Here is a 72089-nt window from a genome sequence, read left to right on the forward strand (position 1 = left end):
TGTATTTACCTGTTATTCAAGACACTCCAGTGATGGGTTTTGTACTTGTCACAAATTTTTTTTATTTGGATATGAATAAAAAGTTTGCCTCACAAAAGAGGAACTTGGAGTGAAAACTTGGCAACCAAGTTCTGAAAGAACAAGCTTTCTTTAGCAATGCAACTCCAGAAGTTTCATTTCTTCCTCTTCCTCTTCTCTTCCCAAACTAGAAAACTCTTAAAATATAAGGACCCTGTTGAAAAGACCTTCAGTATTAGAGTGAGAGTAGAGCTGATGACAGGGAAGGAGCCAGTTCAGTAACTAGTCACAGTGACAGTGATAAAAATAATCCAGTTCCTCTCCCAAAGCATCCATTCTCAATTGTCTCTGTGAGGTCATATGCACTGAACTTACTCTTCTTGAGTTCCCACAAAGAATAACTCCTCTCAAGGCCTCTTTGCTAAAAATTCAATAGAACTGGAAAGTCAATGGAAGAGATAAATTTACACTTAGATTTTTTTTTCACTCCCACTATTTCATTTTCTAAAAGAAATATCTTCAGAGAATTGAGGTAGAAGGAAGTTTAGGTAACATTTAGTACAGTCTCCTCGTTTTATAGATGAGGAAGTAGATGGTGAATATATTATTTAGGTTTCATTATGATCTTTGTTTTCTTTTTTGTTCTTAAATTTTAGTTTTTCAGTTCTTGTATTATATATCTCTTCTTGAAAGCAGTTGCCCTAGTAACTCTGACTCACAATGACTAACTTGGGTTTTTCTAATAGAAAAGCATTTTCATTCTCAAGAGATGATGTTCAAACCCATCATAAATTTTCATAAAATTTTTAAAGAAATGTAATTCATTTAAATTGAATGCAAAATATAAAGTAGGTAAGATGCCAACAGCAATCACTCTCTCAGCAATAATTGTCAAGAAAATATAAGATAGAAATCATGTTAGCTATAGGAAACATAAAATATGCAGTAAGTAACCTAAGCAAGGAGACATAAAACCTTTATGAAGAAAAAATTTAAAGTATATTATAGAACAGAGGAAAACCTGATGTACTAAGTTCATAGACTGAATGACAACATTTGTAAAGATATCATTTCTTTCTTAATCCATCAGACTTAGCATTTGTAAATTTATCAGCTTCCTTAGTCAGGTCACGAAAGCTAATTTAATAGAAACATAACAGGATCTTTTTTCCTCCAATATTATTGAGAGATAATTAACATATAATATTATATCTAGATATTTATATACATTGTAAAATGATTACCACAATAAGTTTAGCTAACATTCATCATCTTACTCTGTTACAATTTATCCTTGTGATGAGAACTTTTTAAGATTTACTCTCTTATAGAAACTTTCACATATGTGATATGGTGTGGTTAACTTTTGTCACCATGTCGTACATTATATTCTCAGAACTGATTTCTCTTATAACTGAAAGTTTTGACCTTCTGACCGCCTTTACAGATTTTGCCTACCTTCTATCCTAACAGGATCTTTTAAAGCACTCAGCAATTGAATCTAGAATTTTCATAAAATTATAAAATATAAAATAGTTTTACATTTTTTAAAAAGAGAGCCAAAGGAAGTGGAAGAGTTTAGAGTCACCCTTCATAATATTAAGTCCTGATGCAAAGCTGTTATAATAAATAATGTACAAGAACAACAAGAGTCCCCAGTGCACTAGAGTAAACAGCATAGAACACACACACATTCACAAACTTTATCTGTCTAATATTTTACATAGCATATGTTACAGATGGCATCACCAATGAGTGAAGAAAGAACAGACTTTTAGCAAAAAGTAGTAAGAAAACTAGCTTCAGTTCACTTAAGTTCAGTCACTCAGTCATGTCCAACTCTTTGCAACCTCATGGACTGCAGCATACCAGGCTTCCCTGCCCAACACAAACTCCTGAAACTTGCTCAAATTCATGTCCATCGAGTGGATGATGCCATCCAATCATCTCATCCCCTGTCATCCCCTTCTTCGCCTACCTTCAATCTTTCCCAGCATCAGGATCTTCTCCAATAAGTCAGTTCTTTTCATCAGGTGGCCAAACTACTGGAGCTTCAGCTTCAACATCAGTCCTTCCAGTGAATATACAGGGCTGATTTCTTTTAGAATTGACTAAATCTAGAAAATCCCATGGACAGAGGAGCCTGGTGGGCTACAGTCCATGGGGTCGCTACTAGTCTGACACGACTGAGTGACTTCACTTTCACTTTTCACTTTCACGCACTGGAGAAGGAAATGGCAACCCACTCCAGTGTTCTTGCCTGGAGAATCCCAGGGACAGCGGAGCCTGGTGGGCTGCCGTCTGTGGGGTCGCACAGAGTCGGACATGACTGAAGTGACTTAGCAGTAGCAGCAGCTTACTATATTCGGAGAAGGCAATGGCAAGCCACTCCAGTACTATTGCCTAGAAAATCCCATGGATGGAGGAGCCTGGTAGGCTGCAGTCCATGGGGTCGCTAAGGGTCAGATACGACTGAGCGACTTCACTTTCACTTTTCACTTTCACACATTGGAGAAGGAAATGGCAACCCACTCCAGTACTCATGCCTGGAAAATCCCATGGATGGAGGAGCCTGGTAGGCTACAGTCCATGAGGTCGCTAAGAGTCGGAAATGACTGAGCGACTTCACTTTCACTTTTCACTTTCATGCTTTGGAGAAGGAAATGGCAACCCACTCCAGTACTCTTGCCTGGAGAATCCCAGGGACGGCGGAGCCTGGTAGGCTGCAATCCATGCGGTTGCTAAGAATCGGACACGACTTAGCGACTTCACTTTCACTTTTCACTTTCCTGCATCGGAGAAGGAAATGGCAACCCACTCCAGTATCCTTGCCTGGAGAATCCCAGGGACAGAGGAGCCTGGTGGGCTGCCCTCTTTGGGGTCGCACAGAGTCGGACACGTCTGAAGTGACTTAGCAGCAGCTGCAGCAGCAACACGTTGCTATATATAAAAAATAAACTTTAATCCCTACCTCATACCATATATATGATGAAATCCAGAGGAATTAAAGACAAATTTCAAAAGTAAAATTATAAACTTAGTAGAAAAGATAAAGTTTGGTGGATTTTAATACATCGGTATTAAGTATTTCAGTTCATTGAAGTAAGCAATGGACAATGCTGGCAGAGGAATGATGTAGCAGAAGAAATTACTTGTAAATTTCAGATATGACATTACAAACACACACACTCAGATTGAGAGACAGAAAGGAAACAATTTGAAAAATGGGCAAAGATAGAAGTCAGTTCACTGAAGGGGAAACACAAGCAGATACCAGTAGGTGAGGAGACTATTAAAGTCAATAGTAGGCAGAGAAATCCAAATGGAACAAATACATTTGTCACCTTGGCAAAAATTTAGAGGGATCATATTGTTAGCAAGGTAATAGAGAAACAACTTTCATACACAGCTGGTATAAGTGAAACTATGAGTCCTTCTGGAGAGAGCTTCCTCAATACATGTTGAAATTAAGTGTGTGGGACTAGTCTATAATTTAACAATTCTTTGTCTGGATACCTACCTCTAAGAAGCTATTTCTCAAGTCCATGTCAGGCCATATTTGAGGTTGTTTATTGAAATTTTTTTTGTGTTGCAGGGAGTTGGAGGTAAACTATGTGTTCTGTCATTAAGAAAATTGATGGCTATAATATGGACTATGCTATAATGATATACAGCAGTTAGAAACAATGAGAAAAAATGTACATATGATAACATAGTTATAGCTCAAGAACATCAGATTGAGTAAACAAAGAAGCTGAATGAGATCTATGGCAAAATATTTTGTGGGTTTAAAACATAATATACAAAGAAATACTATATATCTTTCAAGGATACTTAAATATCCAATGACATTTACACAATGCATTAAAGAAAAATTGGGATCCATGTGCAGATAAAAGGGAAGAGCTGACTCATTGGCTAAGACCCTGATGCTGGGAAAGATTGAAGGCAGGAGGAGGAGTGGGTGACAACGGGTGAATGATTGGATGGCATCACTGCCTCAATGGAGGTGAGTTTGAGCAAACTCTGGGAGAAGCCTGGTGTGCTGCAGTCCGTGGGATCACAAAGAGTCATACACAACTTAGCAACTGAACAATAGCAACAACAGACCTGAGATGATATTATGCCTTAAACTGTACTATGAAATCAACTCTGTGCGGAAAACATACACACATGTACTCACACAGAGAACATTTATTCATTCAACAACACTTACTGAGCATCTATTTGAAGACAAAAAAATCACCAAATATCACCACATAAAATTAACCATGTTTAATATTTTGTGTATCTGCACTTTTTTCTCCACCTCCTTCTCTGAATTCTTGACTAACAAAAATTATACTATTCTGCTGAAACACATTTTTTCCTATTGAGTATGATTCCCAATGTTACAAAACTAGCTTTATTCCTATTCTGAAAAACTGACCCATTTTCTTGATCATCTCCCTTTCTACTTCTGGTATCGAGACAACATTTTCAAATAACTTACTTTCACATTCACTTCTCAAGTTAGAACAGTTTCCACTTCTTCCAAACTTCCATGAAAGCTGTTTTTTCAGAAGTTGCCAATTTTTTTAAAATTTTAATAAAGTGGTATTTTCTCTGTTTAAATAAATAAACACAGTTTATATATACATGATGCCAGGATCTAGGTACTAGGGCTACTGGAAGATTTTAGTGCAGGCCTTGTGTTCTGGGAGATCATATTCTGTTTGGAAAGTAGATGTGGAAATGGATACTTCTATGTGATGTTCTAATTAGAGAAATCAAATGTGATCAGGTTGCTACTGGAACTCACCTGGTAACTTTGGATTCAGGAGGACGTTTTGGAGAAGATTCAGTCTGAGTGTTGAAGGTGAACCCCTTAAATAACATTAAAAAATTCTAGACAAGTAGCTTTCAAACTTAGTTGCACATCTGGCTTAAAAAATACTATACCAGGCCCTACCCAAGACCAGTGAAATCACAATGTCTGGGATAGAACCTGGGCATGTATTGGAAGTTCCCCTTGAGATTTGAAGGTGCAGCCAGATCTGAGAACCACAGATCTAGGCTGATAGACAAACATGAGTGAGGTTAAAGGGTGCAGAGTGGTAAGCCATGTGGATAGTAAGTGTCGGAGCCTCCAATCCTGGACTTTCTTATTTCAAAGAATGTTTTCAACCCCTCCTGTTGCTGCTTCCACACGACTGCAGTGTTTCTAGGACATGTGACATCATGTTGCAGTGAAGCAGTTTGGTGGTTTAGAACAATACAATGTTGTTTGTGTTTCTGTTTGTTTCCATGGAGGGTCATAGTGGAGGGGTTCATGCTTGATGTCATTCTCACAATGGGACCCAGGCATGTGGATCTTCCACTGTTTGGAGCCAACTGTTCTGTCAGTGGAGGGAGAATAGTGGATTGTACACCAGTTCTCATACTTCTACCTGAATGTGACTCATGACGCTTCTGCCCACATGCACAGGCCAAATCAAGCCTGGTGGCCACATCTGACATCATGGGGGTGGGGAATGCTCTTTTACCATGAGCCTAAATTTAGCTGAAATATTTGTAAAGGCAACTATCACTAAGTTATTTGATATCAAATTGCGCTCCGCTGCCACAGGCAATCAGTTACATTCAGCTGCCATTCCACAATTTAATATATCCTGGAAGTAGTGATCTCACTACATTTGGGCCAACTAGGATATCCCCAGGGGAACTGAATGCTGTACTTTTTCTTTCTTACATCTAATACTTGCACTTTCAATTTTTTAATCCAAGTTATGAACTTGCCAGAGTTGTCTTTCCACGATTTCAGCACTTCCTGTATTATTCAGATGGAAACCATCTTAAATCTACAGAGGGTTAAGTTTAGAGTAACAATGACTCTTTGAACTAACCAGAACATGTATCCACACAGGCTCCATTTCTCCTTTTCTATTTGTGGATTGCCCCCACCCCCCAACCCACCCCAGCCAAGGACAATTACCAAGGCCTATTGACTCATGCCTATTTCCTCCTATCTTTATTTCCTTTGCTTGTAAATTGAAACAGTATCTCCAAATTCTTTATGGTTTCAAATAATTTACCCATTAGTAGTTTCTTTTAATCCTCAAGTCAAATTTATAGTGAATGGATTATTTATTTTTTTTTTTTTACAGATGAAAAAATGAGACTTAGAGAGGTGAGATAAGATCTCAGGAGATTAGTTTCTCTTTTTCATGAGCCAAAACATTCTTTCATTCATTCACTCAGCAAGAAATTATTACCTATTGGAAGCATTTTGCCAGCTGCAGAGGGAGCATATTCAGGGTCTCTTGTCTTAGAGGAGTGCTCTACTAAAGAAAGTGTTGTGTATATTCTGCATAGTGTGTTCTTTCTTCTCATGATCATGACTGATCCTAAGGTTCTAACCACAGATCTGCTAGTGAACTACAACCTAAGGTCTGACATGGGAAATAAGAACTGGAGGGACTGGAGTCCTCTTTCATGGCTATGGAATTTATAATTGAGAGAATGGGCCACTGAGCTTGGAGACCTGAGGTGAGGTTCACAGAGAGGGGCTGGGATGTGTGATGTGGACCAGGAACAAGCTGAGGTTATGAGGAAACTGATGATGAGGAGAGGTTCAGAGAGGAGCAGGAAGAGAAGTGCAGAGCAAGTGATGCCTTGGAGGTTCCTGATGGGGCAGTGATTCCTAACCATGAGGACCCTCGTCAGGAATCACCTTTTTCCTGGGACAGTATGAGTGAACCACTGTCCTTGTCCCCAAGTAAGCTCTAACTAATACACTAGTGAGCAAAAGCTATATTGTGAGTTATATTTTCACCATATCCAACCCCCCTTTCTTTGCATACATAGTGTAAAAGGTAATACTTCTGTACAGGTTTGTAGTTGGGATTACATGTGAACAACACAGTACTTGGCACATAGTGGCAGCTGAGTATTACTTCCTTCCCATTTCTCTAAGAAGCAGGGCTCTATGGAGCTAGAAAAGACTACTTGGAAGAAAGATGTAACAGAGGCTTGACCATATGTATCAGGCTTTGGATGGATGGTAAATTAGTGATCTTTCTCTTGACTTTAATTTCCAAGATTCATGAGTCCCTATGTCTCTGAACTAGCCTTTCCCAGTTAACCAGTTTTCTTTACCTTGTACCAGTCTCTGCAAAAGAATGGTTTAAATGACTGGTTGTCCACATCAACTCAGATGCTGGACTGGATCCACACAGGAAGGGATGGTTTCACAAAGGAAAGGCTGTTGAGTGGGCAGTGACAGGACACGCAGTGCAACAGGTCACTGTGTCTTCTGTTCTCCTCAACACTACCTGAATAGCAGCTACTTGAATAATAATGAACATTTGTTAGGTGTTCACTGTTTACCTGGTACTCTATAAATGGTTTCCATGGATCATGTTGTTTAATATTCACAGCAATCCAAGACGTAGGTACTATTATCTCCATTTTACAGAGATGTAGTTGTGCTAAGGACTTCCCTGGAGCTCAAATGGTTAAGAATCTGCCTGTAATGAAGGAGATCATGGTTCGATCCATGGGTTGGGAAGATCCTCTGGAGAAGGAAATGGCAGCCCACTCCAGTATTCTTGCCTGGAGAATCCCAGGGACAGAGCAGCCTGGCGGGCTACAGTCCACGGGGTCGCAAAGAATCGGACACGACTGAGCGACTAACCATCCACATTCATCATTCACAGTTGTGCACAGAGAGGTTAAGTAAATTGCTCATAGCCACACTGCGGTTGAGAAGGAATCCAGGCAGTCTGATTTCCCTTCCCACAGGAAATCACAGAAAGTATGGAGGCTAATGCAAGGGTGATAAATGAGAGGAAGCTTGCTGAGGGGATCCTCATTGTTGACAATAAGCAGAAGCTACCCTTGTCCTCCCACTAAGACAGTCCATAAAAATAGCTCCCTTTTCAGGCTAAAATCATTTCCTGATTTCAAGAGTCATAGACTGTATAACTTAGAGGAAATTTAGAGATCTTACAACTATTTAGCTCTTGAAAATATTTCCTAGTTATGAATTATTTTTATAAGTTTTACTTTCAGGTTCGGTTCCATGATAATACACAAAAGACAGAAATCAACTATATTTCAGTTATAAAAAAAAAAAACAACAGACAATAAGTTCCTCTTCGCTCTCATGACTCCTTAATGTGGCTTTTCAGGTCCTTGGTGATCTGACCCCAGCCTGTGTTTCAGCATACTAACTGGTGCTTCCACTTCTTTCCTCTGATTCAAGTCCAGCCATAGTGAAATATACCACTCCCCCGCCCTCCCCCCACAACACATATCAATAATACTTGGATCACTCCATGATCTCATTGTTAGGCTACAAAGCCCTGTGGGTGCTTTTTAAATTTTTTTTTTTGGAGAGAATGTTTAAGTTCTACCTTTTCTTTAAAATATTATAATATGCATATTTAAGTGTTAGTAGCTCAGTCATGTCAACTATTTGAGACCCAATGGACTTTAGCCTGCCAGGCCCCTCTGTACATGGGATTCTCCGGGCAAGAATACTGGAATGGATTGCCATTCCATTCTCCAAATATACACCTTTAAATAGCTTAAATAATATAATAAACCCTTGAAAACCTGAAATTCTTTAGTTAGGCTGAAGTGCCTTGCAGCTATCACCACTGGTAGGCTCCTTCCCCTCCCTGAAATCCTTCTACCCTACCCCAGTCCTCTCCGATGTCCTTCAGGTCTAGACTTAGAAAGTGTCTTTGACTGTCTTCTTCCACCTTTAAAACTTGGGCTAGGAATCTTTTCCTACCACTCCCATAGTGTCTCTCTTTTCCCGTCACGTCTTACCACAATGTGCTCTGTTGTCTGTTAACTTGCTTGTCTTCCATTAGGAAGCACTAGCCTCTGAGCTTTTTGAGGACAAGAATGGCTGGGCTAACATTGCAATCTGACACATAGCGAGAACTCAGTATATAATTTAGAGGTTGACAGTTCTTTACTGTGAAGACCAGATAGTAAACATTTTTGGGTGTGTGGACCATACTGTATCTGTCCCATTTACTCAATTCTGCCACTACAGTGTGAAAGCAGCCAGAGATAATAAGTAAACACATGAGCATGGTTGTGTTGCAATAAGACTATTTTTATTTTATTTTTTTGCATGGGCTGGATGTGGTCCATGGGCCATAGTGTGCTGACTCCCACTATAACTGATGAAGAAATGAACACATAAAAATGAATGAGTGGGATTACATTTAACCAGAGAGGAATTATTAGCTACCACAAGGAGCCCTTTATCAGAAAACTTAGGCTCTATTTTCTTTCTGTTACTTGAAAGACTTGTATCCTCTGTGGCTTCCAAGGCCTTGTCTTAAAATGGCACCTGAAGATACCACCTCTCCTTTAAGATTTGAAACTATCAGGTCTTTAAGAGTAATCTATCTCTTATTTGTCCTTACTCCCAGAGCCCAGAGTCTAGCAGAATTCCCACATGCCTAGAGTAAAATAGATGACAAACACTAAGGTTGGGGCAAAGCAGATGATTGGTGAAGCAGATAGTTGGACTAGATAATAGTATAAACTCCTAAAACTGGGAAAACTTTAGGCCTCCAGACAAATAACTGCTATGCAGAAGTCCTTCTAGGTTTAGACTTGGGGTCTTTTGGTTCCAAATGATGGAAGACTCAACACAAACTGGCTGAAGCGCAAAGGGAATTTACTGGCACATTGATGTGTTTTGTTTCAGAGGGTCAAACCATGTCAGAAGTCCACTCTAGGGCTCCGCTTGTCTTCTGCTTGATTGGTTCTCTTATCAGACAGGCTTCATCCATTGGTGGCATGATGACTAATATTGGCTTCATTCTCTTTTCCACACAGTTCAAAGCCAGGTGGAAAACAGGGAAGTCCCTATTCTCAAAAGCTCCAGGAAATGTGATAAGACTGTGTATCCTTGGTTTTGTTTGGGTGGGCTCTCCATCCTTAAGCCAATCACCACAAATCAAATCAATGCCATCTGAACTTTGTTGATGGAGAAAGAGGGAGAATTTATTCTCTAGAGGCAAACTGCATGCACATGAAGTGCATACACTACATACACAGAGAAGGTGGCAAACACATGAAGCATCTAGAACTGCTATGGCACCCCTCCCCAAAATAGTATGCTTTCATACGATGATACAAGTTGCTGCTGCTGCTGCTGCTAAGTCGCTTCAGTTGTGTCCGACTCTGTCTGACCCCATAGATGGCAGTCCACCAGGCTCCCCTGTCCCTGGGATTCTCCAGGCAAGAACACTGGAGTGGGTTGCCATTTCCTTCTCCAATGCGTGAAAGTGAAAAGTGAAAATGAAGTCACTCAGTCGCGTCCCACTCTTAGCGACCCCGTGGACTGCAGCCCACCAGGCTCCTCTGCCCATGGGATTTTCCAGGCAAGAGTACTGGAGTGGGGTGCCATTGCCTTCTCCAATGATACAAGTTAACCATCCAGAATTAGGATGTTTATGAATTCCCTGAGGTCTGTCCACTGAAGCTATCTTAAGAGAAAACATTCAAGCTTATTCACATTTTCTAGAACAGCTTTAGAGTTATAGAAAAATTCTGAAGGGTGTGCAGGGAGTTCCCATATACCCAATATTTATTTTCCCCTATTGTTAACATCTTGCGTAAGTGTGGTATATTCATGACAATTACTGAGTGAACATTGATAATTATTATTACCCAAAGTCCAAAGATTTCCTTAGTTTTTAGGTAAAGGCCTTTCTCTCTTCCAGGATTCCATTTAGGATACCACATTACTTTCATTCTCTGTGTCTCCATTGGCTCCTCTTAGCTGTAAGTTTTTTTAGACTCTCCTTATTTTTGGTGACCTTGACAGTTTTCAGAAACACTTGTCAGATCCTTTGTAGAACGCCCCTCAGTTTAATTGTGTCTGATGGTTTCCTTGTGTCTAGATTTAAGTTGTGAGTTCTTGGGAGGAGACCACAGAGGGAAATTGTATCCCATTTACCTCACATCTCTCAAACTGTCAACATAATTTATCTCTCTTGACATTTATCCCGACCTCCTGCCTCAGGCAGTGTTTGCCAGGTTTCTCCACTGGAAAGTTGGTATTTTTTATTCTCCCTCTCCGTTCTGTATTTTTAGGGAAGAAAATCACTGTGTCCTGCCCACACTCGAGGAGGGGAGTTTTGCTTCACCTCCTTGAGGGGTGAGTATCTACATCAATTATTTGGAATTCTTCAGTGAAGATTTGTCTCTTCTCCCCTACAAATGCATTGATTCATTTATTTACCGTATCAGTATGGACTCATAGGTTTTCGTTTACTGCTCTGGGTTATAATACAGCACTGCTTTTGTTGTTCAGATTGTTCCAGCTCTGGTCATTGTGAACTCTTTCAGTTGTCTCCTCTGTCCTTTTTTAATAATCCTACTTTATTTTTTATTTTATTTTTTTTATTGGAGGCTAATTACTTTACAATATTATATTGATTGGTTTTGCCATACATTGACATGAATCTGCCCCGGGTGTACATATGTTCCCCCTCTTGAACCCCCCTCCCACCTCCCTCCTCCCCATATCCTCCCTCTGGGTCATCCCTGTGCACCAGCCCTGAGCATCCTGTATCATGCGTTGAACCTGGACTGGTGATACATTTCACATAGAGAGGGTGAGGGTGGGATGATTTGGGAGAATGGCATTGAAACATGTATAATAATCCTACTTTAAATTAATGGATCTTTTTTCCTGCGCATTCTCTAGTTCCTAGCACTGCAAGAAACTCCAAACTGATCTTAAATATTTCCTGCCTCACTCCCAGAATCAGCCATTTTCCCAAGATGCCCTAGTTCCTTTTGTCGGAGAGCAATATTGAAAACTAAGTTCTGGGTGGTGCTGCTGCTAAGTCGCTTCAGTCATGTCCGACTCTGTGCGACCCCATAGATGGCAGCCGACCAGGCTCCGCCATCCCTGGGATTCTCCAGGCAAGAACACTGGCTCAATATGTACATTAAAGAAAATGTATTCTAAATACCATAGAGTATGCTAAATTATTTAGAAGAATCTAGTTATTTTAAAAGACTTATTACTAAAAATATAGTCAATTCCATAATTTCCTTTGCATAAAATTTTAACTTTTTGAAATCTTTCTTTTCTTCTTGAAATATTGTTTTTACGTCTGTATTACTTTTATTATGCTTATGCTGATATTATTTGGCGAATTTGGATATTAACTATTGACCTCATATAAGGGCAAATAGTGTTTGCCTCTCTTCCACCACCACCCTACTTTCTGTCTGCCCATTTCCCCATGATGCCATATGACAATTTTCTGTCAAATCAGTAGCAAGATTTTCTGTTATTGTGACCATCATTTCCCCCTCTGACTTTTGAAAGCATTCCCACATTATTTTCTAGATTATCTATTTAGAAGACCAATGCCTTTCTGATACTAGACACTTTAAATACAGTATGTATTTTTGTTTTCACTCTGGAGCATTTTAATATCTTCTCCTTATGTCTAATATTCTCCTATTTCATAATAAAATACTATTTTTGTGGGGATCTTTTTTCATGAAATTTAATTTGGTTGGCCCTCCCAGTGGAGACTCATGTTTGTTAGTTACAAAAATTAAGAAAACTATTTCTTTAATAATTTCCTCCTCTCTGTTTTCTGTTTTAATATTTTGAAACATCCCTAACCATTAGACTTTATGAGTAGGTTATGTTTTCTAGAAGACTTAAGTTTATTTTTCAAATCTTCCACAAAATTTTGGTGTGAGTATAGTCCCTTGGACTGCAAGGAGATCCAAGCAGTCCATTCTAAAGGAGATCAATCCTGGGTGTTCATTGGAAGGACTGATGCTAAAGCTGAAACTCCAATACTTTGGCCACCTCATGCGACAAGTTGACTCACTGGAAAAGACTCTGATGCTAGGAAGAATTGGGGATGGGAGGAGACGGGGACGACAGAGAATGAGATGGCTGGATGGCATCACCGACTTGATGGACATGAGTTTGAGTGAACTCCAGGAGTTGGTGATGGACAGGGAGGCCTGGCGTGCTGTGATTCATGGGGTCGCAAAGAGTCGGGCTTGACTGAGCGACTGAACTGAACTGAGTAGTCTTTTTAATTTCTAAGATATCTTTCTCTTCTCTGATGTTTTCCTTTTTATAGTTTCTCTGTCCCCTCTCCTTTTTCCTTGAAAGATACTTGTGATTTTTTTGTTTGTTTGCTTGCTTGTTTTCTTCTGCTCTCTTTGATGTCTGTGTATCCTTTTCATAGGGAAGACTTTCCTGAAATGTCTGGAGAAGGCAATGGCACACTCCAGTACTCTTGCCTGGAAAATCCCATGGATGGAGGAGCCTGGTAGGCTATAGACCATGGGGTTGCTTAGAGTCAGACACGACTGAGGGACTTCACTTTCACTTTTCACTTTCAGGCATTGGAGAAGGAAATGGCAACCCACTCAAGTATTCTTGCCTGGAGAATCCCAGGGACAGAGGAACTTGGTGGGCTGCCAATTATGGGGTTGCACAGAGTCAGACATGACTGAAGCAACTTAGCAGCAGCAGCTGGAGATCCTCAGTTGTCTATTCATACCTAAAAGTGATGGTTTAAACACTAATTAGGAGAGGTGCATACAGGACTTAAATTCATGCTCTGATGGATGGCTTTATTGAAGGGAGATTGGGTGATATTGTTGGGACAATGGAAATCTCAGTATCTTTGAGTGTTTTATTTGGACCATTCATTTTATTCAGATATTATATCCCCCAGTTACCTGGGAATGAGGTGAGAAAGGATTCCACAGTTCAGTGAGCGTTCATCAGAAAGACTTTCTCTGAATCCCTCTATTTTCATCGCTTCCTCCCTGTTCTGCCTTCTCTGAGTCCAGTGCCTCACCCAATATTTGTATATTCACTAGTCCTTCAGTGTGAGAAATGTGAAGGTTTAAGGCTCACTTGGTTGGTTACAGTTAAATGAGATATTTTTTAAAAATTCCAGAACATTTGTGCATCCTTAAATTCCTTCTCTGAGGCTAGATAGGAGCTAGACACTGATATGCTTGGTCTTATGGTGTATTGCCCTAAGGGTCATAGATCAAAGGAGTGTGCAGTGATTAGGATCAGGGGCTTTGGAGTCAGAAAGTCTTGGCTTGAGTTCTGTTTCCACTATATTTTTGCTGTGAATGTCATTTCTTTAGCTCCCTTTAACCTCAGTTTCCTCATCTGTTAAATAGGAAAAATAATATGTATTTCTCAGGGTTGTGAGCATTAAATATAATACATCTACATCATTAGCATTAGCAGAGTGCCTATCATTTAATTAAGCATCCAATAATTAATGATGATGAAATAAATCTATTTTAGAAAACACATCTGGTAGGTGAGCATTGATTTGATTCCTCATCTAACTGATTCTGTGGTCCTGGGTATATTGCTGAATCCAGAGTCCAGAAGTGCCATAAGCATCACAAGATTCAAGCCCTGAAATCTGGTTTATGAACTGTCTTGTGTGCTCTTTCCTATCAAGTGGTTTCCCTACAAGTGGTGGAATTGGGCCCAGACGTGGACTTTTTTGTTATCTGAGCCTGTCTGGTATCTATCACAATATGCTTCCTCTATTGAACCTCTTCTTTCCTTGCCCCATAAACTCTAATGATGTTTTGGCTCATGTGATGGTTGATGGCAGCCCTGCTTTTATTTCTTTAGTTTTTTCTAATTTAATATTTTTTCTTTAAACGTTTTAATTTATTTTTTGGCTGCACTGGGTCTTCACTGCTGCACATGGGTTTTCTTTAGTTGAGGTGGGTAGGGGCTACTCTATTGTAGTGTGAAGGCATCTCATTATGATGATTTCTTTCATTGTAGAGATCAGGCTCTAGGGTGAGTGGGCTTCAGTAGTTGTGGCGCGTGGGCTTAGTTGCTCCGTGGCATATAGAATCTTCCTGGACCAGGGATCAAACCTGTGTCCCCAGTACTGGCAGGCAGAATCTCAACAACTGGGCCACTAGGGGAGTTCAACCCTGCTTTTACTTCTCCATTACTGGGGCAAGGGGCCTAAGATTCTGGGAGAGGGAGAACCCAGAATGGCAGCAGAGTGAAATCCCCAAGTTTATGAGCGTGCATGCACATAAGCATAGGTGCTCATGCACACATAGGAAACCCCCTATATGAGTGGACAACGGAGCACATGCATGCCCGCACCATCACTCCACGTGTCTGCACACACACTAATGGCCAGGAGAAACGTACTCAGCACATTTCATCATACATCCCAGATTGAGAGAGGCCATTCAGGAGAAAGAAAGGGAAGATTATGAGGCGAAAAGAGAAATGAAACCTAGAGGTCCCACCCTGTCAGCATTAACTGGAGTATAAGAAATGGAATTCGGACAGACACACAGACTCCTGACATCTGCAAACAGCCAAAATGTCCAAAGGGCCTCTGATTCTCTGGCTGGTGATTGAACTTGGGCGGCTTTGTCTGAGTAAGTGTTCTCAGTCCTTCCATCCAGGAGTCCCTGAGGGCCTGGCACCCTGTGATGGATTCCCATGGCTGATCTGTAAAGCAGAAATCCATTGCATTCCTGCATCCACTCAGTTTCTCTTCTTGGAAGATCTCTCTCCCTATCTGTGACACAGGATTTATCCTGAGATTCTTTGGATGTTTTAGGGTGGGGGTATTTATGTTAATACCAGAAATGGCAATTTAAGAAGAAATATAGATAAAGGATGGGATAACATGGGGGAAAGAAACAACCTTTACAGGTGTAACTAGCACAGTAAACACCAGGGGAATTTGTTCTGCTAAGAGCTATTAGTATAAATCTTATTTTATCTTTATGTTTAGGATTTTTTTATTTGCTTCTTGGTTTATTTTGCGGCGGGGGGTCAGGTGTCCAGATAAGATTTACATTTTCCACACGTCGTCTCCAGGTTTTGGACAATGCAAATGTACACACTCAGTGTGGCTTGGTACAGACTCACATCCTGAGTTATAGGACGGGATGCTGTGGGCTGAGTTGAAGTCACATCTTGGTTATTATCCTTTGACACTGAAGATTATGGCCCTTTCATGTAAGGAAGGAGGGGCCTGGATAAGACCAGTTTTAACAATCTATGACTCTAGGACTAGACAGCATCTAATGTCCCTTGCAGTTTAAACAGTTCCTAGTTTCTGCACATGAATCTTTCAGAAGTGCTGCATGAGAAAACACCTGTATTTCAAGAAAACAAGCCTTTGTCCTACTGCTCTTTGCTTATTCTTTTCCTCTGTAACTCCATGCATTCTCAGGTCTCCACTTAAATCAGGCTTTTTCTGACCACCAGTAGCCTCCGAAATGGTTTAAGTGAGTCTGCTATGAGTTCCTGTCCTCCCTGAAGTCTCCCCATAGAGAATTTATTACCCTGTAGTAGTTGTTCATTTAACCACCCCTCTCCAGATACGTTGTGGGAGTTAATGGAATGAAAGCAGTTCCTGTCACTTTCTTTATCGTTGTTTTCGCCTGGTCTTATCTTGTCCTGTGGACTGGCAGTGTGGAGGGTTTGGTGATGGTTGCTATGGTCACCTTTCTAGCCACTGGCTGGACACTGAGTGAGTGGGCTTCTCCAACCCTACTTGAAGAAGACAGTGCCTGGTGGATGATTTCTTTTATTTTTTCAATTTGTGCCTTTTCTAAAATGACCCTTTAGAAGACACTGACTACTCAGACTCATTAAGGATCAGAGCTGAATCGCTCTTCAGAGGTGCCAAATCAAACCCTTCACTCTGTCAATGAAGCAATTGAGACCCAGATTGGGGAAACACCTTGGATAAGGTCACCAGCTAGAGAAGGAACCCAGCTGGTGCCAGAACCTAGGTTGTACCCACCATTCTGGGTAATTGCTGAAAAGAGGAATTGACTTAATTTCTTTGTTCCAGGATAGTTTTGCGGCTGGAAAGAACAGTCTCTTTCCTATGCTTTCTACATTCTGATATGCTTGGTGATTTGTCTTAATAGCTTGTTTGTTTCATGTGGCCTTTAATGCTCCACCTCATGTGGACCTGAGAGCTATTTCTGAGGTGAGCATGATCGCTCCCCTTTGCCACATGAAGATAATGAGGTCAAGATTATTGTGGCTTTCCTCCAGGGAACACAAAAGCAGTAACTGGCAGAATGAGGTTTTCATTGTAAGCGTAATCGGTGTTTTTCTGCCACGCCTGCTTCCTTTTTTTAACATTAATTTTTAACAAATAAGTAATACAGAAATACCCTTGGTGAAACAATTAAATTGTTATAAAGCGAATATCCCCTTTGACACTACTACCCTCAACCCCAATCTCTAATCAAGGAGATGCTGACTCAGTGAGTTGGATGTGTGTCCCGTCAGCCACTTTTCTATACATTTACTTTCATATATCTGTGCCTGCAAATTCTGCAAACTGTTTTTTTAATGGTTTTGTATTTTAAATGTCATTTTGAAATTTCCACTTTTCATGCATTAATAAGCCTTGGAGTTTTCACACCATTAGTTATAAATCTGTTTCATTCTATTAATCTTGTACATGTGGTTCAATGGAAGGACTGTGCCATAGGTTAGCCACTAGCCACATACACATGTTCATTCCATCGCACACGTATGACATGGCAGTAAACATTTTCAAATTGGCTTCCTTGTGCATGTGTGCTTTTCTGCAGCAGAAAGTACACCATGAAATTTTTCAGGCTTAGTTACATTTGAGTGTTAACCAAAAATGCAAAATTGCCCCAGAGTGTGGCTGAACCAATTTACATCCCATTTCACTCCAGGTTACCCCAGTCATTTGCTTGATTTCCTGACTGGGCAACACTTCATATTATCAGTGTTCTAAATTTTTGCCAGTCTGATAGGGGAAATTTACTGGCCAGTCATATTTCCTTATCTATCTATGAACTGCCTGTTTTGTCCTTTGCCAGTTTGTTTCTATCTGGAAAAGGCTTTCCTTAGTGAATATGGGGTGCCTCCTTCTGTACTGTGATAGTTGGGAAAATAAACTGTTGAATCTCCAGTGGAAATAATTCTGTCACATATTTTTTTCTTTTTCTTTTTATTGGAGGCTAATTATTTTACAATATTATATTGGTTGGTTTTGCCATACATTGACATGAATCCGCCCCAGTCACATATTTTTAAAATTAATTTACCAACTAGTTCTGAGAACAAGCTCATATTTTAGAAATTATTGGTTTTTGGTGCACATGTTCTACACTGCTATGACAGTTGAGGATGATGACAATTATTCCCTGCCCTGCCGCCCCCACCCCCACCCCCCCACATCCCCCATTCCCCCAAGAAGGAGCAGGATGTCGTCCTGATGATCTGGAGCTATGGCCTGCCTGGCTGTCCCTTCAATAGCTTGGTTTGATTGAGAACAATCACTGATGCTCAATTAAACCAGAGGGCTTAATATTTGCAGCAGTGGAAAAGTTTCGCAGATTCTCAGAGATGGAAGTTATCTTAGAAAAGGCACAGAGTGAGTATTCAGTGAGCTTGGTTGTATATAGTACCATGGGCCTCAGTCTTGAGATTCTGACTCAGGGTTGGGCAAGATAACAGGTATTTTTAACAAGCTCCGCAGGCCATGCTGATGATCAGTTAAAATTGGGAAACACAGATATTACATTTTTAAAATGGTGACATATTCCATTGCATATAGCTAACGTGATCAGGGTTGGGCAAGATAACAGGTATTTTTAACAAGCTCCGCAGGCCATGCTGATGATCAGTTAAAATTGGGAAACACAGATATTACATTTTTAAAATGGTGACATATTCCATTGCATATAGCTAACGTGATCAACCTAATCTTCCAGCATCTTTAAGTCACAGCTGCCATTCTAAAGAATTCCTATGATTCCTCTCCAGTTCTAACTTTAAAAAACATCCACAAACTTCCACCTAATTTCATATTCTCTAACACCAAACAAATGGTCTAGAGCAATTAATTTCTGAGCAAACTCCACGAGATAGTGTAGGACAGGGAAGCCTGGCGTGCTGCAGTCCATGGGGTCACAAAGAGTCGAACACGACTTAGTGACTGAACAACAGCCTGCCTCCCTGCCTTAGTACACTCTGGGGTAGAAGACAGAGGGAGGCCCATTTGAGGCATTCATGTCAGTAGTACATGATCACTGCCTATTGACATATGCTGGGTAGAATGCTACTTACACCCGTATATATGAGAGTGCAGTCAGATTAAAGGGTCAGAATTTTCCACTGGAGAGTTTGTTTTATTGAATGGTACTCAAGGTCAGCAAATCTGCAAATTAGCAAGTTAATCAGCAAATCTGCAGCAGAGATGGCTTCAGACTCGGGTAGTCAGCTCTTCCCACTTGAGGGATAGCAGGGTGTGAAGTTAGGAGCTTAGTGGCAGCAAAGGACAGGCCAGAATTTGGGTTAAAGAAACATATACAGTACAACCCTCTTCATCTTCCTGGAAGCATCTGCATGCGTGATCCCTGTGGAGCATATTTGAGAGATTTCAATACCTCACCAGTTACTTTTCTCATCTTTCCTCACAGCTCCAGCAGCATCACAGACTGTAGTGAGAGCATTTTTGGGTCAGCCAGTGACTTTGCCCTGTACGTACTCATCCTGGTCTCCGAATAGTAATAGCATGTGCTGGGGCAAAGGCCAGTGTCCCAACTCCAGATGCAATGACGAGCTTCTCTACACCGATGGGACAAGGGTGGTCTCGAGCAAGTCGCCAAAATACCAACTTCAGGGGGTTATCCAGAGAGGGGATGTCTCCTTGACCATCATCAACGCCAAAGAAGGTGACCAGGGTGTGTACTGCTGCCGCATAGAGGTGCCTGGCTGGTTCAATGATGTGAAGAGCAACATCCGCCTGGATCTGAGGAGAGGTGAGCACACAGGGGCTGTGTCTGTGGATGGACAAGTTCGTGTTCTTGGGTCATGGAGTCAGAGGGTGGTGGCAGAGAGACTGAAGCTGCTTAAGCAGTGAGTGGACAGATTAAACCTGAGACGTGTTTGTGACTAGAGGAGCCACAGTCTGGAGCAATTGCCTGTGGGAGCTGAGGAACCCACCGAAATGAATGAAAGCATGGAAGGTGAGGAGTAGGGGGTAGGGAAAAGAACCAGTGAAATTCAAGGTCAGTCTGAAGAAGGCAGCTGCTTTATATCTAGAGAACCAAAGAAAATTGGCCCAGGGCTTCAGATCTGCCAGTTTTTAGGTGAACTGTATTGATTTTTGCATGTTGGCAAAGATTACAAAATTTTTAAAAACACTGGGTGAACAAAATAAAATGTTTTGTTCATGCGCTAGCTTCATCCATAAACCAATAGTGGGCTACTTTCAGTGAGGAGAAAGGGCAGGAGATTTGGAGACAATCATAAATAGCAGTTTTCAGGTGGTCTTCCCTTCTGCTACTATCAGCTGCTTTTGATGAAATTTGAAATATGGCAGAAGTCCTAAACATTTGAGCTGCATGCATGCATCCTGGGTCTATGGTTGAATTATGTAAACAATAATCACCATTCCTGCTAGTCTGGAATGGAGCCTCTCAAAGTCAGCTCTGTGCTCAGCCTGCACCAAGGCCCAAGGGTTCTTGGGCTCTGTTCTTAATTGGACTGGCATCTCTGAAGGCAAGTTCTCACTAGCCATATGCATAAGAAGCTTCTCAGGTGACGCTTATAGGCTCTAAAATTTGAGAAGAACTGATGTGGATGCTTCTAGTTAGAGAACTTTGATAAGCATTAGTGTATTTTTCTCCCAAAGCAACTTTGTGAAATAGAAGGTATTATTCAGATTTGTTGAAGATAAATGATAAGAATCCAAGTCTTTGCTTTTCAAACCTGATATAACCAGCTATTAATATTATTTTATAAAATACTGGTTGACCTCAATACTCTATGACATCATTTCTCAGCTCACTTGAAACTAATGATGTCTTTCTGGTGTATTAGAATTAATGGAAATTTGGCATATTTAAGAAAGGGTGGTATTGTAGAATATCTGTTGCTAATGAACCCAAATTCAGATGTTTAGGGGGTGAGCAGTTTTGGCATGAATCAATCTTTACACTCTTTGAAATTGTTTTAGATCTTGATTTTTATTGTGGAAAGGACACCTAGAATGAGGTCTGTTCCCTTTGCAGATTTTCAAGTGTACAATAAACAATTGTTAACTTGGGTACAGTGTGTGCAGCAAGTTTCTAGAGCTTATTCATCTTGCTTGACTGAAATGTTATGCTTGGGTTTCCTTTGGATGCAATCATTTATGCCACATTTTTGCAACATCTACTAGGTAGATCTACTGTAGATCTACTAGGAACATCTACTAATACCATGATAGGTATTAGATTTGTAGCAGAGAACAACATAAATTCCAGCTTTTTGCTTATGGAGATTACAATGTACTAGTTGAAGCAGACATTATATAACAATCAACAAATAAATGTGTCTTTAGGAAATGCAACAGAATCTGTGGTCAAGTATGAGTGTGCAAAAAACATTGTTATTGTAGACTGCGGATGACCTCTTTGCAGAAGTGACCTTTTAGCTGAGACATGAGGTTTAAAGAGTCAGTCAAAGGAAGAGAGGGACTAGGAAGCTGTCGGTATGAAGTTCCTCCAGAGGGAAGGTCAGTAATATAGTTTAAGAACTGAAGAAAGGGCCGTGGGCAAGGGAATGTGAGAAGAATAGAGTGGAGGCATGGGGTTGAAAGAAAGATCCAGATCAAGTGGGGTCCAGTGGGTGGGGTTAGGGATTGGATCTTCACCAGAAGGGCAAGGAGAACCCAGTTAAAACAAAGTTTTAAATTGGGGACTGACATAATTAGTTTTGTCATTGTCAAAGATTCATCTAGCCAGGGTGTGAAAAATAGGTTGGAAAGGCCAAGTGTAGAGTTTAGAATCCCAGTTTTCATAGGCATTTTGATGGTCCAGGCTCATGGACCAGGTGAAGCTGTAGAAACACAGACAAAGGGATGGATGCCAGCAAAATCTGTGGTGTTTCCCTCTTCCTCTGTCTCCACTTGGTACCAGACATATCGTGTGTTGGTTACAGCCCCCACAACTACACGCTCAACAACCACCCGCCGCCCAACCACCACCACCACCTCCACCACCGCCGCCACCACCGCTGCCACCGCCACCACCGCCACTGCCATGACAACAGTCACAGCTGTGCTTCCAACAACAGCCGTGACTACCTCTGACCTCACGTCCACACCACCACTTCAGAAGAGAACTACAGCTGTGCTCGCAACCACAGCCTCCCTGTGCCCTCTGACAACACTGCGCTCCCTTACTGAGGAAGACACGATCCTGCTGACCCTGGAGCCTTCCACCGAGGGGCCCATCCTCACTGCAGGTACACGGCTCACCTGGTCTTTCTTTCCCTTCTGCTGCTCGGCTGTAACCTGGATCCCTTGGCAGAGGGCTCTCCTACTGAATGGGGCAGCCCAGCAACTTGCTCTAGGGTCTGTGAGTGTGTGTGAGTTTGTGTGTGTGTGAGTGTGTGTGAATGTGTGTGAGTGTGCGTGTGTGTATGTGTGAGTTTGTCAGGGCTGGGCACCACAGACTGGGCAGTTTAAACAAAAGTTTGCTTCTCACGATTCTGGAGGCTAGCAGTCTGAGACTACGGGGTTAGCAGGGTCGGTCTCTTCCGAAGCCTTTCTCCTAGATGGCCGTCTTCTCCAGTTGTACTCACGTCCTCCTTCCTTTGTGTGTCTGTGTTCTGATCTCTTTATGTGAGAACATCAGTCATATTTGAGTAGGGCCATCCATATAGTATCGCTTTTACTTGTTTAAAGGTTCTATCTCCAAATGCAGTCATGTTCCGAGTTACTGGAGATTAGGGCTTTAAATATGTATTTACAAGCATGGGTGGGAGTGAGGTGGAGGTCAGAATTCATCCCATAACTCTGTGTGTGTGTGTGGGGGTGTAGTTTCACTAAATTGTTCCTTTTCATTGTTCTATGATTTCCTTTTTTGTTCCTATTTTTTCCCTTTGTGTTTTTGAAAAATCATCATTTTTAGTTCTCAACTTGACTTCCTAGGAGCCTTGCAGATACTTAGTAAAGAAACAGGAAATGTCACCCTGGGTCAGACACCAGTTCCATCCTGCCAGGGCTCAACTCTCTACTTAGGCATTAGAGGAAAGACCTCCAGATGCCTTAAAATATCCCTTGATGGTGAACTTCCTCCCTTCCTTCCTTCCTTTCTCTCTTCCGTCCCCTCCACCCCCTCTTTCTCCCTTTTTCGTCCTCTTGCCCATGCTCCTTCCTGAATCCTTCTTGATCCTACCCCTTGGAACTCTTACTGAGTTACTAGCTCCATTAATTATGGGCCCTTGTCAAACCTCTCACCATGTTTCAAAATCTAATTCTGAGGTAAAGATATTAGAAAACAATCATGAGATATCTCGAAGGCTTAGGCAATTTCAGCTGCCTCAATAAGGCCTGGATTAATTTAAACAACTTTACAGTAATGAATTGGCTAATTCCATTACACTGTGAGTACTGACCTAAGGTCCATGAACCCTAAGCAAATTTGTATGTTTTATTCCTTTAGTCCTTAAAATAATTATCTTCAAATACAACATTTACAGTTCCCCTAGATTCTAAAAATTACTTACAATCCTTGAAAAAAAACTAGAAATATACATGTGTTAGTCGCTCCATCATGTTTGACTCTTTGCAACCCCATAGACTGTAGCCCACCAGGCTTCTTTGTCTATGGAATTGTCCAGGCAAGAATACCAGATGTGTCCTTTCTCTAGGGGATATTTCTGACCCAGGTCTCCTGCATTGTAGGCAGATTCTTTGCCATCTAGCCAGCAGGAAAGCCTCAAAATATTCATAGGGATCAGGGGCCATTTTTATAGTTGTCTTTGTACTTGCCTAAAATAAACATAGAAACCTACAAAGAAAACTATAAAAATTGCTTGGCACAAGCACCAACTTTTAGCTGCCTTTTATCAAACTCTTTTTTCAAACTCTTTTTTCTCTTCCAGAATCAGAGCCTGTCCTGCTCCCCAGGGCCTCTCAGAGAAGCATTGAAGTGACTTCTCACCACAGCTCTGCCTCGCTCACATCCAAGGGTACGTGGGTGTGGTTCTCTCTTCTTCTTCCCTTGCCCTTTAGGTTGAGGGGAAACCCTGAACAGAGTGTCATGGAGTCCGATGACTGGAGATGACTTTTGGGTCCTGTGAGCCATGAAGCCCACCTGGGACACACTGGTGTCAAGACTGTGTTTGTGGCTTGTTCCTTCCTATGGATTTTCGAGAGTAAGGGAGACCATTGACCTTGATTCATTGGTTCAGTACTCCATGTTAGATCATCTCTAGAATACGTGCCTGTCCACTCTAGGCTGGGTGGAGCTCAGCTATCTCATCCTATTTCCAAACACACTGGTCTTCTTCCCTGAAGCCCCAGAGGGTGTACTCACTTGACCGCGTGGCTCTGTATAGTGGAAGCAGTGTTCTTTTGTTCTTTTGTCCTTTCTTCCTCCTGCCTGACTTCTTTAGGTATTTATTAATACTAGGGCCCAGGGGCAGAAAAAGGTCTCCTCGGGTGTCTCAGTGGTAAAGCATCCACCTGCCAAGCAGGAGTTGTGGGTTTGATTCCTGGGTCGAGAAGATTCCCCTGGAGAAGGAAATGGTAACCCACTTCAATATTCTTGTCTGGAAATTCCACAGACAGAGAAGCCTGGTGGGTTATGGTCCATGAGGTCACGAAGAGTCAGACACAGTTTACAGACTAATAACCACAGCAACAGCAACAAGGGCAGAAAATACCCTAAAATTAATTCACAGCCTTGGAGGTGCTAGAAGGGACTGCCTGGGCTTGATTATCAGCTGCACTACTTTTCCCTGGGGGTCTCTGGCCTCTGTTGTGTAACCTCATGCATACAAAATTTAGATGAGTGCCTATCTAGCTAGTAAGCATGCAAAAGGTGGCTGTTATCTTAGTAGGTAACAGGAGAATTCTTTACCACTGATTCAGTTTTTCTTAGCCCTAAGGTGAATCATTATGCTCACAAACAGCATGAAGTCTAAGAAGTAAAATCATTTCAAATTTCAAGCACCCAAATATGCATGAGGACTTCTCTGTGAACACAGGAAAACTGGGAAAAAAAGTAAACCCTCCTCTGGTAATCGTCACATCCTCCTTTCTTAGAGATTTTTACAGTAGCTATTTCTTGGTCCCAGGGTTGGATGGTGGGGAAGTGAGGATGAGGGACTTTTAGGACCATTTGTTCTCTTCCTGTGTCTCTCTGTTTAATAAACCAGTTCAAGCTTCACATTCCAGAGCAAGCTGGCCTTTCCAGCAAATCAAAGGATTCTCAGAGGAAAAAGGGGTTAGAGATGAGATTTTATATCTTTATCTTGGCACTCCATTTGGATACATGGAAATATGTAGCATGATACTTGGTAAAGGCCTTTCAAATCTGTCATTCATTAAACATGGCTTACCAGGTTACTTCTGTGCCTAGAACATATCAAAATGATGAAGTCTACCTCTGTCCTTAAAGGAGTGGGAGAGACAAGCTTATGTGGAGCGAACCACCATCCAGTGGGCTTTGTTTTGGGGTAGAAGTATGAAGAGGTGCCCTGGAGACCCAAAGAAGGGAGAGAAGGATTTTAACTGGAAAAGGAGGGCCAGAATGATTTCTCTCAAAGATCCTTGAATGGATTCTTCATGAATGAGAACATTTCATTGAGCAGAGTGAACAGGCAGGGAGAACAGCCTGAGCAGAGATAGGGGGACTTATAAGAGCATGGAATCTCAAATTATTTAAGAGTCCAGTTTAATCTACTGGAGACAGGAAGCTAGGAGTAGCCTAGGTTCTTAAAGGACTGATTAATGGGCTGAAGAATTCAGATTTCATTCCAGGGTTCCCAGGAACCATTCATGTGTTTGGAGTAGAGAATGGCATTTTCAGCTCTGTTTTGGGAAATCTTGCTCTGTAAAAAGTTTTAGATGTATAGGAGGGGAGTAAACCTGGAGGCAGAGAGGCTCCCCAGGAGGCTCCTGCTATAACTCAGACAGGAAAGAGTGTCTCGACTAGAATGATGCAGCAGTAATAGTAGAGAAGGGACAGTCAGAGCCATTTAGGACTTGGAATTGAGAGGATTTGGTGGCTGGAGTAAGAAGGAAGGATGACTGATTCTCTGTACTTGGGAGATTAGCTGATGTGATGGGTTCACCAGTAAAGGAATCCCAGGAGGAAGAGTGAAAATTATTTGGGTGATCTTGAGTTTGAAGTGTCCCTGGGAGATGTCTAACAGGAAGTTGGAAATGTGGGGCTAGGCAACCTACAGATGCCTTGGCGGGGATTGGTATCTGATGACTGGCACCTCCCTCTGATCAAATAACCATTACTGTGATGATACAGTGTAAGCGCTGAATAGGGACTTGCCACTATACCAAAGCTTTTGTATGTATCATTTCATAGTGGAGCGTTCAGGATTGTCGATATAATTTTGGAAGTCATTGATAACAAATGACAGTTAGTGAGTGCTTTTAGGAAAAGGCTGGGCTTGATGCTGTTAGTGCATTATCTCACAGTCAGGCATCGTCCAGATATGTGAGGAAGACTGTACTGTTACATTCGGTATAAAGGAGAAGAAATTGAGGTGTGGAGAGCTGAAGACATTTGCCAGAGTTTGAACCCCAGGTCTCCTGGCTGTTGAAACTAAGCTCTCAAACCCTTCACTCTATTGTCTCATTAGCAGAGGGGGAACTGAAGATCCTTTGGCATTGTCTGAATGCCCTACAGGAATGGAAGGATGAAGGCAGACGCCCCGCCTCACAGGAACAAGTGCCTTGAGAGAGGAGGTAGTGAAGGCAGAAAAGCCAGCTGAGGGTGCAGAGAGCCAGCAAAGGTAGAAAGGGGTCCAGAAGACAGAGGTTGTGGAGTGTGTGGGTAAATGCGAGGACATTCTAAATGCTGGATAGTAGGATGGCAGTGACCATGAGCCATGGCTGGAAGACCATTAAAGAAGCAGGGTAAGCTTGTAGGTGGACACCCTAAGTCCAGTGCTGAGCAACTGTCAGAGAAGAAATGTTAGATTTCATTTCTTTCAAGGAGTTGGAGGGTGAACATTTAGAGAGGAGGCAGGGTGAGGGAGAAGGCTTGTCCTGGTATAGGAGAAAGAGAGGCAATCAAAAATGGGAGAGGCAGGGTTTGCGTCTCAATGTGGAGATAGGAGACCAGGGGGTAAGGTAGGTATAAATGAAAGGGGAAGCACGATCAGATCGCACGTTGACCTCCCAGGGAGGTAGGAGAAGACTGGGGGATCAAGACCTTGACTTTGGGCTCATCCAGCCCATCTATACCCGGCCAGGCCATGGGCTGGAACCACAGGGAACTGATTCAAAACAGAGACGGCCCTCCTCTGTCCAGGCCTTGCAGAGCAACGTAAGTCAGGAAGAGAAAAACAAACATTAGGATACAATTATACTAACACATACACGTGGACTCTAGAAAAATAGTACTGATGAACCTATTTGCAGGGAAGGAATAGAGACTGGACTTGCAGACACAATGGGGGACTGAGAGGGTGGGATGAATTGAGCAAGTAGCGTTGACATATATATAGTGCTATGTGCAAAACACATCACTAGCGGGAAGCTGCTGTATAGCACAGGGAGCCCAGCCTGGAGCTCTGCGACGATCTAGAGGATGAGACGGAAAGGCAGAGGGAGGCTCAGAAGGGAGGAGATATATATATATAATGTGACTGGTTCACATTGTTGTAAGGAGAAAGCAACACGACACTGTAAAGCAATTATGCTCCCATTAAAGACAAAGCAAGCCAGAGCAACGAAAGATTGCAGAATGGGGACCTCTAAGGGTCTAGGGGTGGGTCCAAGGACATGAAGCCCAGCCCTGGCCCCAAAGGGCATATAGGAACTGCCGGTGTGGCAGACTCTCTTTATTCTGCATGGAAGGAAACAGGCACAGAGGCACAAAAAAGATCAAATAGAAGACGGAGTAGGTCATACGTAGGACTCTCTTCTGGCTCCTGAATCAGACCTGTCCCGCCTTCGCTGCACTATTTCGTTGAAGCCAAAATTGAGCCCCGTTAGAACTTGACACTTTTTGGGCTCTCAGTTTATCAAGGGCATAAAGGACTTCTGGGAGGAATTGGCACCAAGTTCAGCAGAAGGAGCAAACGAAGACAGGGGACTGAAGCAAAGCTCATTTTCACTCCCAAATGTTGGTGTTAAGAGGAAAGAAATTGGATGCAGCTGATTTCAAAGGCAACATCTTTTGAGAGGCATTAGCTGATTTGTTTTATCTCTCAGGCCCACTGCTGTTCCTGCGCTGGAATCAGTTGGGAGGCCGGCAGTCTGGGGATAAAGGAAAAAGGACAAAAAGTGGATTCTCAGGATGCCTCTCTCAATAGTGTTACATTCTACCAACCATACAAATGGTTTTTTCTTTCATTAATAAAGTTGGAATTGAATCGTGTAATTCTAGCGTGTTCACCTTCAGAAAGGTCAACCAAATAAGACAAAAGAAAGTTGCCAAGCTTTAGGAGAGGCATGTCCGTGGTAAGCCAATCAGAGTGTGAAAATGAAATTACATATCAGCCACTGAAACTAGAACTTGAAGCTGGCTCTAAGAAGGTCCTCACCCATGGCTAGCCAGGTGAGCTGGATGATCACTGCAGACCACAGTGTCCCTCGGACACCAAGTCAGTCACTGGAGACATCCCCGGTTTCACAGGAGGGTGGGATTAGTGGATAAACCACAGCGAGCTCCGTGAAGAGGTGAGGAATCCATTCTTCCACTGTGAACAAGGCGATGAACAAAGGTACCGATGCCCCTTGGCGAGAACCTCCCCACACCTGCGGAATCTTAACTCCTGTGATACCCAGAAGCAGCAGAGGAGAATGGAAGTGGAATTTGTAACCAGACACCATTGTTCTACCTTTAGTAGCATTTGGCACTAGCTGTGCACCTTTGGGCAAAATACGAGACCTCTCTGGGTTTCAGTTTCCTTCTCTTTCAATAATTCTGCCCAAGTTTACTTACCTCATAGATTCATTTTGAAGTCCAAATATGAAAATAAATGTGAAAGTGCTTTGTGCATTTTCAACTACTTCCCTTATTGTATCATAAGCAGTAGCAATATCAATAATAATAATTTTTAGAATCTCTTTCCAGCAACTGCACCCATCTAGACAGCAGAGGGCTAGGGTTCCATTCCAACCAGACCACTTCCCACTGTGCCATGAAATAGCATGGGCAGTTACCCTCCAGCACTGATCTTTTCAGAGCAAGTGTGTGTGAGCTCTTGCTATATATTCCGAAGCCATAGAACCCAGAGCACAAGACCTTGGGCTGGGCAGGTGGAAAATCCTGGCTCTGAAGTTTGCTTTCTGCCTTCCTAGCTCTGTCAGTTGAGCCAGTCGCCTGACATCTTGAGGCCATAGGACTCCCACTGTGGGATGAGGACAGTCATGGTGCCTAGCACAGAACACTCTGAGATCAAACGTGGAAAAACCTGGCACTGTGCTGGGCATGAAGTGAGCACTTGGTACCTGGTATCCACTCATTAACTGTTGTTGTTAATAATGCAGAGGGTTCTCTGTGAAGTGTGCACCTTGCCCGCTCCCACGATGAAGGTTTATTGATCAGCTGGTGGGGGCAGAGCAGGGATAGGTATTGCCCTACAGAGAGGAGTCCGGGGGGAAGGAGTAGGGATGACGTCTATGTTTCACCCAGATATGCAGATACCAGCGCGTGACAGCAGTAGCCTGAGGTGGTGACTCTGGTCTCTCACAGGATGAGGATGTGTTGCTGGGGCATTCTTGGAGGCAGTGGAAGTTTGAGGCACAGCTTGGAACTGGGTGACTCTTAAATAATGATGCTCTAGAATCTGCGGTGTCCTTCTGTTACCTCACCTGTGTGAAATGCGAAGTCATCGTTTCTCCCCTTTATGAGCCACTTTGGGCACTGATACTTACTTTGGTCTCTGTTTCCTTTCAAAATTAAGTAGATCCTGCCCAGTGGAGGTAAGGAACGCCAGATCCACGCAGGTGATGTTCTGTTGAGTGATTGAAGTTCATAGTACTCTTGTCTCCAAAATTTAAAGAGAGCATGTGAATTCAGTAAATGACTCTTTCCATTTTCAAAATGTGTTTTGAAATTCCAGCTCTGTATTAGTACTACCAAGTGAGGTCAGAAAATATGGGTTCTGGTCACTCACTTTCATTACTACTCATCACTGTGAAACCTTTAGAGAGTGGAACTCCCTCTCTAGATTTAAATTTTTCTCTGGATTAAAACAAGGGAACCAGCGGAGATAATTTTGGATTCCTTTCAAATCTGAAATATTCAGACTTTGGGATCCTTTTGCTGTCCTTTGGATTTTTAAGGCCATACCAAAACTAATCCACAAGGGGGCAGCATAAGCCAGCTGCTACCTGTGAAAGGGAAAAAACTCTGAAGCCTTGAGGTTGTCACTTTTAAAATTCTGCTGCTGCTGCTAAGTCGCTTCAGTCGTGTCCGACTCTGTGCGACCCCATAGTCGGCAGCCCACCAGGCTCCCCCGTCCCTGGGATTCTCCAGGCAAGAACACTGGAGTGGGTTGCCATTTCCTTCTCCAGTGAAGTCCCTCAGTCGTGTCCGACTCCTATCGACCCCATGGACTGCAGCCTACTCCGCTCCTCTGTCCATGGGATTTTGCAGGCAAGAGTACTGGAGTGGGTTGCCATTGCCTTCTCCTTTAAAATTCTGCTGCTGCTGCTAAATCGCTTCAGTCGTGTGCGACTCTGTGCGACGCCATAGACGGCAGTCCACCAGGCTCCCCCATCCCTGGGATTCTCCAGGCAAGAACACTGGAGTGGGTTGCCATTTCCTTCTCCAATGTGTGAAAGTGAAAAGTGAAAGTGAAGTCGCTCAGTCTTGTCCAACTAGTAGCGACCCCACGGACTGTAGCCCACCAGGCTCCTCTGTCCACGGGATTTTCTAGGCAAGAGTACTGGAGTGGCTTGCCTTTAAAATTCTAGGGGTGTGTTAAGATTGTATCATGGAACTGAGTTATTTCAGAGTTAAATTTGTTTTAAAAGTAGAGTCAGATGAGTCCCAGTGTCTATGAATTCAGTAATGAGTCTGCATACATAACGTATGCATTGAGAAGATAGTGCCAGGTAATTTCTGGTGTGAAATTCAGTGGTTAGAGCGTTCGTGTTTTCAAATATGATTTTAATATGCCCTTATTATTTTCTATCAGAGTGGTTACCATCATGATTTTTTGAGTCATTCAGAGTTGGGTTTAAATTTCCTTTTATTGTCTGTGTTACCTCAGGTGGAGTGGTTTCAATGTTTGGCCTCAGTTTACACATCTGTGAAATGGGTTTTATAAGCACCAAAATGAAATGTTACATGACGTGCTCATCCCTATGCTAGGCCTGCTAAGGTGCTCAGTAACTGATTCTGAGAGGAAGGTTCTAGGAATTTTGAATCACATTTCTGCTAAAAGACTAGAAATAGGGGTAATTTTCAGAATGGATTCTTTAAAAATTTTCTAGCCTAAAAGTTCAGTGCCATTCCAGAACTGCACAAAGCACAGGATTTTATTTGAGTAAGAGAGTGGGATCTAGTCTACCCCCTCAGGCATAAAACCACCTTGAAAGGAACTCGCTCATCATCTCAGGGTCTGAAGGCTTTCAAAACTGTACTCAAAACTCATGGCATCCCCTGCTTCCACAGACATTGTTTCTGCACTGGTAGATTCACTTACCAGTAGTCAGCAAACTTTTCTGGGAATGGCCAGCTAGTGAATCCTCAGGCCTTACAAGCCGCCATGCTGTTCTCTGCCACAGCTACTTACCCCTGCCTTAGCACTGCTCAAGCATTTGGAGACAACACATATGCAAATGATGCCTCAGGCTTCCACAGCACCGTATCAATGGAAATGAAATAGAAATTGCCTGCAGTTTTCATGTGTTATGAGTTGTTCTTCTTTTGATTTTTTTCCCCCAACCATTAAAAAATATAAAAAGGATTCTTGACTCTGAAGCTGTGCAAAAACAGGTGGCAGGGAGATCTGGCCCTTAGACCATCCCTTGCAGGGCTCAATCTACATTGTCCAGATAGTAGATAAGTTTCTTAGAAAGGGCAGCTGTGAGTTTATCTCCATAGGTTCATTTTCCAGAGTGTGCACTGAACATCACCCCCTACCCTACTAGATGAGAAGTCCTCTGAAGAGAAAGGTTGTTTTCATGCCATACTGTTAAAGCTTAAACTTTATTTTTCATGTTATGAAATAAATACACGCTCTTGTAAAAGAAAAAGTTAGAACTATAAAATGGAAGTTTCTTGTTTTTCAAATATTTCCCCCAATCCTCGCCCTAATGATTGAGATCAAGGGATAATTACTGTAACAGTTTGTGCTATGTCCTCTCAGATCATTTTTTCCCCCTTAACAACGTAGTATAACAGCAATTTTTTTAAAACTTTCAAATTGTTTTCATAGTCATTCTCTCTATATTCTTTTAAACCGTGCTTTAAAGTACATTCAATTTTTTTTTTCAATAAGTCTTTACTTCCAGGCTACTACATATCATGCATAGATTAGATTGAGCTATATAAAATGACTGGTATTTAAGCCATTTAAAAAAAAAAACTTTTTATTTTGAAATAATTTTGGACTCCCACAGACGTGCAGAAAACAGTACAGAGAGATCTATACATTCCTCCAGCTTCCCCTAGTGGTAAGATCTTACATTACAGTGAATTATCAAAAAGAAGAAATTTACATTGTTGCAATACGATTAACTTGACTACAAATTTTACTTGGATTTCACCAGTTTTTATCTGCATCCATTATTATAAAAACATATTTGACCTGTTAAAGCAACTAATATGTATATCCTATTTCATCTTTATATTCCTCAGTACTCAGATTTTGAGAGGTACCTTTATTCTAATAGCACCACAAACCCCTTCTTTGGCTGCAGGTGAATGAGTTTCTAACAGCTATCTTCAAAGTTTCACTTAGAATGTCACTGTGGTCTGGTTTCAGATAAATGACACACACTCCAAAAGTTTTCCCTTAATTAAGGCATTTTGCAGAGTTTCTAGTAATTGACACAAGATACACAGACTATTTTGAGCTTCCCTGGTAGCTCAGTAGTAAAGAATCCATCTGCCAGTACAGGACACAAGAGTTTGATCCCTGGGTTGGGAAGATCCCCTGGAGAAGGAAATGGCAACCCACACCAGTATTCTTGCCTGGGACATCCCATGGACAGAGGAGCCTGGCAGGCTACAGTCCATGGGGTCACAAAGAGTCAGACACGACTTAGCAACTAAACAACACAGAACATTTTATAAAGTTTTCACATTTGAGAAAATTTAGAAATCATTTAAAGTATTAATTAAAAAATTGAATTGTCTACAATATTTCCACTCAAAGTCAGATATAGTTAGCCTTTTGGATTTCTTTTTAGGTTTCTTTTGGAACAAGAGGAATGTATGTGTTTGCATATATATTTTGAAGTATTTACGTATTCATTCCCTATACTAAGTATAGCTTTATATCCTTAAAAAATTAGTATGTAATGATAATTTTCTCAGGTCATTCAAATACTTTGTAAAAAGTTATCCAGAGATATAAAGGTAAAATGGGACATAACAAAATCAGTTGGTGAAATAGCAGCATTTTCAGATGAATAAACTGTGGCTTAGAGAGAGAAAATATCTTGCCCAAGGTCACAGAGCCAGGAAGTCTGGGGGAAATATTTAGTGGTGGTAAAGTGTTAGGGAGGCTGATTGGCAGTCGCACTGTGCTTTGAGGTCTAGGGTTGATTTTTTAACAGAAATTCCATTTTATCAGAGTACCCATGCATACCCAGAACTCAAGAGCCTAAAATTAAACCAGCAAACCATATTAATTTACAGTGAGAATCTGGCTGCCAAGGGGTCCTAATTTTGGTATTTTTGTGTAAATACATTCTTACACTGTAGGAAGATCAGATATTAATCAGAAGCATCAGTGAGTGCCTTTACCTGGGAAAAGCGTGGTTAATTTTTAAGATTCTTTCATTGTTGTTATTACAGTTTTTCTCATTTAAGGTAGATGCTACACATACGTGGACAAAGTGCAAAGCACACAAAAAACTTGTAAATAAAAAGTAACTTTTCTTTCCTCCCTTGTGCAGACCCCCTGTTTAGGAAGATCTCAGAAGCCAGTGTCTCTGTGTTAGTTTTCTGTTGCTGTTATAACAATTTACCAGAATGGTAGTCCCACAGACAGAGGAGTCTGTTTGGCTACAGGCCATGGGGTGGTAAAGAGTTGGACACGACTGACTGACTGAGCGTGAGTGGCTTAAAACAGCACAGATTTTTTTTACAGCTCTGGAGGTCAGAACCTAAAGTCAAAATCTCAATTGGGCTACTTGGCTTCTGAATCGAATTCCTTGTCTTTTCCAGCTTTTAGATGTCAGTTGCTTTCTTTGGCTTTGGACCCATTCCTCCATCTATAAGTCAGCAACATAACACCTCCACAAATCTTTCTCTCTGACCTTTTTTCCCATCATCACGCAACCCAACTTTGGCATTTTGACCTTCCTCTTATAAGGATACTTGTGATTGCACTGGGGCCACTGGGTAACCAAGGATAATCTTCCCATCTCAAGATCCTTCACTTACTTGTATTGCAAAGTCTCTTTTGCCATGTACATATCACAAATTTGAAAGATTAGAACATGATAACTTTGGATGTCATTCCTCTTCCTACCATAGTCTCCAAGCTACTCATTCTTTCCCTCTTGACCAGAATAACAATGTATTACAAGCGGTAAACATTTATTGACAATTTGTTCAACCACACCTCCATCCTAGCCTGTACATGCTGAAATATATCCCTCCCGGATAAATGTTGCAAGGATTCAGTTTAATTAAATATAAACAGGAGCTCTCAATTTCCCCACTCCCAGTGGATGGCCTTGCACAGTCCAGGTGAGCACTGAGCCCTCTCTGGAGACCACTGTTCTGGACCATCCCTTTTCTAGACTGAATGCAAATCATTATACTGAGCATTCCTTCTTGCCTCAGTGCAACATGCAGTTTGCATCGTACAGTTGTGCTTGAACTCCATTGTGATAAGGTTGTTAAGAGCATAGATGTTGCTGTCCATCTGACAGGTTCAAATTCCAGCCCCACCACCTTCAACCTGTCTGACCTTGGTCACATTGCTCAACCCTTGGAACCTCAGTTTTTTCACTGGCAATATGTGACAACATCTTCCCTGCAGGGTTGTTCCAGATGATTCAATTTTCAGTGGAATGCTAGTAATAATATGATACCAGATTAATGCTCTTTTGAGCTTAAATACCAGGCCTTTCAATTCCATTTAGTCTTCTTATGTGTACTCAGCACCCATTTCCTGATGCCTTTGTAGGCTCTCTCATCCTTTGTATGTCAGTTCCCTTTCATTCCTGCATCAGGTTCCCAGGGCTACGGTGCTGTTGCTGCTAAGTCGCTTCAGTCATGTCTGACTCTGTACGACCCCATAGATGGCAGTCGACCAGGCTCCTCCGTCCCTGGGATTCTCCAGGCAAGAACACTGGAGTGGGTTGCCATTTCCTTCTCCAATGTGTGAAAGTGAAAAGTGAAAGTGAAGTCGCTCAGTCGTGTCCGACTAGTAGCAACCCCATGGACTGCAGCCTACTAGGCTCCTCTGTCCGTGCGATTTTCTGGGCAAGAGTACTGGAGTGGCTTATGGTAATAGCATCACAAACTAAGTGGCTTAAAACAACAGAAATGTATTCACTCACAGTCCTGGAGGCCAGCAGACTGAAATCCAGGTGTCAGCAGAGCCCTGTCCTCTCTGAACTCAGGCTCTAGAGGAGAATATTTCCTTGCCTCTTCCCGCCTCTGCTGCTGTAGGGAATTCCTTGATTTATGGCAGCATCGCTCCCATCTCTGCTTCCGTAGTCACATGACCTTCTCTGCTTGTGTCTCCCTGTGTCCTCCTCTCTTCCTAGAAAGATACCAGCCATTGGTATCTTTGAGGGCCGCTCCTAAATCTAGGATGACTTCATCTGAAAATCCTTAAATAACTACATCTGCAAAGACCCTATTTCTAGATAAGTTTGCAAGATGCGGTTCTGCTTGCACATGATGGTTGAGGCAGTCAGGAGGTCTGCCCACTGTGTTCGCAGTGCCATGTTCTCTCTGCTCTTTGTTCTTAATGAACTCACTCCCTTCTGAAATGCCCCAGATCTGAAAATGTGGGCACTGAAAGCACGGTGGGCCAACCTGACCATTTTCATGGGTTAATAGCCGATTTTTATAGCCTCAAGACAAAGAAAATTTCTGCTGGAAGGTTGGAGTTAGGTAATCGGTTGGGGCACCAAAGGGTGCTTACTGGAGTGTGCATCTTTGCCTAACTGGAAGTTAGGAAGCTTTTCAGTGATGATCAGGGGTGCTTTTGGCAACGGTTACAAAGGGGCTCAATCAGTTTCAGAAGTCACCCTGGTTCTGTTCTCTGCTTCTATGGCCTTGGTGCAAGGCCTAGCACCTGTGGCCTGCGGCAGGACTCAACAAGATTTTGGCAGGTGTGGGGACAATATTCCACCTACTACAGTTTCTCCCTGACACAATTGCTTTTCTTGCAAGTTCTGGGAGGCCCCTGCCTTCGCCTGAATGTGCTCGTGGCAGGATTCAGGGCCTTAAGAGTGGGAAGTCAGCAGAACACAGAAGACAAGAAGCAGTAGTCTGCACCCGGCTCCCACCCCTGCCGTTGGCATTGCTGCTGTTCACGAGCAAGAAAAGCCACCCATCGATGTGCATTTCTTGTTGCTTTTTGGTGTGTAACGCTGCAGTCCTATGAGGGCTTCCATTCGGGTTTCTGGCATTTGCAGAAGAAAGAGGGGGAAGAAAAGGAGAAAGAGAAGAAGAGAAAGTACTGTTTGGTATCACTCAGCAGTGTTTGTCTCCCTTTAGAAGACTCCAATTTAAAGTACAGATCACCTCCGACAAAACCGACCCAGGCTGACTTTTCTCTTTGATGGTTTCAGTTTCATTTCGGGCTTACCCATCACAAATGATTGTAATGCAACAGGATTTTGTCAGACCAGGGCAGGAATTTTGAATATTTACCTGAAATTTCCAGCTCTAGGGAATAATAGCTAGGAGAAAAACGTTAACTAAGTTGTAGGCTATGAAAACATGCTGAATTTCCCCCCTCAAAGTTTTCTGCTCCTACTATATGGAGAAGGCAATGGCAACCCACTCCAGTACTCTTGCCTGGAAAATCCCATGGATGGAGGAGCCTGGTAGGCTGCAGTCCATGGGGTCGCTAAGAGTCAACACGACTGAGCAACTTCACTTTCACTTTTCACTTTCATGCTTTGGAGAAGGAAATGGCAACCCACTCCAGTGTTCTTGCCTGGAGAATCCCAGAGACGGGGGAGCCTGGTGGGCTGCTGTCTATGGGATCGCGCAGAGTTGGACACGACTGAAGCGACTTGGCAGCAGCAGCAGGCCTTCTATAAGTCACTTTCCCTTGAAACATGCTCTCTTGTATCAAATTAGAAACCTTACAAAATTTGTCACATTTCTCCTTTTGCCTTGAGGGTGAGGAAGCTTGGGGGAAAGAGTGATCAATTTCAAGAATGATTAGACTAGATATTTGCTACATTCAGGCCTCCTCAACATGTGGCTCTGTGTTCTGCTTCTATGGGAAGTTTTTCTTGCACAGATGACTTTGCATCCCTGCTGGACATTGTCCCCTGCCCTGGGACACTGCTCTCACTCCCTGCTCTCTGCCTGCTTCCTATCCTTCTCCACCTCCTCCGACTTCCTCTTTCTGAACACGAAGCCCTTGGGTTTCTTGTACACTCTGAGGTTTGTATCTGCTCCCTGGATCCTGATGTCTCCCAAAGTAGATCTCCAGCTCCAACCTCTTCCCCAGTTTGATTCAGATTCAAATCCGTCAGCTGCTTATTATGCAAATAGTGTTTGCATTGTTCCTGGGGTAACTTCCATCAGTGACTCTAAGTTTGAGCTCCTCACATTTCTCCCCCTGCCTTGCACATCTGCTCTTCCCAATCTGCTGACACTGGGTCAGGCAATGGCCCAGTATCATGAGGAGGAATAAGCTTTAAGTTATCTGAGATTCATTTCAGTTCTGAGGCTAACTCAGCTTTGAGTTATCTGAGATTTATCTATTCCAGGAGATAGTTAGGGACAGGGAAGCCTGAGGTGCTGCAGTTCATGGGGTCACAAAGAGTCGGCCACGACTCAGCTACTGAACAACAACCCTTCTCGAATGTGCTGTAAATTTCATGAGGGTGGGGTCATGCCATATTCATCTCTTCATTCTTATAATGCCCAGAACCATGCTTAGCACTTGGTAGATTCTCTTTTCCTGGTTGAACTCAACTATGTTATAAATAAATCATTCCATGCCTCAGCTTAAATTTCACATTCTCAAGAATGTGACCCTTGAGAATAGGTCAGCCATCCTTATGATATATCCCTCCAATATCTTATCTATTTCTGCCCAGAGTTTAGCACAATTACTTTTCCAGCTATTCACAGTATTTGTTTAGATTTGGTTGTCTGTACTAAGTTGTAAGGGACTTACTGAAGAGTCTTTACTGGTGGCTCAAAGGTAAAGAATCCACCTGCCAATGCAGGACACAAGGGTTCAGTCCCTGGGTCAGGAAGATCCCCTGGAGAAGGAAATGGCAACCCACTCCAGTATTCTTGACTGGAATTCCCATGAACAGAGGAGCCTGGCGGGCTGCAGTCCATAGGATCGCAAAAGAGTCAGACAAGACTTAGCAACTAAACAACAACTAAGTTGTAAATTCCATTGAGAAGGTCGATAGTACTGCTAGAATAGTGACTGGCCTATTATAAACGCTTAATAAAAATTTGTTAACTGATAGACCAAAAAACTTTCTTTCAGGATAAAAGTCCTGAATTTACTACTTGTGGTTAAAGAAAAATTAGATTCAATTGCCTGGTGGCCTAATGACTCACTCTACCCATCTATAAAATGGAGATGCTCCTGGGGGATATTAGACAGTAGATGAGCTTTAGATAAAAACATATCAAAACAAAAATGAATAAATAAATTATGCAAAAACAACCCCCCCCACCACGTGGGAATAATTGATTTCCAGCTGCAATAAGCCGTACCTCATAATAGTCACACCGTGGCTAGATTATACTGCTTTGGGTGCTGTGCTAAGAATGTCAGTGGAAAAACTCGATCTCAGATTTCGGTTGATGTTAACATGCCTGACACAGACATCCTTTCCTCTCACAAGCTGTGTGACTGAGTGGATAAAATACTGCCTTCTGCCTTTGGGACCATGATTAAACAGAAAAATGACAAAAAAAAAAGTTAAAAAAATACCCCACAAAACCCAGCTTGAGAGCACTGGGAAAAACCATGAGCCGAATGTGTAGTAATGGTGGATGTGATTAGAACCGTTGTACAGTACAGGCACAGGTACGTGCCCGCCTGGAAAGGTGCCGGAAGTCATCGCGGAAGCGGCTCTGCCTCCTGTCTGTGTCCCCTTGCCTTGCTACCAAAAAACCAGAAAGGTAATTCAAGGATGGAGCTAAGGCCAAAAGTGAGGGAACGAACTTCCAGTCCCTGTAGCCATTAAATTGAAGCCCCCTCAACATGAGAGCTTGGTAGAGGACTCTGTCGTGGGATTATGCCTACTGACTGTCACAAGCGCAAATGCTTTCCTATATAGGAGCAGAAAAAAGCAGGGGACGTAGCCGCTTCCGTGGCGGGTCTGCGAGATGTGACTTGGTGTTCTCTTTACTCTGTCCTTGTGGAGGTGTGGAAAGCTGTATTACTACAGGCAATTTATTTAATAATTGGAAGCCATATTGATAATGGATGTGGTAATATTTGTAAAGTTTAATCTACTTTAAGCGGCAGTAACTAATGGAATTTTTTTCCTTGAAAAAAAAACATATCAAAACAAAAATGAATAAATAAATTATGCAAAAAAGGAAAACTGAGATTAAAAGATTAAGCACATCAACTAAAATGTTTCAGGACGTAGTATTTTATGCTCCCATAGGAAATATAAGCATTATTTTCTCTTTCTCCTCAGCACCTGAGACATCATTTCTAGTGCAAAATGAAGTCGAACCAGAACAGGTAAAAATTTGTGTGAAGTATTTTGAAGTATATGACTTAGAGCTTTAAGATCCACAATAAATGTTTGCAGAAATGGATTAGGGGGAGCATATCTATCCAAGGGCAAAATGCATTACAACCGTTATGAAATAGTGAGGATTTGTAGACACTCTTGGGAGAAATGACATTGATATCACCACTTCTATATGTACAGATGCTTTGAAAAGAAAAAATAAATAAATAAATGTATATATATATAAAAACACTGAAACTATTATGTGGCCCCTCTGGTGGCCCAGGATTAGGGACATCCTACAGCATCAACACCTGTCACCAGCATTCCTCTTATTTTCTGAGCTTATCCATCATTCATTTTTATTATTATAAAAGTGATTCAAACTGCTCCATGGGAATCCTTCAGGCAGTATAAACAGCCTATAAAGGAAAAGCGAAAGTCTCATCCCTTCTTCCTTCCTCCCTTTCTGTCTCCTCAAAGAGAGGTAATTGTGCTGCCTTTACTGCCTTGTAAGAGAAGGGACTGGAAGTTAAAGGGATGCAGCCTGGCTTGGCCAATGGGACCTGGTGTAGCCCCCAGGGAAGTGGATGCTGCCCATAGAGCGGTGCTTCTCAGACTGTTTGGTGTCAGGACCCCTTTATATTCATAAAAATTAGAACTGAGAAATTAAAAAACAACATGAATTCATTAAAAAGGATAACAAATATGTTAACGCAAATAATATTTTATGAAAAATAAGGACATTTTCCTAGGACTTCCCTGGTGGTCCGGGCATTAAGACGCTGTGCTTCCAATGCAGGAGGCGTAAGTTTGATCCTTGGTTGGGGAACTAAGATCCCATATGCTGTGTGGTGTGGCCAAGAAAACAAAAGCAAATAACCTACATTTTCCTGAATGAAAAAAATATTAGTGAGAAAAGTGGCATTGTTTTACATTTTTACAAGTCTTATTAATGTCTGGCTCAGTAAGGGATAGACGATCTCATGTCTGCTTTCATATTACATCATCAGAGCCTCGACACCTCCATATCACAGATCATACAACCATAACCTCTGGGAAACTGCAATGCAGGTCTCATGAAAGAACGACAGTAAAAATAGCAAATAATGTGTCTTGAAAATCATTTTGATCTCATGGAGGGATCCCCTGGCTATACGCTGAGAATCACTGCTGCAGAAAATTTGAAATCGAGTTCCACTTTCTCTTTTACCTGGTTACCTCTAGAAGTCTAAGTCAGCCAGGAGAAGGACTGAACAGGGTAGATTGAACTGAAAGGATTTCGGTGACTGATGGCAAAGTGATTTGACAGTGGAGAGCACAGCCCACAGCAATCTGCCTGATGCTTAAGAGTTAGGAAAATTTGCAGGCTCTGGGTAAAATGTTTCAGATTCTCCAAGATGTTTTTTTTTTTGTAAAGTTTAACTTGTAAGGCTGGTTTTGTCCTTGAGATGCATTGGGCAAGTTGTGGTGGGCTGCAGGGAGAGGGTGACACCACTGACAGGTGTGCTGGTGACGGCAAACGGGGAGGATGATGTTGGGAAATGAGTGGCCAGTGGGCTTCCCTGTGTCTCACCAGATAAGGATGACCAGCAACTACGAGCTGCTCATGATTGTTGCTCCCTCCCTGGGATTCGTGCTGTTGGCACTGCTTCTGGCGTTTTTTCTTCGAGGTAAGGAGGGCAGGACCAGGTGGGGTGAAGCCCAGGAGGATCTGAGAGTGGGTGGATTTTGCTTCCTGCTCCTGTATGCTCTCCCCCCACCCCATTCCTTAGAGTCCCACTTCTATCACTGCCCTCATCTATCAAGGAGGATAACAGGTAAATTCATTCTCCCTGAGGTGCTGAAGGCTTTGAGCATCATCTCCTGATAGAGTTTATGTTTTGAGAAAGAAAAACAACATAAAATAAGAGCGCCTTTGTTTATGGGACACTTACTCTGTGTGTTTTCTGATGCTGTATTTTTGACATCTCCTAATTCATTTCATCCTCCTGACTCCCTTAAGTGGGAAGTACTGTCTTATCACTGTCTTGGGGTGGAGGACTCTTCTGGTTGGGAACACCTCCAGGAAGAGAGCCGTGAGTCATCCTACTCTTCTTCTTTGTTCGCTTAAAGTAAAACTTCCTAACCTAAGATCCAGCGAGAGAACTCCAGGGAACCTGTAAACTCCTTGAAGTGTTCACATCTGTATTTTTCAGGGGGTAGGGTCCATGAGGAGAAGGCAATGGCAACCCACTCCAGTACTCTTGCCTGGAGAATCCCATGGACTGGGGAGCCTGGTAGGTTACAGTCCACGGGGTCGCTAAGAGTTGGACACGACTGAGCAACTTCACTTTCACTTTTCACTTTCACACATTGGAGAAGGAAATGGCAACCCACTCCAGTGTTCTTGCCTGGAGAATCCCAGGGACAGGGGAGCCTGGTGGGCTTCCGTCTATGGGGTCACACAGAGTCGGACACGACTGAAGTGACAGCAGCAGCAGCAGCAGGGTCCATGAGGAGAAGGCAATGGCAACCCACTCCAGTACTCTTGCCTGGAGAATCCCATGGACTGGGGAGCCTGGTAGGTTACAGTCCATGGGGTCGCTAAGAGTTGGACACGACTGAGTGACTTCACTTTCACTTTCATGCATTGGAGAAAGAAATGGCAACCCACTCCAGTATTCTTGCCCAGAGAATCCCAGGGATGGAGGAGCCTGTTGGGCTGCTGTCTCTGGGGTCGCACAGAATCAGACACGACTGATGCAACTTAGCAGCAGCAGCAGCAACAGCAGGGTCCATGATTGTCATTAGATTCTCCAGCTGGTCCACAACCTTGTATCTACCCTCCCCCATCTTAAAAAAAAAAGTTTTAAAACAACGCATAAGGAAGTCATGAACCAGGGTTTATCGTTTTCATGCAAAGTACAGGCACATAAAATGGTCCTGTAAAAATGGGGGGGGTAGTTTCTCTATAGTTGTTAATAGAAGCTGGTAGTAAGTGGGGATCTCTGACTAGCAATAATCATCTCAGCCTGTTTGAGCAACAATAGTGAAACTTGTGTGTCTCTACACCTATCCCTAGTGAACACTGCAAAAGGAAATTTGGAGCTTAGTGGACATTTGCCGTTAACCGTCATACAAAGTCATGTTACAGTTTGGGAAATTCTGGGTATATGTCCTAAGGAAGAGTTTTAAAACCCAAGTGAATTTAAGTAACTTAAGAATAAATCAGCTTAGGGAATTCCCTGATGATCCAGTAGTTAAGACTCTGCACTTCCAATGCATGGTGCACAGGTTCAAACCCTGGTCAAGGAACTAAGATCCCATAAGCCATGCTGCGTGGCCAAAAATAAGGAACTTAAAACCATTGTCTGTAATGTTGAAACAATCTTGTAATTGGTGGGCAGTAATGAGGGGCCAAAAGAAGTAATCATCTGAGCTGGGAAAGGAGTGGCTTTCTCTGCCAAGTCCAGTTCCTAAGTTCCCACCTTTGGATCACCTCTGTTCTTCATAAGGTTGCTCTGTGCTTCCCCAGCATTCTGTTCACATAAGCACAGCTACTCTGCTTCTAACATGGCCTTGTCTTTTCAGGGAAATTCGTGAAAGCCAATTGTTTCCAGAAACACAGCAGGTAATTCATTTTGCATAACTGATTGCTGTAATGATTGTACAAGCTGTTGCAAACGATCAGATACTATTCAGTGGTTTAATGCCTTGGGCTTGCATTCTGATTAAATATAGAGTTGGAGAGATGTGGCCTTAGAGGTAAAAAAGTTGTGGGGATTCGGCTTACATTAACCTCTGTCTTGGATAACACTGTGGTATTTGTCCAATATGCAAATATATTAGCCGCTTGCATTGACAGAAGTATGACACACAAAAAAAGGAAGGTGATATGCCATTCTACCCATTATTTGCTCAACTCTGGGTGACTCACTTCAAAAGGTCATTGTTAAACTGGAGTTCATTGAAGGAGCATTGGCAGCATGAAAATGAAAAAAACATAAACAGTTTCATTCCTGGGATTTAATTCCTCTACCAAATTAGGCTACCGGAGAAGGCAATGGCAAGCCACTCCAGTACTATTGCCTAGAAAATCCCATGGATGGAGGAGCCTGGTAGGCTGCAGTCCGTGGGGTCGCTACTAGTCGGACACGACTGAGCGACTTCACTTTCACTTTTCACTTTCACACATTGGAGAAGGAAATGGCAACCCACTCCAGTGTTCTTGCCTACAGGACCAGTTTTTTGTTTTGTCTGTTTTAAAAAACAGTTTGAAGAGTCTCTGAAAAGTGATTTTCCATATCTGTTTTGTTACATAGCTTTTTTGGAAAAGAAATGAAAGGATTTTGTGTAAACTGTGATTAAGAACTTGTTTTCGCTTAATAACTGCATCAATACTACAATATCTTTAAATAAGTAAATATTAATAAGTAGGGAAATTGAGGGTTAGTAAGGTAAGATCCAACCAGTCCATTCTAAAGGAGATCAATCCTGGGTGTTCATTGGAAGGACTGATGCTAAAGCTGAAACTCCAATACTTTGGCTACCTCATGCGACGAGTTGACTCACTGGAAAAGACTCTGATGCTGGGAAGGATTGGGGGTGGGGGGAGAAGGGGACAACAGAGAATGAGATGGCTGGATGGCATCACCGACTCGGTGGACATGAGTTTGAGTGTACTCCGGGAATTGGTGATGGACAGGGAGGCCTGGCGTGCTGTGATTCATGGGGTCGCAAAGAGTCAGATACGACTGAATGACTGAACTGAACTGAACTGAAGATAATTTTTCAAAGCCATACTTGGAGATATTCCTGGTAAACAAACACAATTAGATAATGATTTTATGTTTTGCTAACACAAGAACTTTAAATCTCCTTATTATAATAGATAGGCAAAAAGCATTTTATCTCCTGTGGCCTCAATTTTCCCGTCTGTGAAATAAGAGGCTTGGACTGGATGGACTCTGAACCATTTTAATTCAAACAGCCCCTGGTTAGTCACTTTGTAATTTAGCAGCAGCCATTGGTTGCTGCTCTTGGTGTTCTCACCAGCAGGCTCTCTTCTCTCTTTACAGGCTAGATGATGGTGGAGAAGGTAAAGATGTCCTCAGTGGAACAGAAGATGAAGATGGCCTTTTCACACTGTAATGTGCCCCTTTTTCTTAGGACTGACGATATGGGTGTGACACGTGAATCATCAAAATAAGTCTTAGAATTTCTTTTGAATCCATCTATTGCATTGGTGTCACTGATCCATTTTGTTTTAGTTTCACAAGTGAAAGTTATTTTAGAGACCACAGCTTCTCTGTCTCATGGTTTAATCTCTGTAGTGTCACTGCTATAGTAGTGACACTGTACTTGTAGTGTCACAAGTCCACAGTATACTTGAATGCCTTCAGTGATGGTGAACTCACTATTGCACCTAAGGAAGTCCATTCAATCTCAGGGCACTTCTGAGACTTAAAAACATTTAAAACAAAGTCTGTGGAATCATGCCATCATTTTGTCTTACCTCTCTCTAAAAGGCCCAGATTTTCTATTATTTTCTATTATTAATTATTTTTTATTTTTTCACCATTATGTATCTACTTTGGCCACCTCATGTGATGAGTTGACTCACTGGAAAAGACTTTGATGCTGGGAAAGGTTGGGGGCGGGAGGAGAAGGGGACGACAGAGAATGAGATGGCTGGATGGCATCACCGACTCTGTGGACATGAGTCTGAGTGAACTCCGGGAGTTGGTGATGGACAGGGAGGCCTGGCATGCTGTGATTCATGGGGTCGCAGAGAGTCGGACACGACTGAGCGACTGAACTGAACTGAAAGATGAGCATAGTGTCACATCTTAATTCTTGCTTGGGGAATTTAATTTTGGAAACAGGCAAGAGTTCATCACAGTAAGGTAAAGTGAATAATGTGGATGTTCAAACAGGGCCAGTCCCTGGATGATGTGACTAAGGCAGTCCAGATCAGTTTCTCTAAGTATATAGTCCATGGGAACTGGCTCCTCAGTAAGAACAGGTTTATTTAAACACTTTCAGAGCCAGTAGCGTGAGGAACCGTGGAAAGAGGTTGAAACAAGCAGTCATTGACTGAATGGAAAGAATGTGCCCCTCAGTGAGAGGCCTCTGGCCGGGAAGAAGTGTGGGAAGTCAGCTGGGGCGGAAAGAAATTTGCCGGAAAATTCTTCCTGGTATGTTTGGGGCAGTAGCTACTCATGAAATAGGTGCAGTCTTTCCAGGTAGTCAGGCTTTATATTTTGACTCTCTTGATGTTACTTTAAGAGGGGGGAAAAATACCAGTTTTATGACCTGTCCTCAACAGCCTCTAGGTTCCTCCAATGTTAGTTCACACAAATAGAGCAGTTAATAAAAGCACCCCCTCTCACGCAAGCACTTGGAGAACCACCTGCCCAGGGCAGCAAGCCTTCTGCCTCACTCTCCTGCTTCCAAGATGAGTGGCAGGGTTAAGGAAGGAAGGAAATAACTAGCAGCACACAAATGGCTTCTTTATTTGGCTTGGCTTTCCCCTCTATGTTAAGTTAAAATAACTTAATGACCAGCAGACTAAATTCAGATTTAGAAACTGGGGATGGGTGGGTGGGGGCTATGGATCTAGAATCAGTACAGGGCCTCAGTGTCCCCATCTGGAAAATGGGGTGGGACTAGATGACCTTGTACAGATGGTCAGGTTTTAATATTTTGTGGGTTAATGAGACTCCCCATCCTAACTTAGCTCATGCTCCCTACCCACCTTCGCAAACCACCACCAATACCACCACTGACTTGGGTCTGACTAGAAGAGATGACAGCAAATACCATGCTCCCTAAACCTAATAGCTCAGCTCAGTGAGTATCTTTGTGTTTTGCCAGGAGCCATCTACTGTCTTTTCCCAAGTATGTTTCTGACCCTTGATCAGATTCAGGAACACTTAAATGAGTAATCACAGTATTTTACAAATGATAATGTCCTCCAGGAGCCTCTAGATAGTAGCTTTCAACCCTAACTGAACACTGCAATTATCTGGGGAATTTTTATGTTGATTCCTGAGTTCCACCCTTTAGGAGGTCTCTTGGTAATTGATCTGAGGTATGTGACCTGGGCATCTGATTTTATTATTTATTTGTTTATTTTTAATGCTCCGAGTGGTTGGCAAGAACCATTGCTCTCACTCTGTGGTTCTGAAACTGGGCACTTCAGACCAGCAACCTGTGCATCTCCTGGAACCTGTAAATCACACACATTCTCCTCCCCACCTCACACCTACTGACTCAGAAACCTCAGAGAGGAGCCCAGATCTGTGTTTTAATTTGTTCTAAGTTAAGATGTGCCCTAGAATCTGAGAACTATGGCAGCATATAATTTCTAACAGGAAGGCGGAGATTTTAAGAAAAGACTCTTCTGTAAACAGGGCCCAGTGATGATTGGCATGGCCACAGAGGTGGGGTGGGGGTGGGGTGTTAGTTTCCAGCAGCCAATGGCCAAGGTCCCAGTGGAGTCATCAGCCTTCAGTCAAGCTAGCATTACTTTCTGCTGGATTCTTAGGGCAGCTTCTAACTATACTCAACAACTTTGCCCCTTTCCCTCACCAATTTGTCCTCCATGCTGTGGCAGAGGAATCTTCCAAATGTCGATGTGAGATTCCTGTCTCCTATTTTCCACTCAAGGGGACTAGAAGAAACACGCTTAGGCTCTGCCCCAGGCTGCAGTGGGGAACTCAAAGGCCGGGCAGCTGATTCGGAAGAATGACGGCGTGGGAGTGAAGTGGCCTCAGCTGACATGGAATGTTGTGTGTCCACTCACAGCACTCACACCACGCTTAGTAAACAGCCTCAAACTGGAACAAGGCAGCTAGTGTGAGAGTCAAAGATCTAGGGGCTGGAGGATGGGAGTCACAGGATAAAGAATGAATACATCCAGAATTCCTACACTGAGACACCTTGACCAGAGCAGGCGGTTGGGGTACTGGTTCCTCTTTCCCTCTCTATGCCATCAGGATGAATTGGTAGCATCTGCAAACAACCCCTAGTATCCACTGTGTGGGTGGCCCAGAGGAGAGAATCGCTTCCCTCAAGAAGCTTAAAAATTTTATGAGACAAAACCCACATAGGAAATGCAATAGAAGGGAACCAGTGTCATGTTTCGATTTCCACAAGGAAAGACTTTAGAGGAGACAGAGCTCTGACAGCTGTTTTTACACGGTAGGACCACAATCAGACCTTGAGGATTTAGAGCAGCCTAATTCTGCAACCTGGACCTTGGCCTTTCTAGGCTAAGTGAAAGAGAGAACATCTCATCCTTAGAAGCATTTGCTGTGTTCCAGGGTCTCGACCACGTTGAAACATATACATTCAGTTCAGTTGAGTCGCTCAGTAGTGTCCGACTCTTTGCAAACCCATGAATCACAGCACGCCAGGCCTCCCAGTCCATCACCAACTCCCGGAGTTCACTCAAACTCATGTCCATCAAGTCGGTGATGCCATCCAGTCATCTCATTCTCTGTCGTCCCCGTCTCCTCCCGCCCCCAATCCTTCCCAGCATCAGACTCTTTTCCAGGGAGTCAACTCGTCGCATGAGGTGGCCAAAGTATTGGGGTTTCAGCTTTAGCATCAGTCCTTCCAATGAACACCCAGGATTGATCTCCTTTAGAATGGACTGGTTGGATCTCCTTGCAGTCCAAAGGACTCTCAAGAGTCTTCTCCAGCACCACAGTTCAAAAGCATCAATTCTTCGGCAATCAGCTTTCTTCACAGTCCAACTCTCACATCCATACATGACCACGGGAAAAACCATAGGCTTGACTAGATGGACCTTTGTTGGCAAAGTAATGTCTCTGCTTTTTAATATGCTATCTAGGTTGGTCATAACTTTCCTTCCAAGGAGTAAGTGTCTTTTAATTTCCTGGCTGCAATCAGCATCTGCAGTGATTTTGGAACCCAAAAAAATAAAGTCTGACACTGTTTCCACTGTTACCCCATCTGTTTCCCATGAAGTGATGGGACCAGATGCCATGATCTTTGTTTTCTGAATGTTGAGCTTCAAGCCAACATTTTCACTCTCCTCTTTCACTTTCATCAAGAGGCTTTTGAGTTCCTCTTCACTTTCTGCCATAAGGGTGGTGTCATCTGCATATCTGAGGTTATTGATATTTCTCCCAGCAATCTTGATTCCAACTTGTGCTTCTTCCAGCCCAGCATTCCTCATGATGTACTCTGCATATAAGTTAAATAAGCAGGGTGACAATATACAGCCTTGACGTACTCCTTTTCCTATTTGGAACCAATCTGTTGTTCCATGTCCAGTTCTAACTGTTGCTTCCTAACCTGCATACAGGTTTCTCCAGAGGCAGGTCAGGTGGTCTGGGATTCCCATCTCTTTCAGAATGTACCACAGTTTATTGTGATTCACACAGTCAAAGGCTTTGGCATAGTCAATGAAGCAGAAATAGATGTTTTTCTGGAACTCTCTTGCTTTTTCCATGATCCAGCGGATGTTGTCAATTTGATCTCTGGTTCCTCTGCCTTTTCTAAAACCTACTTGAACATCTGGAAGTGCACGGTTCACATATTGCTGAAGCCTGGCTTGGAGAATTTTGAGCATGACTTTACTAGTGTGTGAGATGAGTGCAATTGGCCATAGTTTGAGCATTCTTTGGCATTGCCTTTCTTTGGGATTGGAATGAAGACTGACCTTTTCCAGTCCTGTGGCCACTGCTGAGTTTTCCAAATTTGCTGGCATATTGAATGAAGAACTTTCACAGCATCATCTTTCAGGATTTGAAATAGCTCAATTGGAATTCCATCACCTCCACTAGCTCTGTTTGTAGTGATGCTTTCTAAGGCCCACTTGACTTCACATTCCAAGATGTCTGGCTCCAGGTGAGTGATCACACCATCGTGATTATCTTCGTCATGAAGATCTTTTTAGTACAGTTCTTCTGTGTATTCTTGCCACCTCTTCTTAATATCTTCTGCTTCTGTTAGGTCCATACCATTTCTGTCCTTTATCGAGCCCATCTTTGCATGTATAGATTTAAGGGTCTAGATTTGATAGATAGAGTGCCTGATGAACTCTGGATGGAGGTTCATGACATTGTACAGGAGACAGGAACCAAGACCATCCCCATGGAAAAGAAATGCAAAAAAGCAAAATGGCTGTCTGAGGACGCCTTACAAATAGCTGTGAAAAGAAGAGAAGCGAAAAGCAAAGGAGAAAATGAAAGATATAAGCATCTGAATGCAGAGTTGCAAAGAATAGCAAGGAGAGATAAGAAAGCCTTCCTCAGTGATCAATGCAAAGAAATAGAGGAAAACAACAGAATAGGTAAAACAAGAGATCTTTTCAAGAAAATTAGAGATATCAAGGGAACATATACATTACCGTGTGTAAAATAGATAACTAGTGGGAAGTTACTGTATAACACAGGGAGATAAACCGTTACTTTGTGACAACCTTGACAGTCAAGAGGGGACACATGTATACTAACAGCTGATTCACCTTGTTCTATGGCAGAAAGCAACACAACATTGCAAAGCAATTATCCTCCAATTAAAAAAATGAAGGCAAGATCACTGGATCCTCACAGCCGCCCAGTGAAACAGGTATATTATTCTTGAGAAAACTGAAAGAGCTGAAAGAATTTGCTCATAGTCCTACCCCTGTGACAGAGCTGGTCTGGAACCAGGTCTGAAGGACTCCATGCTCTAACCACTACCCCGTCCTTCACCATGACAGCCCTTGTTTAAGATTTCACACATTTAAAACTGAGGCATTGACTGGAGTTGGCCTGAATTAGATTTTAGTTGACTCAGATCCAGGGCAACCTGAGAGTTATGATGGTTCTCCAGTGCCAACCCCTTTATAGCTCAGTCTTCCCCAGTCCCCATATTATTTACTCAGAGTCTATTTGCATTTGTGGAGGAAGCTGCTAGTGGAGAAACTGGCAGGAAACTTAATGAAGCCAGATGGGACCCATTGAAGTGGGAATGTGTTGAACTAAGTTATGAAGAAATGAAGCCAGCTGTCAGCAGGCTTAATGAAAGGTTAACAGGAATCCTGCAATGGGTGGCTGGGGAGACTCTGCCTCTCTGAAGAAAACAAAAAGTTGAGAAGTAGGTTCCCTGCCTGGAGGCAAGAGCAGGAGGAAGCCACTTGTAACCAAAAGGCTGGGTCTGAGATAGAGTTTTATTTAGATTTGTAAACATGTTACGGTCTCAAGAAAAAAAAGAAATAAAGAACTATGAGTTCTCGGCTCTCTGAGCATCAAAGGCCAGCAATGGGAAGTGTTTCTGAATATGATGAAGCTAACGTTGCTGTGAAGTACCCTGGGGAGCCTTGGAGATGACTGCTCCCCAAACCGAAGGTGGGTTCACTGCCTGATTGTGCTGTTAATGTGTACTTCTGCAATGGTAGCTTTATTCATGTTGCGTAAGTCATCGGGGGGTGGGGAAGCAGGGAAGACCCTTCACATCCTTTGATTGAACTCCCATTTCTTAGTTGCTGAACCTGAGGCCCAAAGAGGAGGAATGAGTTACCAACTGGGCTATACAGAAAGTCAGTGCTGGAACAGAGAGCTAAACCACAAACCCTAGATTTACCTGTACATACTGTGTGCTGTGCTCACTCATGTCTAACTCTTGCAACCCCATGAACTGTAGCCCATCAGGCTCCTCTGTACATGGGATTCTCCAGACAAGAATACTGGAGTGGGTTGCCATTTCCTTCTCCAAGGGATCCTCCCGACCCAGGGAGGGATCAGGCTGTGTCTCCTGAGTCTCCTGCATTAGCAGGCAGATTCTTTACCACTGGGGAGCCCCCAGGTGATAGGATAAGAGTATCTATGGCCATGTGATAATCTTCTCAGAATTTTATAATTCCACTTGGATCTGCTTGATTCTGTACTCTTTTGAAGTCACATTCTTTAAGCTCTTATTGGGCCTGCAACTCACATTTCTTTCCCTTACGCTTGTCTTTCCCAGCACACACTTGACCCTGTTGGACTTCCTCCTGTTCCCAGAAAGGAGGAATTGGACGCTGCAGTGCAAAGCTTAACTGTTGCTTTCTTGAAGCTGCTGCCATTAACTAGAGTGACCAATCTGTCCCAGTTTTGAGACAAAATTCTGGCACACACGAACCTTACCACCTCGGTGTCCAACAAACTGGGATGGTTGGTCAGCCCAAGTGCATAACTAAATTGGAGATCAAAAGCAACTTCTCTGAGTTCTTTAATACAGTGTCCCTGCACTTGGCTTTACTTCAGGCATTATTTTTTTTTCTGTGACTTTGTAATTGGACCCAAGGGGAGTTTAATTTCAGAATGGTGGCTCAGACTGTAAAGAATATGCCTGCAAAGCAGGAGACCCTGTGTCAGGAAGATCGCCTGGAGGAGGGAATGGCTCCCCACTCCAGTGTTCTTGCCTGGAGAATTCCATGGACAGAGGAGCCTGGCAGGCTATAGTCCATGGGGTCTCAAAGAGTTGGACATGACTGAGCGACTAACACTTTCACTTCCAGCCTTGGAATAGATGACTAAATCTATATTCTAGACCTTTGGTCTGCAAAATGTGGGCCTCAGACAGCTGTTGTCATCACCTGGGAGCTCATCAGGAATGCGGAATATCCGTGGCACCCCAGACCCTCAGAATCTGCGTTTAAACAAGGCCTCTGTGTGATTCACACGCACATTAAGGATCAAGAAGTACTTGTCTAAAGCACCGATCCTCAAACGTGTCTGTACGCTGGAACCTTGTGGGGAACTTAAAAAAATCCTGAAGCTGGATTCCCCTCTGCTCTCCTGGTTTAATTGCCATGGGGGAGACTTCAGGAGTTTGGAAAGCACCTCAGGTAATTCTACTATACAGCCGTGTTTGCAAAGCACTGGTCTACAGGGAGGGCAGCTTTGCACCGGAAAGCAATGTTGCTAATTAATCAGGATAACTCTTGGCCTAAGTTACAAGTTTATGTGGGTCTAGTACCCCCATGTGAGTTTGCTCCAAGAAATGATCAATAAAATTTCTCAAGAAGATCTGTGGCGACAAGATAATGACCTCAGTGTCCCAATTACTGTGGACAAGGCCCGTTAAAGTAATTAAAAACCAAGATATAATATTTGGTCTGTGGAAAGTGATAAAGAGAAAACAGCAAAGATAAACAGAGAAGGAATGTCTGGAGGGACAAGGTGATGCTATTAGTCTGTTAAGAGATATCAGAGGGATAATCAGATGGCAGTAAGATGACAAGGGAAATGTGGAGAGTGGGTTCAGGGGAAACCTTTGTGTAGAAGAAGCAACCCTGTGCCCTTTGGCACCTCATTGTAATAGGAGTCCCCGTGTATATGTGAATTTGGTGACAGGAGTATAACAACCAAGTACTCAGCTTTGTAGAAGGTCACTGCTAGTTACAAGGAATGGATATCTTAGCAGTGACACCAGGTCACCATTGGTCACAAGGAACAGTTAATGTAATGGTTTTAGTGCTTTTCTAAGTGTGTGAAGATGAAAGAATCCAAGTTCATAAAAATTTCCCCCTGAAAATATCTAATTACCAGAAGGCCTGTTCTGCCCTTTTCCCCAGAGAACAGAGCGCTTCATTCCTGATCTCCACCCTGAACTTCCTTCGGATATGTTAAAGATCAGCAGCTGGAGGGGCAGTTACTCAATCCTTGTTGAGCCAGATGGGGAGTGACATTCTTTAGTTGACAATGAGATGTTAGAGTCTTTGTGACTTTCCTTGACTCTTCCCAGCTCTAAAATACCCTTCCACAAAAGCATCCCAAGCAGGCAGGAAGAGTTAGATGAGAAATGGGACTGTCCCCCTAATATACTTAACTTTTATCAAAAAGGGAAATATTTCCTAGAATCAACCAGAGAACTTCCCCATATATTTCACTGCCCATACATTTCACTGGGTCGCAGACCCATCCTTTAGCAAGGGGGACTGAGCTGTCTGGGACCAATATTCACCAATTATTACAGGCTGTGCACACTGCCATTCAGCCAAAACTTAGAATCAGTCTGCATGGAGAAACTGGGAATAGTAGTTGGGTAAACAATCTTGATTTGAACCACATTCATTCATCTAACAAAAGTATGCTAGATGTCTTCTATGTGCCAAGGGTCCTATTGGGTGCTGGGGTCTAAGAATGAACTAGACAGACCTGTTCCTCATTCCCCAACACTGATAGTCTCTAAAGCCATTTCTGTCTGTATTAGGCAAAATATAGAGACTTGAATCACTTCTAACGTACCTGAGAGGCAAAAAGAAGGAAGAGAGAAAAAAGAATGAAACTTTGGAGTTCAGCCTGCACACTTCCTTGCAGTTGAGCCTTTGATGCCACTGTCTGGAGTCAATGGAGGAAGGAGGAAACATTCCACCCTAGGAGTTGAAGGCAAAGTATAGCAACAGTTCTTAGCTACAGTGAAAGTTGATAAGCTCAGTAGTGAGGGATCGGCTTGGTAAAAGTGCAGTGACAGAGTAATGGAAATGACCACTTCTGTATTTCTAAGCTGTCTCACACTTTCCTAAGCATTTTCAAACACATAGCAGTCTGTGCCAGAGGAAGGGCATAGCTCCATTTTATAGAGGAGAGAAATGGAAGCACAGAGAGTTCCACTGACACCCCTGGTTCCCTCTATGGTGAATGAGATAGAACCAGAATCAAGCATCCTGACTCCTCAACCCAGGGGGTCAATCTCATCTTTATGGGGTGCCCGCCATATGCACCCAGCTTTGCACTTGGACCTACTAACAGGGTCAGCAGTCAGACGAACATGATTTGAGCACTTCTGTGTGCCAGGCGCTGCCCTAAGCACTGTACGTGCATTACTTTATTTCATCATAACAATCACTCTGTGAGGGAGCTGCCAGTCTTATCCCTGTTTGAGAGATGAGGAAATGGAAGCTCAGATACACAGAGTAACTCCTCTGCAGTCAAGCTGGGACTCAAACTGTGGAACAGCTCCAGAGCCAAAGGCTCCACCCTGCACTCTGGCCCCTCCAGGCACACAAAGTGCCGGGTGACCTCCCAGTGATTATGCTAGTGTGTGAGATGAGAAGGACTAATCAGCTGGGAGTTGTAGGTCTCCCCCTAATAACCTCAGGAAAATCGGGTGTTCTCCCTGCATATGTTTGTCTGCAAACATCATGGGGATGATGCCATGATGTAAAGGACATGATGCCAGAGCATCTTGGGCCTGGGTCTCACAATCTTGAAGAGACTGGTTTAGATTTACCAGCAAATGTGGCCATGTTTTCAGGCATAGAAACTGAGTGATCAGAATTGAACATTTAAGGTATACTGCAAATATGCTACAAATACGGCCTCCTTTCTCCCTTTTAAGATATATTCTGAGAGACAGACAAGAAAAAGGCAGAGTCCTGGAGAGCCTGCAGAGAATCCAGTCTTCCTCCCTGGCCTTGCCCCACCTTGCCTCTTACCTCTGCTCTCCCCGGGTTATCTCTTCCTTCTGCTCTGTTCTCCTTCCCAACCCAGCCCCCTTTTCCTCTGAGATGCCTTCAGTGTCTTATCTTCCTTCAGCAGCTCCATCAACAAAGTCCTGTCATTTTTTTCCCTTGTGATTCAGGATGCCTCAGCATCATTTTCATCTATTCCTTTGAGCTTTGGTTTTCAACCTCTTCCCAAACTTAATCTCAGACCCTTCTTCACTGAAATGAAAGAAAAAAAAAATTGGCTGAACAAGATTATGCTGCTGCTGCTGCTGCTAAGTTGCTTCAGTCGTGTCTGACTCTGTGTGACCCCACAGATGGAAGCCCACCAGGCTCCCCAGTCCCTGGGATTCTCCAGGCAAGAACACTGGAGTAGGTTGCCATTTCCTTCTCCAGGTTAATATACTACAAAACTTTAAAAACATAAAATCTCATCTACGGCAGAACTCCAAAACTGATGGAATTAATTTCTCCCTTTTAATTATTCCTTCCAAGGAAAGTCCTGAAACTGAGCAGTCACTGGAATTTCTACACTTTTACACGACCTGACAATCCTTTCTGGCTGAGGGATCAAGATGATTAGAGAAGACAGTACAGTCTTGCTTCCCCATAATGCCCTGGGCTTTCCCTGGTGAAAAAGGTTTTTTTCCATTAACCAAAGGCTCAGCATCAACTAATCCTAAAACCTCCTCTTCTATCCCCTACATTTTTAAAACAATTGTTGAAACATTTTGTAAACTGTGGTGTATGGAAAGAGCATAGGTCTTGGAGTCAAACTGGCCCAGAACCTGAAGCTGCTCCAGCCTGGCCAGGAGGCCCAGGATACGCTGCTTTGCTTCTGTTAGTCTCAGTTTCATCATCTATAAATTGGGCCTGATCATGGGACTCTCCTTGTAAGTAAGCATTAAATGTAGCAATGCCAGGAAAGCATGGCACAGGGTGGGTGCTCCATGACTAGTAGGCGCTGCTGTCATAGTTCCCTCTCCAGCCCTACAAGCTCAGAGTCTGTGTTTATTAAAACTTGCTGGCAGGACCTGCAAGCTCCCAGTGTGGATCAATCCTGTGGGCTAGTGTTGAACCTGGGGACTGGTGGTCTATCTCAAAAGCTGAGTGAATGATCTGTAGTTATCACAATTTAGAGAGCCTAAGAAGCATCGGAAGTAAAGTGAAGTAAAACTCGCTCAGTCGTGTCCGACTCTTTGCGACCCCATGGACTATGCAGTCCCTGGAATTCTCCAGGCCAGAATACTGGAATGGGTAGCCTTTCCCTTCTCCAGTGGATCTTTCTGACCCTGGAATCAAACCAAGGTCTCCTGCATTGCGGGGGGATTTTTTACCAGCTAAGCTATCAGGGAAGGCCATAAGAAGCATCTGGGAACAATGCTAAAATGCATATTGTTTGTGGTTCAGTCACTAAGTGGTGTCCAACTGGTTGTGTCTGATCCCACAGACTGCAGCACACCTGACTTCCTGAATTTTCTCAAACTCATATTCATTGAGTTAATGACATTATCTAACTATCTCATCCTGTGTCGCCCCCTTCTCCTCCTGCCCTCAGTCCTTCCCAGCATCAGGGTCTTTTCCAGTGAGTCGGCTCTTCACATCAAATGGCCAAAGTGTTGGAATTTTAGCATCAGTCCTTCCAATGAATATTCAGGATTGATTTCCTCGAGGATTGACTGGTTTGATTTCCTTGCAGTCCAAGGGACTCCCAAGAGTCTTCTCCAGCCCCACAGTTTGAAAGCATCAATTATTCAGCACTCAACTTTCTTTATGGTCCAACTCTCAAATCCATGCATGACTACTGGAAAAATCGTAGCCTTGACTCAATGGACCTTTGTCAGCAGTTCTCTCTCTGCTTTCTAATAAGCTGTCTGGAGATGCTGATTCAGTGTGTCTGGAGTTGTGCCCTATAACCTGTGTTTTTTATACCTTTGCTCGGGAGAGCTGTGAAGCAGGGTGCAGGAGACCCTCCAGGGCGGCTCAGAGGCCCACGATCACATCGTGCTCCTGTTACCTTTCCCAACTCCTGACCTCTCTGCCTGGACAGCCTCTTCTGAACTCTGACCTTGCTTTGTCTTTATCTTGGTGCCTGGTACTGGGCTCTGATTTTACTCTTCTGTGGTCTATCGTGGTTGACCCCAGGGCGTTGTCCTCTTGTCTGTGGTTCTTTCTCTCAGCTATTACTCCTGGTCCACAGCTAATTTTCTTGAGCACCTCTGAGGTTTGGCTTTTGACTTAATTCTGCTTTCCATCCTAAATTCCCCCAAGGTAATGCTGGCTCTCTTGTGACTTCAGTACATCTGTTGATGGTTGTCATTTGCTGTCCTTTCCTTCCTCTCCTTTGTGTCCTTGGTCCCTACCAGCCATCCCTTTGGATTTCCACTATGATGGAGAATATTGATTGGACTACAGTAAGAGCACCATTTCGAACTTGAATCATAATTTTAAAACACCAAGAATGTGGAATGTAGACAGTGCATTGAATGTTTATGTTACTGTATGCTGAGTTATTTTCTATTTGAATTTTAAATCCATCTTATATATCTTGGTTCATTATGGGGGTTTTCCACCCCCACTAAGTGGTGAAGAGTATAAGAAAATTGTTCTAGTTTCTATGTAGATTCTTTCTTTAAAAAAAATTGTCATTATATACATATATATAGCATAAAATTTTCCATTTTGTCCATTTTAATATATAATTCAGCAGTATAATTACATTCACAGTGTTGTACAACAATATGTACATTATATATTTTCAAAACTTTTTCATCATCCCAAGCAGAAACATGGTAACTGTTAGGCAATAACTCCCCATTCCCCCTTCCCTCAGCCCCTGGCAACCACCATTCTACTTTCTCTCTCTCTGAATTTGTCTGTTCTAGATATTTCATCTATATATCTAAAAAGATGAAATATCTAGAACAGATATGGCTGCAGTCCGTGGGGTCACTGAGGGTCGGACATGACTGAGCGACTTCACTTTCACTTTTCACTTTCACACATTGGAGAAGGAAATGGCAACCCACTCCAGTGTTCTTCCCTGGAGAATCCCAGGGACGGGGGAGCCTGGTGGGCTTCTGTCTATGGGGTCACACAGAGTCGGACACGACTGAAGTGACTTAGCAGCAGCAGCAGATATTTCATAGAAGTGAAACCATATAATATTTGTCCTTTTATGTATGGATTATTTAATATATTATAATGTTTGTAAGTTTCATCCATGTTGTAGCATGTATCAGAGCGTCATTCCTTTTTATGAATGAATCATATTCCATTGTATGTATGCACCATGTTTTGCTTATCCATTCATCTGTTGGTGGACACTTGGGTTGTTTTTACTGTTTGGATACTGTGAATAATGCTGCAATGAACACTGGTGTACAAGTATCTGTTAAAGTCCCCGCTTAATATTTTTGGGGTGTATGTTTAAGATGAATTACTGGGAAATATGGTAATTCTACATTTAGCTTTTTGAGAAACTACCATGCCATTTTCCTCAGCAGGTGCACCATTTTACATTCCCACCATCAATGTACAAGGGTTCCAGTTGTCCTACTTTCTCATCAACACTCTTTTATTTCCTTAAAAACAAACAAGCTTAGCCATTCTAATAGGTATAAAGTGGTATCTCCTGGTTCTGATTTGCATTTCACTAATGGCTAATGATGTTGAGCCTGTTTTCATATGTTTATTGGTCATTTGTGTATTTTCTTTGGGGAAGCATATATTTAAACTCTTTTCTTATTTTAAAATTGGATTTTTCTTTTTATTATTGAGTTGTAGGCATTCTTTATATATTTTGGATATTCATTTCTTATCAGATACATGATTTGAAAGTATTATCTCCCATTCCATAAGTTGTCTTTTCACTTTCTTGATAATGTTCTTTGCACAAAAGTTTGTAATGTTGATGAAGTTCATTTTGTCTATTTGTTTATTTTGTTGCTGGTTATCTTAGTGTCATCTTTAAGAAACCGTATCCAAACCCAAGGTAATGAAAATATACCCTGTGTTTTCCTGTGAGAGTGTTTTGGCTTAGGCTTTTGTTGTTGTTGAAATAGAGTTGATTTACAATATTATGTCAGTTTCAGGTGTACAGTAAAGTGACTTAGTTACATGTACATATATTCCACGACCTGAGGTCTTTTTTAGCTCTTTTTTTGTTGTCCTTTGTCTCTGTAGGTTCTTACTCTTGTTGTCTTAATTTCTTGTATGCCTGGCTATCTTGATTGTATGAGCCCCAGTATAACATGATCTTCTCCAGAAAGAACTTTTTGAATTTTCTTTTTCTAGGCTTTTTGTCACCAGTCTAGGGTTACCATAATTCATCTTCAAAGCTTGAAGTTTCATGAATTACTTAGATGACTTGGTGACAGTTGCAAGCCTGTTTGACCACAGGTTCATCCTTATCCTGAGGGTATAGCCCATTTTGTCCTAGTTTATGCTGGATAGTGGTTTATCAAAATCCCTAACTTTGGTGAATTCTACACTTTGACACTTACTCTCTGACTTAATCAGGCAGCCCAGACAAAATTTCAGATATCCCTTCCAGATCAGAAGATGCTTCTATGGCAAAAGAAACTTCAAGTTGTACTATTATGTCTATGGTTTGGCATATCCTTTTGTTTTAGATCTAGTGTTTTTTTCATTATTTTGTTAGCTCTTTGATATTTTAAAGAATATTTTTAAATGTTTTGTTCAGGTTTTTTGTGACCTCAATTGGATGGTTGGTGTAAATTACCTAATCGATATCACTTAATCAACTGACCTTCAAAATGTTTATTTACCCGGTAGCCCTGCCAGTGTTATTAATAAAACCAATTTCTTTGAAACAAAGGTAAACAGAACAAAAAGTTATGTTTAGTTTCACAAATAAGTTTATAAAATCTGCTTAATAACATACCTTGATTTATTCTCAGTCTAAATAGTCCATTTCCTGGTATGTTATACATTTAATGTGGAGGACAGCAGACCAAAGGGGATTCAATGTCTATCTACAAAAGAGTTGAAGAACTGCCATTGGGAAGAGAAAATTAATTGTCTTGCTGTATGTGATTCCAGAAGACAAAGGACTGGGAATAGAAATTCCAAAACTCAATTTACATCTAATTAAAGGATTGCTTTCCTAGGACAAGTTAGAGTAATGGTCAGTGGTGAATACTGTGTAGAGTAGGATTTTGGTCACTAAGCATTTATTTGTTCTGCTTTTCTATTTGGACTGATTCCTTCAATACCCCTCTTCTTCCCTTTCATTATCATTCCATTGCAGCTGACTCATCCCCCTGCCAACTGTGCCATGTAAACTGAGCCTGGGATATCAGAGTACTGGACAGACCTACCCCACTTCTCACAATAATGAATGAATCAGGGACGGGCACCAGCCCAAGTTAGGCCAATTCTGGGTTTCTTTGAGTTATCGAGGTGTGGATCTTTACCTACTGGCTCTGAAGGACAAAACATAGGGCTGCAGCTGCCACTGTGCCACCACAAGGGGAGTCCTTGAAAAGAAGAGGAGAGATCAGAGTAAATATGGGAGTAAAGATTAAACCCTGGTGACATTGATGGAGTCTTGATTATGCCAAGACTAAAAGAATGAAGTTAGATTATTCATGTTCTGAGATATGATGGAATAAGTCCCCATTTTGCTTAAGCTGGCTTGAGTTGAGTTTTCTGCCACTTGAAATAGAGCTTTATCAAAAATGGGTAGGAAAGCCCCCACTCACAGCGTTTACACGGAAGAGGATGACCAGCCTTCAGAGTAAGTTGGAAGGGGTGCCCAGGTTTGTGACACGTTGGCTTTGAGGACTTTTGGCTTTCAGTTCTTGGCTTCTGCAAAACTCTCCATTATTTGCTTTTGTTCTGCTCAGTAGGCTGGTAGTTTCATAGAGACTCCCAGAGGACTGTATTAGCTATCTCTTAGGACTGAGTAGTACAGAAGTTAATACGTGCCCAGGCCTGGGATGCATATTTAATGGAGAAATCCATAATGTTTAATCCTGAAATGAATGATTTATAGAGAGTTGGGTTATTCACTTTGCTCTTAATTTAGTTATCTTATTTAGTCAAAGCAAGGCTTCCTAACAGGATTTTCGTCATAGCCTTGGCTGAGTAATGAGTTTCTTTGCCAAGATGAATTATTGATTAAACCTTCGTATCATCTCCCTGGAAAATTAAGGAAACTGTTTCATTTTAAAGATGTCCATATTCAGACATATATGCACAAAAGAAGTTTTGAGTATTGTCATTTACTTCTCTGTCATTTAATCACCAAAAGAGTATTTATGGAAACTGGATCTGAGTTATATCATGGTCGTGTGTTATTTTTAGACCCCAATAAGTAATAGTCCCCATCTGTGGATATAAATGTTTTCTCTCCTTTTGTTGTTATAATTATATACATTTTAGGTCCAGATGTTTAAAAATAGGAAAATTTCTTTTCAAATCAATAGAATACCAAGTACTTAATAACGATGACAACACTCTTATGATGTATTTAACTTTTTAAAATGTTTTATCTCAATTTCCTCAATGTTTAATAGTTAATTAACACAGCATGTACCAAGCATGTTGCTGGGAACATTACATGGGTAATGTTATTTAATTTTCATGCCTTCCTACAAACTAGCTACTATTATCCCCATCTTAAAGTTAAAGAAATGGAAGGACTGAGAGCTGGGAGGGTAACTAGTTTACCCAAACCACGCAGGCTCACATAGAGCTAGGGTGTAAACCCAGATGTTCTGACCCTGGAACCCAAGCTTTTAACCAATATCCTAAACAAATTCCACAAATCCCATGGTTATTAATTTTTGGCCACCTGCATGGGAATCTCACATACTATCAGTAATCTTTGTGAAGTTATGTCATTATCTCCATTTGTCAGAGGAGGAAAGTAAGACACATAGAGACAAAATGACAAGTAGTCACATTGCTTTCCATTTGACTATAATTCCTTTCATTATCAAGCGAAATCAAAGTGTTAGCTCTAGATTAGATAGGATTTTCACTGAGGCAAGAAATCGTTATTTTGAGTCCCTTCACAATACTTCATACAGTTATAATAGAAATAAAATTTAAACAATAAGTGCAGATATAAAACAAAATCAAAGCACTTCATTTTCTCTAAAGCAAACTAAACCTGTAACCTGGGAGGTTGTAGGGAAAGTACATTTCAGTCATTTCTGGAGGCTCCATTCCCTTTCCCTCAGTCACATCCAAGATTTGGAGACATGAGTTATTGCTAGAATGTGAGGGAAATATTTCTTTATTTTCAATCCATCCTAGACTGCCCTGAAATCCCCATTACCAAGTCTAAGTTGGAAAAGTGGAATCTCTTGAAGACAAATGTCTCAGTTCCCTTTGTGCCAAGCTTATTCCAAGACTATCTGTTTACCCAGGTGAGATCTTCAAGGAGTGGAGGCCAGCTCCCCTGGTCCCCTCAGGCAGGCACTCCACTCTCCAAAAGCAGACCATGTCTATTGAATCTAACACAGCAAAAGTTTCCACAACTTTGTGGATTATCTCCATCTCCTGCCCATACTTGGGGCATCTTGTCTTTTTTTCCTCTTGCCTTAACCCTTCTATTGCATTGGCACTGCTCTTTCTCTGCTTTTTTTGCATGCATGCATGTTAAGTTGCTTCAGTAGTTTCCAACTCTTTGTGACCCCATGGAGCCAGCCAGGCTCCTCTCTCCATGAGATTCTTCAGGCAAGAATACTGAAGCAGTTTGCCATGCCCTCTTCCAGGGGATCTTCCTGGCCCAAGGATTGAACCCTCATCTCTTATGTCTCCTGCATTGGCAGGCAGGTTCTTTACCGCTAGTGCCACCTGAGAAGCTCTCTGCTCTTCTTGCCACCCTCCAAGTTTGCCAAGTACAAGATCCTGGAAAAGAGAAGTTAAGAACATTCTGGGATCAACTTCTCTTAACTTTGCAATGCAAACTTCCCCAGAAGCATGGGAGCACAAAAGTCCCATTACCTGGTCTGGGTGTCATGGTGAGACAAACAGAAAGAACACAACATGAACTATATCTCAATAAACATCCTGCCATATGACGTGATCCTTTCACTTCCTTCTCAAAGAAGGGAACCAGCAAAGCAGCCCTAATTAAGTCCTGCCCTATTCCACTTCCAGAATATTGATTTCAAGTCCAGGTGCTATGCTTTGAAAGGGTTGTGAGCCTACTAAAGAAGTGCTAAACAACATCTTAAGAGGAACTGGGAATGCTTAATTAGGGAACACAAGCTGAAAGGCTATGCTAGAGAAAAGGGGTGCTGAGGGGCTTTATAAGGAAGAGACAGTCCTGGTAGGTAGAAGACCAGAAAGTTGCTCTGTGGTCCATAACCTCAGGGAAGCTTCTAGAGAGCAAGTGGAATGGTGTGGCTATTGGTTTTACTAATAATGGTGATATTCAGAGCCTGAAGGACAATCTGTCAGAGTATTATAAAAGAGATATTTAAATATAATATTTTTGACTTCTCTGGTGACTCAGTGGTAAAGAATTCATCTGCCAATGCCCAAGACTCAGGTTCAATCCCTGGGTCAGGAAGATCCCCAGAAGGAAATGGCAACCCACTCCAATATGTCTTGCCCGGAAAATCCCATGAACAGAGAAGCCTGGTGGGCTACAGTCCCTGGAGTTGCATAAGAGTTGAACATGACTTAGCAACTAAACAACAAAAATACAATTTAGGGTACTTGATCTTTAAGGATCAAGTTTAAGGAGACATTTTACCCCAGGATTCTGTGTTAACAATAATCAGCTGTGCTGATAGCCACTGTGGCTTGTGTTTATCCCTACGTTGCAAATACCAAAATAGCTAAACTATTTCATCTTCACAGATTCTACATGTGTACGTGTGTGTGTGTGTGAGATCCTTCTTTCTGGAAGGGACCAGGTATATTGAGGAAAGCTCAGACTTTAAGAAATCTGTGTCTTTAAAGTTACTAAGAGAACTCGCTGAAACCTAGTCTGAGAAATGCAGACCAAGTAAACGTAGAGTCTTGTGGCAGAGTGATGGGTGGCTTAACAAAACCAGGGAAGTCAGAAAGGGCTAGAGAGGTTTTTCCCACAGGGGCCCTGTGCAATCCAGGGATTAGTAAAGGGGGGAGATGGGAGGGCATTTTTATCTGTGATCTAGAGACCTCATAGTGGAGATTCTTTTTCTCAGTGAGAGAACTGTAGACCATCACTGCCTCGGCAAAGGCTGAGAAGACTGTCTAGTTCTGAAGTCTTCGTGTTACTGATGAGGAATGTGTGATCAGAAAGGATAGAGGACTTGCTGACAGCAGACCAAGTTCGAGATTCAGCTTTCATTGCAGGTTTCCCCACCTTTCTTCCCTGGATTCACGGTGAGCTGAGGACGCTATGCTTCTCTGCAGGAGTATCTTCCCAAAGTCAAGATTTGAGAAAATCCTAAGTTTTGAACATTTTGTAAGGAGAGGCTGAAAAAGGGAGGGCCTCCCCCTGTTTTCTGCTTCTTTAAATTCAATGCAGCCAGCATTTCCCGTGCGTGCTGCTCACGCTTAGTGTCCTCACATTGTGTGTGCCTGTGCATTGCTGAGGATCTTGTTAAAATGCAGATTCTGTAGGTCAGGGGCTGGCCCGTAATGCTACATTTCTGGCATGCCCACAGGAGCGTCTACAGCTTTTCCTGGAGATGGGGGGCTGCCATTGAGCCCAGACTCAGCCCTCTGTGCCTCCCAGCCTCTTAAGACCTGCATCTGGCGGACTCACCTGAGGGGAGGGGGCGAGGGGACACAGATCCCATGTGAACTCATTCGGGGGGGGTCAGGTGGGCAGCCTTTTCAGTCAGTCCCCTTCTCTTTCTGCAGAGAAAGCTGCCCAGGTCAGAGTTTGGTAACAAATCTCCTGTTGGATGTTCAGAAGAGGCTCCAGATAAGTTAATTTGGCAGCAGCTACTGTCGCCACTGGGTCCTACTGCATTTAACTCTTCAGTCTCTCAGATACTATGACTTAACAATGTTTGTTGCGTGGAATTAAGGCAGATTCACAGATCGAGGCTTTGGGGGCATCCTTACTATGCTGTACAATCAAATTGAGTGTGTCAGACCTTCAGACTATTAATGCTTGCCTTTCCCCTCTCTGCCTGCCCTTCACCCCACCAAGAAAACCTATTTGAAGCCCGCAGAAGTTTGTTCTGAGAATTTCATTATCATTGTGCCATTCATAATTCACTGCTTAACCTCTGTGGATGGCAGCAAGTGCAGTTTTGAACAGTTCCACTGGAATAAAATCACAGGGTTAATAATCTCTGCTCTTTGTGAGTAATTGGAAAAATGGTATCCTGGAAACAAGCCATTAGCAGAGAACTATTTTTTAACCAATTTCCATAGAATATAAGAAGTCAAACAGTGACTAGAATAATTTCATTGTAAGTTTTGTTTCCCCTGACGCGTTCACAACTGGGGCAAATCTACAGGCACTGCATTTCTGAGACTGACCACTTAAAATTTAAAAACAGCATTCAACCAGAGCTGTTTGATAAAAGTACAACCACCTACAGCCCCTTTCCTAGATGAAAGAGTGCAATGCACACCACTATGTATTTTTCTTCTTTGTCACACTGAATATGGCGGTGGTTCCATCCCAGCAGGCATAGATGAGCTTCATTGATCTTTCTTTTAAGTGTTGAATGGTGCTGAACTGCATGGAGAGTCCATAATTGAATAATCATCACAAATTGGGTGGGCTTTTTGGATGTTCCCCAGTATTTTGAGGAATCCTTAGGAATATATGTGCTCAGTTGTGTCCGATTCTTTGTGGCCCCATGGACTATAGCCTGCCAGGTTCCTCTGCCTATGGAATTTTCCAGGCAAGAATACTGAAGTGTGTTGCCATTTCCTACTCATGGGGATCTCCCTGACCCAGGGTTGTAACCCCCATCTCTTGTGTCTCCCGCATTAGCAGGAAGGTTCTTTTACCACTGGGCCTCCTGAATGGTTCTGAACTGTATGGAGTCCATAATTGAATAACCATCACAAATTGGTGGACTTTTTGGATGTTTCCCAGTATCTTGAACTTGCAGTTTCAGGGAACAGAGTGGGAAACATGGAAGGAAGCTCATGGTTCCCTAAAGCTAGATAAAATAACAGCCTGGGTGAAAGCTGCTGCTGCTGCTAAGTCACTTCAGTCGTGTCCAACTCTGTGTGACCCCATAGACGGAAGCCCACCAGGATCCCCCGTCCCTGGGATTCTCCAGGCAAGAACACTGGAGTGGGTTGCCATTTCCTTCTCCAGGGTGAAAGCTGGTCAGACGCAAACTTTTTGGAGCCATCTAGAAGTTCTTACTTAGAGAAGATGTTTATCCCAAAGTGGGAGCCATGAAGACAGGGGGGAACTAAGAAGGCTGTTGTGGAGGCAGAGGGATGAACCACCAGGGCTGAGGTTCTGGGAGATGGGCTGAGAGGGTGTGGCAGAGTACTGTGCTCTCTCGGGGCTGGGGGAGAGCTGCTGTGGCATCAGGGGCAGCATTCATGAGCTAGTAGTGCCTTCACCTAGGGAGAGGGGCCCTAGGCTATCAGGTTAACCTAGCAACTGGCTGGCACTGTCGCTGAGCAACCCAGGTAGAAGGGGTAAGAGTTTGCTAAGGGAGGGAGGCTGGGAATACGTAGAACCATTTCCAGTCCTGGCTTACTGAGCAGGGCAGCTCCTAAGAGCCAGCTGAGGTTTTTGCTCTGTTTTTGCAGCAGGTTGAGTACAGTTTAGTTGTGTAGATAAATCTGCTGTTTCAATACCTCATGTATAATTAAAGCGGTCTGAAGTCTGGTGGGAACCTGGTGAATTTTAGCTGTTACTTGGGTTCTGAATTTCCAATAGCCTGTTACCTATGTTAGCCCTCGTGTTCTACTGTTGCGAGAGGCTGTATCCAAATGTCATTCTTTAATGCATGTTCCAAGCAGAGCATCTTATGCCTGACCTCTCCTTCTGGGGCGCCCTCATACCCATCATCTCGCACCCCTGCTGGCTCATCCGCTTCAGGCCCTCATTACTGTCTATCACAGTAGCCTCCTGACTGGCTTCTCTGCCTATGGTGTTTCCCCCTTCCATTGGTTCTTCAAAGACCAAGGCTTACAGGGAACTGTTTAAACTACCACTTCAATCAAGGTCCTTCCTTTCTTCAAAATCTTTGATGGCTCACTTTGCCCAGAGATACCATCACCATGCCTGAACTGGACATTTAATGGGTTCTGTGGGCTATCTGTCCACCATCACCTCCCTTTCTAGGTAGATATCGTAAAAAAAAAAAAAAAAAAAAAAACCTTTTTATTTTGTATTGGGCTATAGCTGATTAACAAAGCTGTGATAGTTTCGGGTGAACTACCTCTTCTCATTTCCCCCAGTGCCTGTTACTTTACTTGACCCTAATGGTGAGAATAAGCCTAAAATCCAGGTCCCCATCCCTGCCTTTCTGGTTTATCTCATTGCTCTTCATCCTACAGGACAATTTCAAAAACAAACTACACATCTTTAATAAATCAGAATATATGAGTATTGGCATTTTCTGGGTTAATTACCTTTCCTATGTCATTAAAATTTTCTTCTTCCCTCAGCCCACACTCAAATCACAAATACCTCATCTGGATTTTATTCATAAAAAACCTTCCAAATATTCCCTTCTGCTCTCTTAGCACTTGCCAAGATGACTAAGAGAAAACATTACTAGAACAACATTCTGAACCTCACTGATCACTGAATAAGACTCCAGGTGGAGGAAACTTGAAACAATTAAGCTTAAAGGGAACTGACTACCTTCAAAGTTCCTTTTCATATCAGATATGTAAGCTGAAGAATTGATGCTTTTGAACTGTAGTATTGGAGAAGACTCTTGAGAGTCCCTTGGACTGCAAGGAGATCCAACCAGTCCATCCTAAAGATCAGTCCTGAGTGTTCATTGGAAGGATTGATACTGAAGCTGAAACTCCAATACTTTGACCACCTGTTGCGAAGAGCTGACTGTTTGGAAAAGACCCCGATGCTGGGAAAGATAGAAGGTGGGAGGAGAAGGGGACGACAGAAGATAAAATGGTTGGATGGCATCATAGACTCAATGGAGATGAGTTTGGGTAAATTCCGGGATTTAGTGATGGACAGGGATGCCTGGCGTGTTGCAGTCCATGGGGTTGCAGATAGTCTGACACAACTGAGTGACTGAACTAAATTGATGTAAGATGTTTATATTTTATTGCAATGTAGCTCCCTTTTGGGGCTTCCCTGGTGGCTCAATGGTAAAGAATTTACCTGCCAATGCAGAAGACGCAGGTTCGATCCCTGGGTTGGGAAGATCACTTGAAGGAGGGCATGGCAACTCACTCCAGTATTCTTGCCTGGGAAATCTCATAGACAGAGGTGCCTGGGGGGCTACATACAGTTTGTGGGGGTCTCAAAATGTTGGACCCGACTTAGTGACTAAACAACAATCTCCTTTTCTAAATAAAGAAAAGTCATCTTTAAGGCACAGTGCCTGGGAGCTATAGGAAATCCTGAATCCCTGCAGCTATCACATACTTCTATGGAAAAGAGAAAGAAGAGAAAGAATTTTTGAGCTAGCAGCTTAAAACAAGAACATAAGACAGGCTTGCATTCATGACTCTTTTCCACATTAAAACTAAATTGATTAAGAGAAAAACCCACAAAAAACAAGCAGATGCTCATATACATGACATCCATCCAAGAAACGCCCTTTTTTTTCATGGACTTTTTAAAAATTTGTTGCACTTCTAAACTTCTGTCAAAGCAAACCAGAGCAGACAGCAGTTAAAATGCTAAAAACGTATTTACTGAGGAACTATTGCAACAGGTAAACAGTATGCTACTGGAGCTCAGTGGAGAAATAACTATAGAAGGAATAAAGGGATGGATGGAGCAAAAGCAAAACCAATACCCAGTTGTGGATGTGACCAGTGATAGAAGCAAGGTCCGGTGCTGTAAGAGCAGTATTGCATAGGAACCTGGAATGTTAGGTCCATGAATCAAGGCAAATTGGAAGTGGTCAAACAGGAGATGGCAAGAGTGAACGTTGACATTCTAGGAATCAGTGAATTAAAATGGACTGGAATGGGTGAATTTAACTCAGATGACCATTATATCTACTACTGTGGGCAGGAATCCCTTAGAAGAAATGGAGTAGCCATCATGGTCAACAAAAGAGTCCGAAATGCAGTACTTGGATGCAATCTTAAAAATGACAGGATGATTTCTGTTCGTTTCCAAGGCAAACCATTCAATATTACAGTAATCCAGGCCTATGCCCCAACCAGTAATGCTGAAGAAGCCGAAGTTAATCGGTTCTATGAAGACCTACAAGACCTTTTAGAACTAACACCCAAAAAAGATGTCCTTTTCATTATAGGGGACTGGAATGCAAAAGTAGGAAGTCAAGAAACACCTGGAGTAACAGGCAAATTTGGCCTTGGAGCACGGAATGAAGCAGGGCAAAGGCTAATAGAGTTTTGTCAAGAGAATGCACTGGTCATAGCAAACACCCTCTTCCAACAACACAAGAGAAGACTCTACACATGGACATCACCAGATGGTCAACACCGAAATCAGACTGATTATATTCTTTGCAACCAAAGATGGAGAAGCTGTATACAGTTAGCGAAAACAAGACCGGGAGCTGACTGTGGCTCAGATCATGAACTCCTTATTGCCAAATTCAGACTTAAATTGAAGAAAGTAGGGAAAACCACTAGACCATTCAGATATGACCTCAATCAAATCCCTTATGATTATACAGTGGAAGTGAGAAATAGATTTAAGGGACTAGATCTGATTGATAGAGTGCCTGATGAACTCTGGACGGAGGTTCGTGACATTGTACAGGAGACAGGGACCAAGACCATCCCCATGGAAAAGAAATGCAAAAGAGCGAAATGGCTGTCTGAGGAGGCCTTACAAATAGCTGTGAAAAGAAGAGAAGCGAAAAGCAAAGGAGAAAAGGAAAGATATAAGCATCTGAATGCAGAGTTCCAAAGAATAGCAAGGAGAGATAAGAAAGACTTCCTCAGTGATCAATGCAAAGAAATAGAGGAAAACAACAGAATAGGAAAAACAAGAGAGCTCTTCAAGAAAATTAGAGATTCCAAGGGAACATTTCATGCAAAGATGGGCTCGATAAAGGACAGAAATGGTATGGACCTAACAGAAGCAGAAGATATTAAGATGAGGTGGCAGGAATACACAGAAGAACTGTACAAAAAAGATCTTCATGACCAAGATAGTCACGATGATGTGATCACTGACCTAGAGCCAGACATCTTGGAATGTGAAGTCAAGTGGGCCTTAGAAAGCATCACTACTAACAAAGCTAGTGGAGGTGATGGAATTCCAGTTGAGCTATTTCAAGTCTTGAAAGATGATGCTGTGAAAGTGCTGCACTCAATATGCCAGCAGATTTGGAAAACTCAGCAGTGGCCACAGGACTGGAAGAGGTCAGTCTTCATTCCAATCCCAAAGAAAGGCAATGCCAAAGAATGCTCAAACTACCGCACAATTGTACTCATCTCACACGCTAGTAAAGTCATGCTCAAAATTCTCCAAGCCAGGCTTCAGCAGTATGTAAACCGTGAACTCCCAGATGTTCAAGCAGGTTTTAGAAAAGGCAGAGGCACTAGAGATCAAATTGCCAACATCCACTGGATCATGGAGAAAGCAAGAGAGTTTCAGAAAAACGTCTATTTCTGCTTCATTGACTATGCCAAAGCCTTTGACTGTGTGGATCACAATAAACTGTGGAACATTCTGAAAGAGATGGGAATCCCAGACCACCTGACCTGCCTCTTGAGAAACCTGTATGCAGGTCAGGAAGCAACAGTTAGAACTGGACATGGAACAACAGACTGGTTCCAAATAGGAAAAGGTGTACGTCAAGGTTGTATATTGTCACCTTGCTTATTTAACTTATATGCAGAGTACATCATGAGGAACGCTGGGCTGGAAGAAGCACAAGCTGGAATCAAGATTGCTGGGAGAAATATCAATAACCTCAGATATGCAGATGACACTACCCTTATGGCAGAAAGTGAAGAGGAACTAAAAAGCCTCTTGATGAAAGTGAAAGAGGAGAGTGAAAAGGTTGGCTTGAAGCTCAACCTTCAGAAAATAAAGATCATGGCATCTGGTCCCATCACTTCATGGGAAATAGATGGAAAAACAGTGGAAACAGTGTCAGACTTTATTTTTTGGGGCTCCAAAATCACTGCAGATGCTGATTGCAGCCATGAAATTAATAGACGCTTGCTCCTTGGAAGGAAAGTTATGACCAACCTTGATAGTATATTAAAAAGCAGAGACATTACTTTGCCAACCAAGGTCCGTCTAGTCAAGGCAATGGTTTTTCCCGTGGTCATGTATGGATGTGAGAGTTGGACTGTGAAGAAGGCTGATCGCCGAAGAATCGATGCTTTTGAACTGTGGTGCTGGAGAAGACTCTTGAGAGTCCCTTATACTGCAAGGAGATCCAACCAGTCCATTCTAGAGGAGATCAATCCTGGATGTTCACTGGAAGGACTGA

The 72089-nt window shown here is 42.6% G+C and overlaps 1 protein-coding gene across 2 annotated transcripts; it reads left to right on the forward strand.

The window, feature by feature from the left end:
• Positions 1-15373: 15373 nt before the first annotated feature.
• Positions 15374-45629, forward strand: TIMD4 (T cell immunoglobulin and mucin domain containing 4). 2 transcript variants are annotated; one of them, XM_055429996.2, is made up of 8 exons: positions 15374-15474; positions 19528-19869; positions 22034-22339; positions 23984-24070; positions 40083-40129; positions 41701-41794; positions 43695-43734; positions 45182-45629. In XM_055429996.2, the coding sequence occupies exons 1-8, from the start codon at positions 15417-15419 to the stop codon at positions 45252-45254; spliced, it is 1047 nt and encodes a 348-aa protein (XP_055285971.1). In that variant the 5' UTR covers positions 15374-15416; the 3' UTR covers positions 45255-45629. The 2 variants fall into 2 exon arrangements, with proteins under 2 accessions (XP_055285971.1, XP_055285972.1); XM_055429997.2 differs by lacking the exon at positions 23984-24070.
• Positions 45630-72089: the final 26460 nt, after the last annotated feature.

This window comes from Moschus berezovskii, chromosome 8, assembly GCF_049115385.1.
Source record: "Moschus berezovskii isolate FMDL1 chromosome 8, NW_MosBer_1.0, whole genome shotgun sequence".
NCBI classification, from domain to species: Eukaryota; Metazoa; Chordata; class Mammalia; order Artiodactyla; family Moschidae; genus Moschus; species Moschus berezovskii.

Bases quoted from the DNA above. Each gene is read 5' to 3' on its own strand.
- TIMD4 (XM_055429996.2), top strand. From the start codon at position 15,417: ATGTCCAAAGGGCCTCTGATTCTCTGGCTGGTGATTGAACTTGGGCGG. The intron at 19,870-22,033 runs GTGAGCACACAG...TGTTGGTTACAG, and splicing joins CCGCCTGGATCTGAGGAGAG to CCCCCACAACTACACGCTCA. The intron at 24,071-40,082 runs GTACGTGGGTGT...CTTTCTCCTCAG, and splicing joins TGCCTCGCTCACATCCAAGG to CACCTGAGACATCATTTCTA.